Genomic DNA, 70,130 nt, shown 5'->3' with positions numbered 1-70,130 from the left:
ACAAACAAAACCCCAAGCCTGGAAAGGTTTCGCTGTGGAGGGTCCAGTCTATAGCTGCCTGGTCCCATGCTCTGACCATAGCACATGACAGCATGTCACAGTGGGTTTGTGTGGCACAGGAAGCTCATAGTTAGAACAGGAGAGAAAGAAAGACTGTGAATCTCGTATCCCTTTGTCGGGGCGTGCCCCCAATAATCTCCCATCCCCACCCCACTTCCTAAAGTCCCCACAGCTCTAAGCTAAGAACTAAAGCCTTTAGTATGTCTCAGCCTTTGGGGAAAGTCCAGATCCCTAAGACAGCAGACACTTGCCTTGTGATTTTTTGTTTCCTGTGCACGGTTGTAGATGCCTTTGACAGTAATTTACTCCCAGGCAGGGCCGTTCAGGGAGGGCCCTCGACCCGTTTCCGCTCTGAGGAGCCCAGGAGCCCATAGGCCAGCACCTTGGCATGTGCCCTGTGCACAGCTGGCTGCGGATCAGGCTTCCTTGTCAGAGAGTGCCCTCATCTCCTGAGGCCTCAGGGAAAGCCCTGTGGGCAGGCTCTGGGGGGGGGGGGGGGGACACACGCTGTATCTCACACCCGGAAGCTGTGCTGGGGGTGTGGCTAGCTGGAAGACAAGCTATCCACTCCCAAGCCACGAGGCACCCGTGCTGGACACATCCGAGTGTACTTGCTGCCTGCGTTGTGTGAGTTGTCAGGCCAGGTCTAAAAACACAACGACTGTGCTTTCAGAGTCGGCCGTCTGTCTGTCCGGGACCTGGGGAAAATCCAGAAGCTAGTTTTCAAAAAGAGAACGAGGAGAGGGAAGGGAGGCATGGGAAGACTCTACATAATCTACAATATAGATCAGTAGGAAAATGGCCTCTATGTAATAGCACCATGTACAATAGGTATATACCTTGAGTTTTATTTTACTTGCTCAAGGGAACAGGGTGTTTTTCTGACGCCTTTGGGGTTGATTGTGGCCTCTGGGACCTAGACCCAAAGAGATAGCTGTAGCACCGCTGTCCTGCAGGTACCGGAGTACCGCCAGCCAGGTCTGTGCTCGCTCCCCTGGGCTGGAGCTCTCTTAGTGGGCGTCCCTCCTGGGTGGTGAGAGGCCTGTCCCTGTGGCCCCACTGGCTCTGCCGGCTACTTAACCCCACCCCACCCCACCCCCAGCCTCTGAGCATGGTCTCTTTCTGCTGGGTGGGGGTGGCTGTAAATCCCAGCACTCTGGGAGGCAGAGGCAGGCGGATTTCTGAGTTCAAGGCCAGCCTGGTCTACAGAGTGAGTTCCAGGACAGCCAGGGCTATACAGAGAAACCCTGCCTCGAAAAACCACCCCCCCCCAAAAAAAAAGAGAGAGAAGCACACCGACTGTCCTGTCTACCTCCGGTAAATCTTTGTTAGGTCCTTCTTCCTCCCAGGAATGCAGCAAAGCCCTGTGCGCACACACCCCTCCCCCTTCAACTTCTCTGTTTTCTGGTTGAGGTGTGTGAAGACTGCAGAACCCTTATCTAGGTGTTGGCCGCAGCCATCACCTGGCACCAGTCTTTGGTGTCTGGTGACACTTGTGGGCAGATGGTGAATTGAGAGTGAATGTGGGGGGAGGGGAGATGAAAAATCAAACAAGGACGATCTGAAGTTACCGAGTTAGGAAAGACTCCCCTGCCTTCTGCTCCTGTCTCAATCCCCACAGAGTCCCTGGGAAACCTAACATCATGACTGTCAGCCATGTGGCGGGCCAACATGTGTGTGCTTGGGCTGGTATCTCAGGCTAAAGCCGCAGCCTAAACCTTGTGGGAATGAATGCTTTGGGGCAGAGGGCTGTGACACGCAATCACATGGCTTTCTCAGAGCTAAGGGGTCCAGGGGACACGGGAGGGGCACGGGCCGCACTCCTCTCTCCGCTGGTGGGATGCTGGAATGTGGCTGCTGTCTGGTGGCTCCCCCCCTGGACAACTGATGCACACACCGCAAATATTAGCTTGCAGATAAGCCGCTTTGATCGGCAGGGCTGCCGTCTGTCCACGTGGAAGTGTCTTTGAAGTTGGGTAAGCAAAGCTAACTCAGTCAGACTTCGACCTGTTTTCTGAGTGAGACCAGGCTAAGACTGCCACACTCCCTTGTGCGTGGCTCTCTGTGGATGGTGGGCGCTGCGCTCCTCGGGGTCAGCCTCCAGGCACGGGGTCGGCTGGCCAGGTCAGCTATCCTACAGCACACTGATAGAGTCCAGCGGGCAATTGTAGGTTTCCTTGATTTTGTTACTCTTAGAAAACCGTCCCACCGAGGCTGAGTCCTCAGAACCCACGGAGGCCGGTGGCTTCCTGCTAAAGCTGCGCAGGCGCAGTGCGCACTCTTGAACAAGGCAAAAAGGCTTCAACTAAGGCAAGTCTGAGCAAGGAGAGGAAGATACAATCACGATGATAAGAAAATATTCCCAGAGAATTCCAAGTGTGATGGAGCATGCCTATAATCCCTGCATTGGCAATAGGAGACAGGAGGATCAGCGCTGCAAGCCAGACTGTGCCAAGACCAGCAGGCTGTGCCTGGTGCCCTGCAGAGCAGAGGCTTCAGCCTCTGGCTAAGGAGAGGGAGCCTAGCCTCTCCAGCCTCTATGGCGCTGGCGTTTGGGTAGGTTCCTTTGCATAGGGCTTGGAGCATTAACAACCCAAAACACTAAGTTACACCACTTAAATCTGAAATGGGTAATGGAGACTCAGGGCTAGCACACCCCAGGTATTATGCTGGGTCTCTGGCATGGAGAGAAACCTTGCTGAAAACAGCCTGTTGGGTTCCATAGCTGCCTGCAGCTATTACGAAGTGGGTTTCTGGAACAGAAGCTGAGGGATAAATAGGGAAGAGGGGCGAAAAGAAGTATGGCTAAGACAATATTCACTGATCAAAGCCAGAAACTTTAATGGCGCCAGACCTTTTAACAGTTTGGGCAAACCCTTCCCCCCAGACTCCAGGCTGAGTTCCGGTGGAAGTTGTCTAGCTTCTCTTGGAGGTCCTCGTCTTGACTGCTCCGGCAGCTGGGTGGGTCACCTGCTTAATTCAGGAATTCCTAGACCTGGAGGAACAACGAAATTAACCTTTACTTCGAGCACTCTTGGCTCTAGGTGGAGCAGGATCCTGGCTATCTGGGAGAAGTTAACCTTGACCAAAGTCAAACTCTGACCAAGTGCAAGACTGCCCCAATATGGCTCTGTACAATTCCTCCCTTTTTTTATTAATTAGAACACGAGGAGGTAGAAAACAAGTGGATAAATATCTTTCATAAGAAGGCGCGGGCCTTAACCAGGAGGGAAAGAATTGACCGTAATTCTTCTTAAATATTGTATAACGTCTTTTTCAGAGGAGGGGTAATAGGCTCCCTTATTATTTTAAGGACAGCCTCTCGACGTTAACCCCTATGCAATTAGGTGTACTTCCTGGGGACTCAGAAGCAGAACCCAACAACAGCCTAATGGAACACAGGCTTTGGGGGCTTTCCAACCTGTCAGTTACAGATGGACAGACCGATTCTGTCCCAACAGAGGTGTCCTGCTGAATTGACACCCCGGACTTCCGTGAAACCCAGCAGTGAGGATTCACACTAAAGAGCTAAAGGAGTAGTATCTCTGGGGCCAATGCTGACTGTGCTGGGAACCATGGGGGAAATGTGGCCACTGTGCCAGTTAAGGAGTTTTGATGTGGGTCACCAGAGAAGACCTTTGGGATGTGAGTTTAAGCCAATAGAATTTATTAGCCAGCAACAATGTAGCACCAAGCCTTTCTCGGGGTGAGTTTTTAAGCACAAAACCGTGCTCTGGGTTGACATACTTCAGCTAACAAGAACAGTTTCCAGAAGTGGAACTACAGAAGCCAAAAATCGAGGTAGACACGTGCCCAGAACTATGGACTTTGATGGGTTAGGTCTTTGTGTTCCTTTCGGCAGGTGGTGCTATCAGTCAGCTGCGTTCTGTGGCCCAAAAGGTGTTTTCATCACCAACTGCACTGTACTGAGGTCTGGAGCCCTGTTACAGTCTCAGCAGAGCTTCATAAGCATTTAGAAATTCTAGAATTTCTGCAATAAAATGTTTGACAAATATAAGAAGTCAAAGGTGACCATGGCATCAACGCTTGCTTACCAAACACAAGAAAGACTGAACATGCGGTGCAGGCTGTCCTGAGAAAGTTCATTTAGGACCAAGTTAGCTCTGAGGATGCTTTTACCACTAAGACTGTTGGGACATACGCCAGCATCACACACCTTAGCATGAGCACAGGTTTTTAACTGTGGTAGACAATACTATGCACATTAGATGCTAAAACTACTCCCCAGATTGAAGAGCTGGTCTCTCCAGCTGTGTAGTAATCCACGGGTTTCATGTGACTGCAACTGAGTTGCCGTGAGAGTGGATGAACCACGCAAGATGTGACGCTTCAGGCCCGTGATCCCAGCACTGGGGAAGCAGGCTCAGGGATCATGGGTTCCAGGACAGCCTGGGCTATATGGTGAGGAGTGGAACCCTGTGGGGAGGGAGAGGATGAGGGGAGGAGAGAAAGGAAGATAAGGAGAGAGATGGATAGGAGGAGAGAGAGAGATGGATAGGAGGAAAGAGAGAGATGGATAGGAGGGGAAAGGGAGATGAGGAGAGAGAGAGAGAGAGAGAGAGAGAGAGAGAGAGAGAGAGAGAGAGAGAGAGAGAGAGAGAGAGAGAGAGGTGGATAGGAGGGGAGAGAAGGTAAGAATTGACCTGAAGTGCTGTCATTTTAAAACTGTCACGTTTGCTTCAAAGCCAATCAATTCTCCCAAAGAAGGTGAGCCCACTCCGTTAATACGCCTGCACCAGATGCTTTTATGACTAGGTTAAGTTTCGGGAAACTTTTCAGTGTGACTTATGTGAGTGTTCCCTGAAGATTACATTTCATGAGATTCAAATACAGATCAAGTTTTGCCAGCTAAGATTTAGCATCTGAACTGAATCGTAGGTGTAAAATATAGGCCAGAAAGGAAATGAACGTCACTGCTGACTGCTGAGGGGACTCGCATGTGGTGGGCTCTCAGCTCCCTGGTGTAGCTGGCAGCCGCATCGTCCTGTGCTGGTTGACTCTGCTTTGGAGAAGGGTCTTCCTATATCCTCTACTTATTATTTAACAGGCTGTCTGTCATTTTATTGGGAATCCTGTGCTCCTTGTGCACTTCAGATGTGGATCCCTTAGCAGACAGATGACTGGGAAACACTGTCCCATCCTATGGCCTTCTTATTCTTCCCTTTGAGGACCAGGAATTCACAGACTTTCCTGTCAGTGCTTCAACCTCTGTTCAATATTCTTTTCAATATTCACATTCTATGTGTGGCAGTTGGGAGCCCCTAAAAGATGGCTTCCTGCTTGCTCTGTGGCTGTGGGTAGATTTCCAGTCAGTTTGCTGAGCAGACCTGTGGGGAGGAGGATGGAGGCTTGTCTTGACAGCCGCAGACCCTGCTCCTGCTGGCTGTGACCAGGGGCTCTGCTTCCTCGCTGGCGGAAGCTCTGTAAGCAGAGACCTGTCACTTTGCTGTTGGTCAGGCTTCCTGAAACTTGTTTGTTACCTGTATGGAAACGGGATTGTGCAAGAGAGGCATACATGCAGACCAGGACAAACAGCAGGAGTAGCCTCAGCCTTGACCTTCCACAAGGTCAGAAATCACCAGGGATACCGTCTGTAGCCCTTTGCCCTGCAAGAGGACATCGAAGGCATGCAGGGTCTGAGGGCTGCGACCCAGCTTATTAACCAGAGAAAGACAGCAGGTAGAGTGGCCTGAGGTTCCTTAAAGAGGAGGGGAGGAGTGGGGAGGGGGCAGGGCGGTGTGCTGTGGCATCTATGACAACACAAAGCCCTTGTTCTTTACTGTCTGGTTGGTCCTGGGAACCAGATTGGGTCCCACTTCACAGTAAGCACAAGCTCCACCATTGATTTTTTTTCCAGTTGCCATGGATACTATCCCTATGCATTCTCTTAGGAATTCAATAACCCAGAGGGTCTAACATAAGAGTTACTGTGTCCATTTTATAGATTAGGAGAGTGAGGCCCTGTAGGATTTAATGGCTTCCTCTTGCGGGCAACTCCGAGCATTCCGGGGTTGGCTTCCTCTTGCGGGCAACTCCGAGCATTCCGGGGTGCCCCAACTCAGAAAGCTCAAGTGGTCAGGACAGGATCACCAACCCCAGGCTGCAGGCTTTGGATGCAGACTGCTCTCTGTCCCTCGGTTCACCGAGTCTCGTGAGAACTCTGAAAACTACACTAACAAATATCCTGATGCAAGCGGGCTTCCTACTTACAGATTTATCCTGAGATCAGGAAGCTCCCCTTTCCGCCTGAGCTCCCGAGGCCATGGGCTGTGTCTGTGCAGGAACTAAAGCAGACTCTGGGGCTGGGATGAGAAGCCTGCTCTGTGCCATGATCTATGCCCCTCCCCCTGAGTTTTCAGTGGGGGATGTTTAGCATTTACTGTAAGTCCCCCCACAATGACTGTAGACTGGAGGTGTTTGGGGGTCCTTTGTCTCTCTGCCATTCATTCACCAGGGAGCCACAAACCTCCCTGAGAGCCTGAGAGATCCTTCTTGGTGACTTGCTTGTGGGATGAAAACCAAAACCTGGGACAGAGACAGAGAAGGAAGGCGAGTGCTTGTGTGTGATAATTTGTCAGGGCGCAACAACTTACTGCCCCCATTTTAAGTGGCTTTATTTTCTAGCCTGGGATCCTTCAGGCCACCATGAATTAAGTATTCTAATGGGCTAAGCAGACGGTTTGCAGCAGGGATAGAAACAAAGAGGACATTGGTCATTTCACAGTTACTTTCCTTTTGAGGCATGAACACAGGACACAGCAACGAAGGTAATACCTCAGGCCCTAAGTGCTATCCCAGCACCGTGCAAAGTTCACTTTTTGAGACAGGATCTATTATGTAACCCTGACTGGTCCACATAGACCAGACTGACCTCGTCGGTGTTAGAGCTCTATCTGACCCTGCATTCCTTGGGCTGGGATGCACCATGTTACCTGGACAAAAACATTTTCAATGTTTTTGGAAATGGAACATGTTTCCTGAAAACAGGAAAATGTTTTCTGGCTCTGATACAAAGAGCTGATTAGCAGGGTTGGAGAGATAGCTCAGTGGTTAAGAGCACTGACTGCTCTACCAGAGGTCCTAAATTCAATTCCCAGCAACCACATGATGGTTCACAACCATACGTGATAAGATCAACACCCTCTTCTGGGGTGTCTGAAGACAGCTACAGAGTACTTATTTATAATAATAAATAAATCGCTGGGCCTGAGCGAGCAGGGACTGAGCACACGAGGTTAACCAGAGTGAGCAGGACCAACCAGAGTGAGCAGAGGTCTTAAATTCAATTCCTAGAAACCACATGAAGGCTCACAAACATCTGTACAGCTACAGTGCACTCATATACATAAATAAATAAATCTTTTAAAAAAAAGAACACTGACTGCTCTTCAGGAGGTTCTGAGTTCAAATCTCAGCAACCACTTGGTGGCTCGCAACCATCCATAATGAGATCTGACGCCCTCTTCTGGTGTGTCTGAAGATGGCGGCGGCAGTGTACTCACATAAATAAAAAAAAATATATCTTTTTTTAAAAAATGGCTGATGCATGTTTGAGGTGACAGATCAGCCAGTGACCCTGATCTGGTCATTAACCCCAGATACATATTCCAAGATCCTGAGGGTGGGGTGCAGCTTATGTGACAGAGTTATATATTTAGCATGCACAGGGTCCTGGGTTCAAGTCCCGCAGCTGTCAGTCTAAGAGCCCTTGCAGAGGTGTCTCCTCACTGGTCGGTCCTATAAGAGTTTAGTTTTATTTAAGAAGCATGACATTTGGTTACAGCCATGTTCTAAGTTGTCATGATGGGGAAAATACGCATGGTGCTGGTGAGCACACAGGAGTTCTTCCTGATGTCACAGGTGACAGAGGCACAGCTGGGGTGACTCAGTAGGTAGGGTGCTTGCTAGTAGGTAGGCGTGGTGGAGCGTGCATGGGAGATAAGACAGCGGACTATGAAGCTCAGGGTTGTCCTAGGTTACATAGCTGGATGTCAGCCTGAGACCCTGCCTCGAAAACTCTGCTGCTAACCAAGGACCTCTGCTTCCTAGCCTGTATACTCCTGACCCCAGCACCCCATGGGGCAGACAGTGTTATCATAGGTTTGCAATACTGGATGTCCATGTACTTTCACAGGGTAGAGAAATTGGGTGTGGTCCTAAGCCTGTCAACAATATCCATTCTCAGAGGTGTCTTCTGTCCTTAATGCCACCACACGCTGGTCTTTCTTCTTTAATGTTAATTGGTCCAATCCTACGCACGGGCCAGGAAAAAGGTCCCAGAGGTCCACGTGTCCAGAGCTTGGACCCTAACTTTCTGCTACGGGGTGAGTAGAATCTTTAAGGGGTGAGACCTAGTTAGAAGGAAGTTAGGACAGTGCCGGTGTTTTAGAATTGCTTCCCTGCGGAGACATAAACTAGGTCTACTTCTCCCTATAAGGCCACACGACAATACAAGCGTAATTCCACTGAAGTCCGACCTGGGGAACCAATGAGTTTTTTGGCCTTAGGAAGCATGGGTGAGTGTGGGAGACCCCAAAACAGTGTCAGTGGATGATGGCTTCCCCACAGTGGCAGAGACGGGGGTCCTCCTTCACTCAACCTTTCTCTGGCCTGTACAGTCTAGCCCCTCCTCAGGGACAAACAAGTCCAGTTCAGGGAGAATGGCACACAAATGCCTGCAAGACACAGGAAGGCGCCGTGGGGGTCTCCGGCGAGGCTCAGTGACCCTCTTTACCCCATCTTCCCCAAGGCAATGTGAACATCAGTCAGCAGGCCCATTAGTGATGTTGTCTTGCAAGCAGACACAGCTGCGAGGAAACACCAGGACAGGTTGTAAAGACAAAGGTTTATTTGGCTTACACTTCCACATCACTGTTCATCATCGAGAGAAGTCAGGAACTCAGACAGGGCAGGAGCTGATGAGATTTGGTCTTTTGCTATGTATTGTAAGGCTAAATACTGGCCTCCAAGACCTGGTTGCCCACAGGATGAGAGAATTCCTGTGTAGACCCAAGTGACCTTGGCCCCCAAGTTATTCCTGCTTGGCAAATAAAGATGCCTACACCCTATAGCTGGGCAGAATTGAGATAGGCAGGGCTTGGCGTTCCTGGGCTTGGGTCTGAGGAGAACATTGAAGAGAAGGAGAGAAAGAAGACACCATGAGTTAGGTGAATCATAAAAGAAGGGTTGGCCAATTGGAAAGTAAGAGCAGCTCAGATGAAACATGGTGAATTATAATTCCAGATTATTAATGGGGAAATAGATTCTAATAGCTCAGAGGGTAGCTATCTGCCCAGCTCTGGTGCTGATTAAGGCTTATTATAATAAAAGTTTTGTGGAGTTATTCCGGGAACTGAATGAGCAGAGGCAGGGTAGAAGCCCCTGGTTGAGATTCAATCATTTCTATGAGGAATCTGGAGGCAGGAGCTGATGCAGAGGCCATGGAGGGGTGCTGCTTACTGGCCTGCTCTCCACGGCTTGCTCGATCTGCTTTCTTACAAAACCCAGACAGCAAGCCTAGGGACAGCAGTGCTGCCCACAGTAGCCCACCATCAATAACTACTTAAGAAAATGCCCTGCGGGCGTGCCTACAGCCTAATCTAAAGGAGGCATTTTCTCAGTGGAGGTTCCCTTCTCAGACTTTAGCTTGTTGACAAGTTGACATAAAGCGAGCCAGCACACTCTGACTCCCAGCCATGTGTTTTTGTGTGAGTTTACAGCACAGGCATGAAGTCCCCTGATCCGTGATCCTGAAGACCAATCAGAAAGCTGGTTGTGCCCATGAGAATTCACACCATGTATCGCCCTTGCTTGGTCCTTTCACAGTGTAGCATGCAGCGTCTGGAACTGAGTAGAACTTTGGACCGTAGCCTCCCTGGCAGTCTTCAGGACACCTTCCGGCACTCCAAAAGCTAGTCAGCAGACAGGGAACACTTCCGGTTCAGTTCTAGCTTTACATCTCCAAGTCTTAGGACCAAAGTGTGTGTGTGTGTGGGGGGGGGGGGGGGGCGCTTCAGCAACCGGGCTTTACTGTCTGACTTTGGCAAGCAGCCAGCTGCAGGGGCGATAGCCTTGATCGGTTTTGGAATATCTAGGGCCTCCCAGGGTCAGTAGCTCACAGGGAGGTAACCCACGTGGCTCTGGGAGCATCTCTTTCCACCCACAACTGGTCCCTTCACTCATGCTTTAACCAGGTATTGACGTGTGTCGGCACAGGCTACTGCAGAACTTTTCTTTTGGCCGCGGTGGGTATCAGACATAAAGCTTCCTAGAATTTCACAGCTGTGCCTAACCCAGTGTGAACTGATTTCCTTGCACCCTAGTCTCTCAGATGTTTCTAAATCTAGAAAACTCTCAGAAGCATTATTCTATCCATACAATGAAACATTGATTGATTGATTGATTGATTGGCTGGTTGATTGGCTGATTGATAGAGCCTCACAATGAAGCTCTAGATGTCCTAGAATGCATTAGGTAGACCAGGCTGGCCTCAAGCACAGAGATCTGCCTCCTGAGTTTTGGGATTAGAAGGCTTCACACCACGCCCAGATTACAATAAAACTTCTTTTTTACAGAGGATGGACAGGAGGACTGTCACAAGTTCCAGGCCAGCCAGGGCTACACAGTAAGAAAAGAAAATTACCTTTCTCCATCTCATGTCCCTTCCATTACACTCAGGGGAAGCCACTGACAATGCTGTCCCGATGCTGTCCCACCATGGGTATCATGCTTTACACAACAGTCCACACATTTTTTGTCCCTGCAAATAAATACTATAATTACTTAGCACCAGAACATAAATAACTTGTTTTCTTGGCTACTCACTATCTAAAGCAGACTGGCCTCAGAACTCAGAGGTCTCCCTGCCTCTGCCTCCCACCTGTCAGGACTAAAAGTGTACACTACCAGGTCTGATTACTAATTTACAGTTACTTAAGACAGGATGTCATGTAGCCCAGGGCAGCCTTGAACCGGCCCTCCTTTCTCTCTCTCACCTGCTGAGGTACACACCACCACACAAACTGGAACTCCTTGAGGACTGCTTCCATATTAAAACAAGCTGCACAAACCAGCCTATCGACGAACAGCTCTAGAAAGGGAATTGTTGGGTCAAAGGGAACGCCTATTATTAAAATTTATACATTCCCTTGAGTGCTTGGTTTAACTTCCTATGTCCGTTTCTGCCAATGCATTCCAGAGTCCATATTCCCCAGAAGCATTCTAAATTACTCAATTTTCCTCGATTTGAGACACAATCCCCAAATTGTGCTTTTGTTGTTGTTGCTGTTTGTCTTTTTAAATTTTGTTTGAGGCAGGGTTTCTCTGAGTAGCCAGGGCTACAGAACTAGCTCTAAAGACAATGCTGGCCTTGAACTCAAATCCTCCTGCCTCTGCTTCTGCAGTGGTGAGATCAGAGTTGTTCGCCACCAAGCCCAGCTTCAAGTTCGGTTTTTGTAAGGAAGAGAGCGTCCCCCTCTACTCTCAGGTCCCCCTCTACTCTCAGAAGGTTGTTAGAATAAGCCGGCAAAATTTAAACCAGAGAAAAGCTGCACATATTTACTATACACAGAAGGCGGAAGACCACAGAAGATTACCATTCGTTTAACAACATTCACCCCAAGCCCCACCCGGAGGACACGGTGCTGACCTTGAATTTCCCATCACCCTGCCTGGTTTTATGGCAGTGCAGGGGCTGGAACACAGCCAGGGCTTCCCGCTACAGACCCTGGCCTATTAGGGGAGGGTCCTCTTCGGTCTGCTTTTGGTAAACAAAGGCTGACATTTGCATGAACCTGGGGACAGGCCTCGGCAGCACCTTCCGGAGGCCCGCTCAGGTGTGGCTGCCTTGTCTTCCAAGGGAGAATTAAAGGCGGGTACGTATTTCCAGCGATCCGGTTTAAAGCGGAGGGGGACTATAACACCTTTCCTTTCCTCGGGTGTCGTGGTGGTGACAGAAAATGTACCCAGGCCCTTCTCATTACCTCTGCATTCTGCACCCCCGCCCCGCCATATCTGGGGCGTGGCTCTGAGCCTGTGCGGGTGTCCAGGCTAATGCTCCTGCAGGGTGCACACTCCGGGGACTTACGTAACCCGTGCTTTCCACACGTGGGCAGCCACACTTCTGGAGACTGAGGCTCCTAGCTATTTTTAACTGGCTCCTTCCTCTGCACTCGGTGACTCCATCCCAAACCGGTCGCTGCCGGTTTGCAGGGTCTCACTGCCTCTGTGCAGTCGCCCGCGGAGCAAAGGGACCCGCGCGGGGTAGACAGGAGCCCGACCTGTCCAACGCGCCCCGCGGAGACCCCGTTAGCTTGCCCAGTGCCCCGCGGCAGAGGAGTGTCATACTCGCAGCCCCTAGCAACCACCAGCCTTCCTGGCCACCGAGCCCTTTTACGACGGCAGCACCGCCCCGAGGGCAGGCGTGGGGGTGTGTCGACGGCTCCAGCCAATCCTGGACGCGCGCTGCGGCCTAGCGCGTTCTCATTGGTGGAGCGCCGTGCTGCCGTAAGGCTTCTCCGAGTGTCGTGAGGCGGGCGCGGGGGTGAGAGCGCAGAGGGCCTCAGCCCGCTCCGCAGTGGTGTCATCTGTCTGGGGAGCGGCTTCTCCGCCGACCGCACGGCCATGGCTGGAGCGCTACTGCGCAAAGCGGCGGAATATGTCCGGAGCAAGGACTTCCGCGACTATCTCATGAGGTGAGCGTCCCGGTAGGACGTGGGGGACCCACCCGCCGTGGGACAATCCCGCGGCGCGGTGCCAAGGTTGGGAGAGCCGCGCACGGGCGGAACGCGCTCCTACCGGTGCCCGAGGGAACGGACGGCGGATGACTCAGGGGACACAGCTCCCACCCGTGACCGAGGGGACAGCGCTCTTGGTCAGGGTGATCTAGGGAATGGCAGGGGACAAGGGACAGAGCTCCAGCCCCACGATCAGAAAGACGGGATGTGACTGGGGACCCCGCCCCAACCTGTGCGGGAGGGGACGCCGGTCCCACCCGTGCCCGAGGGGACGCAGCTCCCACCCGTGCCCGAGGGGACCGCAGGCGACCGCAGGCGACCGAGGGGACAGCGCTCCCAGCCGAGACTGGGAGGACAGCAAGTGACCTAGCGGACAGCGCTCCCGGACGGGACGACCTAGGGAATGGCAGGTGACAGGGGAGACGCGGTGTGACCGCAGGGACGCCGCTCCGGCTCGTGACCGGGCGAACCCCGCTCCCGGGCAGGCGGGCAGGATGCCCTTGCGTGGGTTGACGTGGGGACACTGGGTGCTAACACCACCCTCGTCGTCTCCCCATCGTCACCGGCCGGGGACTTGGCGGGAGCGGTGCTGCTGGAGTGAGCCTGGGTAAAGGGAGGTTAGAATTCACAGCACCGAGGTCGGTTTTTTTCCGTTTGGTGGCGCGTGGGGGGGAGGGGGAGGGGACGACCGGTGTTGGTCGGTCACTGTCACGCAGGGCGTCCGAGAACAGGCTTTTACTTTGCAAGGGGTGTGTGTGTGTGTCGCGAGGGCTTGACATGGAGAGATTGAAGAAGCAGCGCTTTCCAGAATTCATTTTCGGTTGTGATCTCCCGGTGCCTGATTCTATTTTAAGTATCTCACAGAGTTTAGAAACAGATTACAATATTTCCAAGCATAGTCTTATTTCCTTGTGATTTTTTTAAAGTTAGATGAGCGGAGGGGCTGCTTTTACATTTTCTTTTCGATCGACACTGCTGAGCCTGGCAGTGGTGCGTACACCTTCATTTCCAGCGCAAGGGAGGCAGAAGCTGCAGGATCTCTGGAGTTGAAGGCCAGCCTACTGCAGTATTGGAGCGACTAGTATATATTTAGTGCCTTGGGTATCTAACTGTCTTACTCATCAGCCTTCACCATCTTGATTAGTATGTCTTTTCCTCTGAGAGGAGCTTCTGTTTGCCTGGGCCCTGGCTTCCTGCTCGGACTCAATTAGCTGCAACCCCTTCAACCCCAGAGCACCATGCTGCTGCACTTGGCTTTTGATAAGACTCTCAGAGCAAGAACTTTCTAGATTTCTAGGTCTGTTTTCTTAATAGTTCTTTTTTTTTTTCCTTTTTTTTCTTGTTTAATGTTGAGTCTCAAACTCAGGTCCTGTGCCTTACAAGGCCCACAAAGTTATACTCTCAGCCCTCAATACTTATTTTATGTGTTTCATGTGTACCTGAGTATATGTACCTATGGAGGTCAGAACAGGCATCAGATCTGGAACAAGCATGCAGACATGTGAGCCTCCATGTGGGTGCTGGCAGTGGAAACCAGGTCTTTTGTAGAAGCAGAAGCCACCTCACCAACCACTTTCTTAGTTTTCGTTTTGGGTGTTTTGTTTTAAAGATTTATTTATTTCATGTATGTGAGTACACTGTCGATGTCTTCAGACACACTAGAAGAGTGCATCGGATCCCGTGACAGATGGTCACCATGTGGTTGCTGGGATTTGAACTCAGGACCTCTGGCAAAGCTGTCAGTGCTCTTAACTGCTGAGCCATCTCTCCAGCCCTGTTTTGTTTTTTGAGACAAGATCTCTACGTTCTGGAACTCACTAGACCAGGTTGGACTTGAACTCACAAAGATCTGCCTGCCTCTGCCTCCTGAGTGCTGGGAATAAGGCTTTTCAACGTTGTCCTCTCTAAAAAAACTATTTCCTTATGTACCTTACTGACAGAAAGTTTATATTTAGAGCAGAGGTGACTGTACGTACGTACTTACATGTATACACACACAAACACACACACACACACACATATTCTCTGTCTCTCATATACACATTCTCTCTCTCTTTCCTTTCTCCGTCTCTGTTTTTCTCTCTCTGTCTCTGTCTCTCTCTCTTTCTCTCATTCTCTCTCACTCTCACACACACACACACAACTTTCGTATGTATCACATGTTCCTTAGATAGAACCCAGGTTGTCCACTGCTTTAACATCGTACTCAGCGTACTTACAGCTCTGAGCTTAGTGAGATGTTGGCAGTGAATATTTTCAAGTTAATAAGGTGTTCTATCTAAGTTGACTTTAACTTCTGAGTTCTCAAGAAAGTTTTGTTTATATTATTTACCCAAATGAAAAGTTGTAGGAGATAAAAGGAATGCTTCCTAAACATGGGATCTTAGAGTTGGGGATCACCTCGCACTTTGCCTGCCATATGAGAACTGATATTTAGACCAATTAGAAAACCTGGGGTCTGGCCGGGCAGTGGTGGTGCACGCCTGTAATCCCAGCACTCTGGGAGGCAGAGGCAGGCGGATTTCTGAGTTCGAGGCCAGCCTAGTCTACAGAGTGAGTTCCAGGACAGCCAGGGCTACACAGAGAAACCCTGTCTCGAAAAAACCGAAAAAAGAAAAAGAGAAAGAAAGAAAGAAAGAAAGAAAGAAAGAAAGAAAGAAAGAGAGAGAGAAAGAAAACAAACCTGAGGTCTCTTCAACACTCAACTCGTGGGGCCAAAGCAGACCTGTCAGCTTAGGATTGCTGCACAGAATCATGGTGCACAGAGTGGCTTGAAAGACTTGCAGGGTTGGGGTGCTTTTGGAGTACCTTTTTAGGGGAGGTAGAGGCTGGGGTTGGGGGTGAGACAAATTTTCATTCTGTAGCCTCAGTGGGCCTGGAACTTGCTTTCTAGATCAGGCTGACCTTGAACTCATAGAGACCTGCTTGCCTCTGCCTCCCAAAAGCTCGGAGTAAAGGTGTGCACTGCCACACCCAGCCTGGTGCGCACTGGACAATAGGAAATGAGCTTAGGGGAAAAACCCTTGAGCCAGCTAATCACTAATGAACCAAACTTCTTACAGAATAGTAGAATCAGCTCTTGATTAAAGTGGTAGTACTCACTGTGGTTCTCAGTGTGGAATGAATGGTGAAGGGCAGCTGACTGCTTACAGGGTAGGTGTATTAAAGGGAATATGCAGATAGTCCCTAATACTATTGTTTTCACATCATATAAGAAGTTCTGACTAATGCAGTTTAAAGAAAGATAGCCATACATATTGGAAGAAAGCAGCAAAACTTAAAGATGACATGATTGTCTATGTAGACAATCCAAAAGGACCAAAGATTTTATGCAACAAATGATATTGGTAAGGACTAGGGTCAATTGCTTTCCTACATACTTTCAACTAATAAATGCAATTTGAAAATAAAATACAGTGTCATTTACATGATCACATTCAAAGGCTGGAGATTGATGGATGAATCCAGGGCCTTGTGCATGTTAAACATGCATTCTACCACTAAGCTACATACCTTGCTCCTAAGTGAATTAGATTTAGATAAAAAAATCTAGAAAAATGATATGTAAGAGCTATCTTTAAAACAAAAAATTGTGCGAGATCTCGAAGGTGTCAATGGGAGGAGCTGCTCCATGTCCGTGCATAGAGAGACTGTACTCTCAGGGTGCCCGTCCTTCCCAGCTTACCTTAGAGACTCAGTGCAGTGCCAGACAGAGTCTAATGTCAGCAAAGAAAGTCTAATTTGTGGCTATCAGTAAATGCATTCTGGGCTTACTGTAAAATTTGATGCCCAGCAACACAAGAATGAGAGTAAATTGGTAAGATAGATATATGGTGTTCAGAAGGCCCAGTGTATCCAGTGCAGTACTGTGGAAGAACAAGGCTGCAAGGCTGACAATAGCCAGTTTTACATTTTACTGTAAAGCTACAGCAGTCAAGCCTGTGCTGCTAGGGCTGGAATGCACAAACAGGCCAACGGCACAGGCTAGACAGGTCATAAGTAAACATGTAAGTACTGACAGCTGAACATCCACCAAGAATAACCTTCAACAAATGGCCATCCACGTTAAATAAAACACTTAGACACATCCTATGCCTTTAACAAAGAATTACTCAGTTTACACTTATAGATGAAAACATGGAAGTGCAAACTATAGACTATGGGGAAAAAAAATCTAAAGAATCTGGGTTTTGCAGTGACTTTTTAGAGAGAATTTCCAAAGGCATGATCCCTGAAAGAAAGAATGGGTGGATTGCCTTCAGTAAGACTGAACCGTCAGCTGGACACGTGGCCGCTGCCTGTAAATGCCATACTCGGTGTGAGGCAAGACGGCTGAGAATGCCAAATGAGCCTGGGCTACCTGAGGAGACCTTGTCTCAGAAAACAATTTAAAAATATCCGCTGTGTGAAAGAGAAGATAGAAGCCACAGACCTAAAGAAGTATTTGAACAAGATGACTGGTAAAGGACTGTTACCCAAAATACAGGAGTTCCTAAGACAACTAAATTGAAACAGGCTAAATGTTGTAACAGATACCACATAATTACAGATAACCTGCAATTAAAAGCAGGATAGCATTCACCTGGGGTGGTAGCTGAGTTTTGTGCTGTCTGGTTTTTATCTTATCTTGATAGAGGCTAGAGGAGGGAACTGACTGAGAAAATGTCTTTGTAAGGCCGCTGTAGCTAGCCTGTATGGCATTTTTTTTGTTGTTGTTCATTTCTTCTTTTTTTTTTTTAAGAGTTTTTTATTGACTTATTAATTTACTATATATTAGTACACTGTAGCTGTCTTCAGACACTACAGAAGAGGGTGCCAGATTTTTTGTTATGGATGGTTGTGAGCCACCATGTGGTTGCTGGGATTTGAACTCAGGATCTTCGGAAGAGCAGTCAGTCAGTCAGTGCTCTTAACCACTGAGCCATCTCTCCAGCCCCTGTATGGCATTTTCTTAATTGGTGACTGACTGGGAGGGCCAGGTCCCCCTGTGGGCTGGTGCTTCTGGAGCTGAAGGGAAGCTGGCTGAGCGGGCCAGGGAGCAAGCTAAGCAGCTGCGTCCTCCGCCGCTGGCAGCATTGGCATCAGCTCCTCCCTCACTCCCGGCCTTGGCTCTACTCAGTTCTTCTCCCCCTTCCCCCCGCCCAACCGCCTTGGATGGTGGGCCATTGCCTGAACCTGGGCTCAGACTACACATTCTCCCCCCATGGCGCTTTTGTTCCTGGTGATCTTCACTTGTCACTGTATAGAAATACAAAGACTAAAGTGGTCTTTAGAACATTAAAAGTAGCTGGCGAGAGGCCTGGTGGGAGCCAGACTTCCTTAAACCCAGTACTTGGGAGACAGAGGGAGGCAGATGGGTCTCTGCAAGTTCAGAGCTAGACTGGTGTACTCCACAGCTGAATTCCAGACCAGCCAAGGATACATAATGAGACTGTCTTAGTTAAGGTTTGCATTGTTGTAAAGAGACATGACCAAGGACTCTCCTGTAAAGGACAACATTTAAATGGAACTGACTGGCTTACAGTTTCAGAGGTTCAGTCCATTATCATTATGGTGGGGAGCATGGTGCTGCAGGAGCAGAGAGCTCTACATCTTTATCTGAAGGCCACTGGGAGAGACTGGCTCCTCAGGCAGCTAGGAGGAAGCTCTAAAAGCCCACCCCCACAGTGACACAGTTCCTCGAACAAGGCCACACTTCCTAGTAGTGCCACTTGTTGGGCCAAGCATATTCAAACTACCACAGAGATCCTGTCTCAAAAGGGGGGATTGGCCTGGGTCCCTGTAGCTGCAACACTGGGGCAGTGGAGATGGGCAGATTTCTGGGGTTTGCTGGCCAGTATGCCTAGTCTACTTTGCATTGTCCATGCCAATGCAAAGAAACAACTGAGATGCAGAGGGAAGCACCAGAGGAATGATAGTTGAGGCTGTCTTCTGTCTTACACATACATGCACATAAATAACGCACACACAGGTTTGCATGCACCTTCTTTGGTACCTTAAACCCGAGGTCACACTCCTGCCCAGCTCTGCAAGTAAACATGTTAATTATTTAAGGAGTGTTGGTCTAAAACTGGTAATACAAAGCTGATTTATCCTAAAGTGACCTAATCTTTCTCCTTCCCCTCTGAAGTTCAAGGACACCAAGATCAGGATAACTAAGATATTTTAAAAAATCCAGGAACAATGAGACTTGGCAACAGCTCACCCAATGATGGAACTGAGAGGCTGCCCCTCAAGTGAGAGAAATTACTTCATAGCCAGAGATGAACACACCCCCACCCCCACCCTGCCAGTTATTTTCCACAGCAAGACCACACAGAACCAGGCCTAAGAGAAGGATCACCCAGCGCCCCTGACCCAGCGCCCCTGACCACCTCTGCTTGCTGTGCAGTGTCTGGTCCCTACTTTATCCCTTCACCAGTAGAACCTCAAGCTATTGGCGGGATAGTGCTGGTCCCCGGCTCCTCCTGTCCAGCTGTATGGAAGAACGTGCCTCATGCCACACCTTTGGGGAGCTCTTGGAGCTGTAAGTCACTGCCTGATTCCGGAGAGCTCAGCCCACTGTGGGCAGTGCCACACCTGGGCACATGGTCCTAGGCTGTGTAAGGAGTGAGCCACCGATGGAGGGCAGCCAAGAAGCAGTGTTCCTGTGGCTCTCCTTCCATTCTGCCCCTAAGTTCCTGTCGGCATTTTTGCTCTGACTTCCGTTCCTGATGGATTGTAGGCCACCATCTGAAGTAGGCTCCTCTCCAGGTTGTTTTGACTATGCTCTGTGTCACAGCAACAGAAAACAAAGTAGGATGGATTTCAATGGTGTGACATTCTGGGAAAGGCAAAATTAGGGTCAGGAAAGGGGTTAGGAGTTGGGCAAGAGAAGGATGAAAGGCAGAGTGCAGAGGATTTTTAGGGCAGAACTACTAGTGACCTTGTCTGATAGAGCATCCAAACCCAGAGAACAGTTTCTCGTCAATGGCAGTTGGAGTTCGCTGTGTCAACCCAAGAAAGCAATGCAGGTTTTTTTTCATATTCAACTGAAAGAAAGCAGATGATCAAATAAAGGGAAAATCAAGTATATTTTCCACACGATTTTCATTACTGCTTTAAGTTATATAGTTAGGAAACTAGCCATGCTTGCCACCTGGTGATCTGTATGGTGCTTTAAAAGCATGCACTGTTACATAATGGCAGGAGGCACAAGTGTGTGTGTGTACCTCACATAGTGTATATGCCTAAAGCATGGAACATTATCCTATACTCTTTGTTTTGTTATATATGGGTCTGTAATGAGACCCCTGCGGAGTCCAGAAGAATATTAGATCACCTAGAATTAGAATTGCAGAGAGTTAGTAATGAGCTGCCCAAACAAATTCTGGTGTCTAGAAGAATAGCTGAGCTGTCTCTCTAGCCCTCACTTTTCAGATTTTGGTTTATGTGTATAGTTGTGAGTCTGCATAAGGAGATCTTTGTACCACCTGCATGCAGCTGCCCACATGAGACCACAGAAGGCATAGGGTCCTCTGGAGCTGGAGTTATAGATGGTTGTAAGCCTGAAAATGGATACTGGGAACTGAACCTAGGTCCTCTGTAAAAGCAGCAGATGGTCTTAACTAAGTGATCTCTCCTCTAGCCCTACAAAACTTTTGTTTTAAAAATCTTTTTTTAGCCAGATGGTGGTGGTGCATACCTTTAGTCCCAGCACTCAGGAGGCAGAGGAAAACAAATATCTTGAGTTGGAGGCCAGCCTAGTCTATAGAGCAAGTTCTAGAACAGCCAGGGTTACAGAGAGAAACCCAGACTCTCATAAAATAAAATAAGATAAAATAAAATAAAGTGGTTTTGTGTTTATTTTTTAAAGATAGGAAAATTCAGCATTCAGGAAAATATCACCATTGCTTAATACATTCACTGATTGATTCAACAATTACTTTGCACACCAGGTGCCATTTTAGGTATTTCAGTTATAAGAAAAATACAGACCTTTGATGAGACTAACTTTATGTGACAGTGAAAGTTCATTGCTATTAGAGTTCAGCAGTGTTCCCAAGGCTGCAGTGACACACTGGCCTGCACTTGAACGGTGGCAAGTCCAAACTGAGATGATCATTAAGTATGGAATCACACTAGGCTCCAAATAATGAGTACAAAGGTATGTAAGTAGGCAATTGGTAACTTTAGCGATGACATGTTCATATTACAGTGTTGCTTACATATTAGGATAACTTTAAGAATTTGTATCTCACACACATTCTCTCATCAGGTCTCACTATATAGGTCAAGCCTTAAACTTGCTTTGTACCTTAAATAATCTCTAACTGACGTTCCTCCTGCCGGAGCCTCCTGAGTGCTAAAATTAAAGATGTGCACTCGTACTCTGCTCTTTACTTCAGATGATTTGCAGAAAAATTTAATTACATATTCATCCCAAGTGTTTATTCACATTGTATTTTTATTAGGCAGCTCAGATCTAAAGATGAAGCATATTTTTATAGAATAAATTGATTTCACCTGTTATTACATATGATTCCTTTAAAAAAACCTGTGTGAGGAGGTTCCTGTGTCATAGCACATTTGTGAAGGTCAGAGACAACTATGTGGGTCTCAGGAATCAGCCGCAGGCTGTTAGGCCTGGTGGTTAGGCATCTGCTTGATTATATGCTCAGACAAAAACACACTGTGGCTGAAATGTAAATGCATGTGAGTTTGAAATGGACTAGAATCATATGGAAGTATCTGATTCTTTTTCTTTTTGTTTTATTCCCTCCATGTCTCTTCTGTCTGAACCTTGATGACTCCACGAAATAGTACGGTAAGAAACTGTAGCCCTTCTGGGCCCTTGCGGACTCTGCTTTCCTAGAGTTAAGATGGCTCCCACGGTAGATGGTAAGCTGCAGGTGAAGCGCATTCTGGGCCCTGCCTCTGTGGACCACAGCTCTCCTGTGTTTACAAAGGAGCCTGCACCACTTCCTTAACACAGTCACCTCAGAATGGGGCAGCCAGGCAGAGAGGAGGGGCACATGGAACTTGTCCCCATGGCTTGCTTCCAAATACAAAGGGAGATCTCATACAATGCTGCTGTTTCTGTTTCAACTTTATATAGCTACACTAAAAATCGCCAAGTAAAAACATCTTTTCATGTAATTGATAAATAAATACTAATCACAGAAATTCCTTATTTTTCTATAATTTGACTTCAATCTCTGACAGACTAGACCAGATACATATTTTAGATTAGGGAAGAGAGAATTAAAATTTGTACCAGATAGAAAATGTACATTATAGGGCTGGAGAGAGCGCTCAGAGGGTAAGAGCACTGGCTGCTCTTCAGGGGTCCCAGGTTCAATTCCCAGCAACCACATGATTGCCTTACAACTAGGATTCAACCAATGCCTTCTTCTGGCATGCAGCTCTGCATGCAGATGGAGCACTCATGCATAAAATAAATACATCTTAAAAGAAAGAAAATATGCATTATAAGCTTTCTTTTTTGAAATAGTTTCTGCCTTATGTGTGTTTGTTGGTAGCAGAGACTCACTATGTAGACCAGGTTGACTTATGTATCTGTTTGTTTATCCAGTCAGTCATTTGAGACAGGGTTGGCCTTGGCTGGCTTGGCCTTGGCTTGGCTGGCTTTGATATGTAGACCAGGTTAGCTTCTAACTGAGATCCCCACTGCCTCTGCCTCCCAAAGCTGGGACCAAATAAATCTTTAAAAAAGAAAAAGATTTTAAATGTATTTCACAGTCTGTGTCCATGACAGTCTATGGCAGCAGGAGAGCCAGTGAAGGCCTGTCTAGTTAGTGTGTTCAAACTCTATGCAAACAATTTTATTTTGTTTATTTTAAAGATTTGTTATTATATCTAAGTACACTATAGCTGTCTTCAGACACACCAGAAGAGGTCATCTGATCCCATTACAGTGAGTTTCCATGTGGTTGCTGGGATTTGAACTCAGGACCTTCAGAAGAGCAGTCAGTGCTCTTAACCGCTGAGCCATCTCTCCAGCCATGCAAACAATTTTAATTCTGTTGACAAAGACCATGGGATGGATAAATTTTTCCTTCAGAAATGAAATTAGACTTGGCTGCTATTAAATGGCTCAATTTTGTTTACTTTATATGTGGATAGTTTTAGAACAGAAATTATCTACTTTAAAAAAAATTACTTCAAAAGTATTTTCAAAGAGTCTTAATTTCTTAGTGCCTGGCTGTAGATTTTCAAATTCATATATAGGCTAAAAAATATTTATTTGGACTGTAGTGATGGCTCAGCCAATAAAAGTGGGTGTTCTTGGACAGGCCCTGGGTGGCTGCGTTGCTTAGCCCACAACCAGTTGTAACTAGTTCCAGGGTATCTGATGGCCTCTTCTGAACTCCAAGGACACCAACACTTAGATCTATAGATACCCCCACACACAAACAAATACATATGCACAAAAATTTTTAAACATCTTTTAAGTCAGACATGGTGATGTGTGCTTTTAATCCCAGTCAAAGCATCGAGATTTTTGTGAGTTGGCGCTAGCTTGGTCTACATAGTAAGTTTTAGTCTCCAGCACTACATAATGAGACCATGTCTCAAATAATAAAATCAAGCCACATCATGGTGGTGTAGCATGCCTTTAATTCCAGCACTTGGGAGGCAGAGGCAGGTAGATTTCTGAGTTTGGGGCCAGCCTGGCTTATCGACTGAGTTGCAGGACAGCCAGGGCTACACAGAGAAACCCTAGCTCTTGAAAAACAAACCAACAACAATAAAAAATTAATCAATTTTTTAAAATGCAGCCTTACCCAGGCGGTGGTGGCGCACGCCTGTAATCCCAGCACTCTGGGAGGCAGAGGCAGGTGGATCTGAGTTTGAAGCCAGCCTGGTCTACAGAGTGAGTTCCAGGGCAGCCAGGGCTACACAGAGAAACCCTGTCTCGAAAAAACCAAATCCAAAAAACAAAACAAAACAAAAAAAAAGCAGCCTTAAATAAATAAAAAGGTATTATTTCCTTAGAAAAGGTGTCCAGGGCTGGGAGATGACTCAGTGTTAAAAGCACTGTTTGCTCTTCCAGTGGTCCTGAGTTCATTTCCCAGGAACTCCGTGGTACCTCACAATCATCCAAAATGAGATCTGACGCCCTCTTCTGGCCTGCAGGCATGTATTCGGATAGAGCACTCATATGTATAAAAAAAATAAAATCTTAAAAAAAAACCCAATAAAGTGTCCAATTTAAGCTCTGTATTTTATTAATAATTTAATGAAAAAAAAATAATTTAATGAAAATTTGGGGGAAAGCATTTTGATAGTAGAAACATTATAAACAGTAGTTATAACAAGGTTTAAATTATGTAGGTATTAATAGATGATGTAAGAAGTTGGTATCATTTTCCAGTTCTCTGAGTGGGTAATGAAAGACTGCTGACTTGTAATGTGGAAATTATTAGTAAGGAGCTTGAGTAACTGGGAAGCACGTGCAGCTGTGAAACTGTAGTCGGTTAACCTGAAGGCAGGAGGGCGAGGTGCCTTTCACTCGTCTGTGTTGTTTCAAGTGGTGGGGTGCAGCTGTTCATGGTCTCTCTCTAACTTCCCCGCCCTTCTTCCCCTCTCCTCTACTGTAGCACTTCTGGGGCCCAGTTGCCAACTGGGGTCTCCCCATTGCTGCTTTCAATGACATGAAGAAATCTCCAGAGATTATCAGTGGGCGGATGACTTTCGGTAAGAGCATGCTGAGGAGAAGGAGGGCTTTGCACAGGCCGGCTCAGCACGGGTTATGGCTGCCAGGGTGCAGAGGTGGAAAGGTTCTTGTCCACTAGGGCGGTGGATATGTTGACTGTTGTCTCCATCCTTCCGCCCAGTAGCCTAGATATTCATGCTCTTCGTTGTGGTGTTTCTGCAGCCCTCAGTTGCTATTCTCTGGCGTTCATGAGATTTGCCTACAAGGTGCAGCCTCGGAACTGGCTTCTGTTTGCGTGCCATGTAACTAACGAAGTAGCACAGCTCATTCAGGGCGGACGACTCATCAGCTTCGAGTAAGCAGACTTCATGTACTCCATTAAAGACAACATAAAAACTAACATGGAGGAGGAGGAGGAGGTACCATTGTCACAAAGCCGCGTTAGAGAAGCCACATGGCTTCTAAAGCCATGCAGGGCCTCTGGAGCTGGCAGGAGGAGACTTGTTTCTCATTGAAATTGTCTCCGATTATTTCCAGGATGAGTAAGAAGCCATCTGCGTAGCAGTGCAAGGACCAGCTCGAGAAAGGGCCAGCTCCAGTCCCTGCTGCAGCCACAGATCACGTCAGCATGAACAGTCGTGCTGAGGGGAAAACACAGAACGCTATCTTTATGACCATGCCAACATTATTGAATAGCCGAGAGTCTCTAAACCAGCTCTCTGCTGCCTTATCAATGCTAAACTTTATTTGTCTTCATCAAGAGTAGTTCAAAATATGCAACTAATTTAATAATTTTGAATGATGGTTTTCTCTATAGCAATCTGTAGTAATATGTATATTATCTATTGGGATTTGTGTAATAAAAACATCTAAGGGAACAAAATTTTATAACACAAGCATTTAATGACAATAGTGTAACCCTCAGTTGGTCACATGTCTACACATAATTTCCAGTGATAACAAGTATCGGTGTTTTCCACATGTAATTCAGATCTGTACCTTAATGGCAATAAATGGTTTAAATATTTACTATTTGAGTGTGACTGTCTATCTTGCTGTGTTGGTTCGGAAACTGCAGAAGTAAATGTGTGAAAGGATAGTTTCCAGAGAAACAGGGCTCCTAGAAACTGTTGCTGTGACTGTGAAGTGGAGAGCTGGAGAGGCTGTTCTGCGCAGAGTACCCTGGCTGTCACGGTGCACACGCCTGAGTCGCTGTTCTCTCTTAGCCTCAGCCTTTTGAAGCAAGGAAACTCCTTTTTTGGTGGTGATGGTGGTAGCAGGGGTGGGGTGGGGCTCTCCCACCAAGCTGCATCTGCAGCCACAGCCCAGACAGCCCCACTGGGAATGATGCCAGTGCACGGCTGTCATGGACTCCTAGCACAGACACCCAAAGAGCCAGCCCTGGGCGCCTTGGGTTGTCCCATTCAGCTTACAATTTCTTGTGCTTTGTTTATTATGTAGAGTGCAGTTACAGAAAACAATGTCGCCTTTGACCCTCAGGGGTAGCCCCGCCCCTCACAACTTTTATACACTTGAATCTTGTTCTTTTAACCTTTGGGGAAAGTTCTGACTTAGTCTTGAACACTGAGGAAAGTATCTCTAAACCAGCTCTCTGCTGCCTTATCAATGCTAAACTTTGTCTTCATCAAGAGTAGTTCAAAATATGCAACTGATTTAATAATTTTGAATGATGGTTTTCTCTATAGCAATCTGTAGTAATATGTATATTATCTTCTGAAGCAAGGAAACTCCTTTTTTGGTGGTGATGGTGGTAGCAGGGGTGGGGTGGGGCTGAGGAAAAAGCCCAGGGCTGTTCACAATCTCTCAGGAAGACTGGCCAGCTTACCAAGGCTAATCATGGAGAGGAGCCCAGCCGGAAACACAGAGCTACACAGACACAGCAATAGGAGAGCAGATGGGAGCCAGAGGACCCTTAAAGCAAGTTCAGTGAAGGCTTCTCACAACACATTTCATCATGAAACCCAGATTCTTGCCAGAGAGGAGCTCAGCACATAAAGACCCTTGCTGTCAAGCCTGGAGACCTTTGCTTCCCCATCCCACAAGGTGAGGAGAACAGATTCCTGCCAATTGTTCTCTGCATCCCAACTCAAGCCACTGTGTATGAGCGCACACATGTGCACATAGGTAAAATAAACATAGGACTTAATTTTTAAAAAGCTTTATTTGCAAATGTGACTGCCAGCCCTGGGAGGCTCCAGCTACACTCCTTTACCCTGGGAATCGGCAGGCTTTGTCTTGTGGTGGCATTATCTATCACACATTGGATTGATTCCTGGTTTGCTGATCAGAGAGGATGTCTCAAGGCTTAGAATGCAGATCCAACCTTTTCAGGACAGCTTGTGGCCTCAGCCTTGTGTGTGTCAGAGAACAGGCAGGTAAAGCGGGCACTGGAGAGGGTGGCATTAAAGGAATGGTGTTGCATGGAGTTTTAAAAATGACGCTACTGCCCCTGCCCAGGACTGCTGCCTTTGCCGGGACCAGCTGTGCTGCCAGCCCCTCTGCTCCCTTGTGTTCCACCAGCTTAGCTCCGGGATCAGCTGCCACCAGCCCCAACCCAGCCTCTGTCTCTACCCACCTCCGATCCAGCGGTGTGGGGTGGGGATCGCGCCACCAGCTCCCACCTGAGACCCTTGAACCCGCAGACAAATGACACACAGACAGCTGTTACTTTACTAACTAGGAACAATTGCTGGGTGTAACTGCCCGGGGTTACCTGGAAGGGAAGCTGGGGGAAAAGAGATGGAGACCAAGACAACACCTGCGCTGTTCAAGGTCTCAAAGTTTAATGGAGAACTCCAAATATACAGGCAGAGGAAAATCCTTCCCCCCAAAGGCTGGAAGCTTCTCCACAGAACTGGTTGCTCTGCTGGTGGCTAGTATCTCTCAGGAAACTGCAGGTCCTTGAAGAACAATGGGCTTCACCTTGGTCTGAGTGCTCCACCCCAGGAGGAGGGGATTATGGCTGACACAGGAGTTCCTGCTCAAAGGCTGGGAGAGGAACTTCACCTTGGTCAATGTCAAGGTCCTGCCAGGTGGCGTGGCACCCCCAGTAAGGCTCTCTACAGCTGGGCGCAAACCTGCCTGGAAATGTGCACCCTTACCAATCTATTATCTCTGTCTCTTTTTGCCTTAAACTTAGTGGCTTGGTCCAATTGGCTCCTGGCAAGCATGTTTGGCTCCGTCTCTGCCCGGAGTGGAGGCTGCAGGCTCTGGCTCTCTTGAGGCCTTATCTGATCACAGAGTCCTTCCTCCAAAGCATGGCAGAAAAGCCCTTCTCTCCTTCCCCGTGTTCCCTTTTCCACATGGGACCAGGAAGTCCCACCTATACCTTCCACCCAGCAACTGGCTCCCAGCCTTCTTTATTGACAAATCAAAACCCAGTTAGGGAACCAGTCCTTAGCATCAGAACCTCCCCTTACAGAACGGCTGTGGAATACACTGCAGACTGTCTGAACTCCCAGTGGTGTATACACAAACTTAAAACCATGCCACTTTATTCTGCCTCCAAAATTAAGGACTGCAGATATTTTTCATTCCCAATAACAAGAGTGGTGACTAACTTTTAAAAGGACACTGATTCCAGTTGTCAAAACTCAAGTGCCACGCTGGTCTCCCCTCCACTGGCGATTTTCTCGTTGTGAGTTCTGGGGCAGAGGTGACAGTTGTGAAACCATCCTGTACAACTGAGACTTTTGCTCCCACACAGTGGAAGTCTTGCCCCATAGGTGGTTGGAGTGCTGTGGCACAGGCTGCCTACTGGAGGAGACTGGAGGGGAAATCAATGGCCTTTTTGTTTCATAATTCTCTGACCTCAGCTGGCTTTGTTCACATGCCTCGGGGTTTCTCCTGCCCCTTGTCACACTGTACCCGGGGTAGTTGTCACTTAGAAGCTTGAGTTGAATATAGTTACTTTCCTTTGACTTTCTACCTGAGATTCCTTACGTGTTGTCTAGATCACTGTGTGGAATTTACAGACAGTAATGACTGTGTGAACACAAGCTGGCATCATACCTGGAGACATCAACACTGCATCAGACTACCAGAGACATTTGAAAGGCTCAATACAAGTCACGTGCATAGAGGACACACGTACCAAGACTGTAGCATCTTAGGTGAGGGCTGAGGAGCTGCGACAGGCCTGTCACCTTAGGGGTCTATGGAGAGGGGCCATCAAGGTTACAAATGAGACCTGGCTTTGCCCTAAGGGCTGTTGGGGGTGAGGACTTGGTGCCTGTCTTCTTCGGGTGCCTGTAACAATAATGGATGGGCTGTTCCCTGACCCTTTCATTATGAAACCTAGGCAGTTTACAATCACCTTACCTCAGTTTAGCCAGCATTCTGTGGCCTGCAGGCAGCAGACCTCATGGGTCACTCCCCAGTGCTCTGAAAGGGTCACCCATCTGACCGATGGCAGCTTTCAGCCACTGCTGAAAATTCTTCCCTAAGCCACCAGTTCCATCAGGGCAGTAGTTCTCAACCTGCGGGTGGAGACCCATTGGGGGTCACAGCCTGCTTGTCAAATAATTTAGATTGCAATTCATAACAGTAGCAGAAGTACCTGCATTTCCTGTCCAGTTGGAGTTTAACAAGAATCCATCCTACCAGACAATCCTGGGGCACAGAACATCTCTCCAAGCTAGGTACAGCGCCTGGGACTCTCTGTTCCCTGTCGTTACACGGATTCCTTCTGTACATCAGACCCTGATCAGACCTACAAGGCCATGGGCAAAAGTAGCAGTGGAGAGGGAGAGAGAGGAAGGGAGAGGAGAGAGGAGAGCTAGAGGTACAGAGGCAGGAATAGACTTGCTCACGCTAGATGGGGCTCTACCATTGATTAAGTATTTTGAGCTTGCCATAAAACATTATCAGTAAAGCTTGCAGCTATCGTGGCAAAATTGCGCCACCTTGTGGTATCACAAAAATTGAACTTTGAGGTGACCAAGGATAGATCATTGTTCACTCTGATAGTTATGGCAGCGAACATAGAATCTTCAAAAACAGTTTCCTTCTACAATGTCCTTCCTGGAGCTGGAGAGATGGCTCAGTGGTTAAGAGCACTGACTACTCTTCTGAAGGTCCTGAGTTCAAATCCCAGCAACCACATGGTGGCTCACAACCATCTGTAATGAGATCTGATGGCCTCTTCTGGGGCATCTGAAGACAGCTACAGTGTACTTGGATATAATAATAAATAAATCTTTAAAAAAAAATGTCCTTCCTGCCTACGTGATAGCCTGGGACAAAACCCTCCCCTTCCTCAATCTCAGCTCAAGTAGACTCGAGCAAAGGGGGTAAGCAGACGACTTCATTCTTGCTTCCAGCCAGCCCTGACGTGCTTAACAAGTGTGGCCTTGTGTTCTTAATGCTTAGAGGGGCGGGGCAGGTGTACTTCTTAGTGTTTACAATGAGACTTGTGGGGAGTGAATGGAGGCTGGGTGTCTTGTCCTCAGCTGCCTCCCACCCACATCCATGAAGAAAAGGCTCTATCTACAAAGGGCTGCTTAATCTGGGGGTCTTCCTCTTAGGGTCCAAGCCCGCTGAACAATTTTGAGAAAGTCATTAGCAAAGCCCTGGGGCCCTTAGCTTGTTCAGAGGAAGAATGTGAAATGGAAGATAATTTCAGTGAATTTCTGGGATTACAGTCCTTTGTTCATTGGCACAAAAAAAAAAAATTTGTGGGGCACCTACATCACAGGACTGTGCTGATTGTAGGAAGATACGAAATGACCAGAAGGACGCCATCTAAAGGCCATCCTAGGAAATGCAACTGTAGGATTCGTAACACAGTACAGGACCACTGGGCTGGTAGTCCAGAAAACTGCACTCAGCCATTCATTCATCCTAGTGTACAATCACCACAAACCACCTCATGCTAAGAGAAATGTGACATTCGTGTGCCACTAGGTCAGATGGCTTTAACTTTAAACCTGTGTAGAGTCTCCGGTCTCTCTGCCCACCTTTGTGCCTTGGCTTTATGTAGGCTCTGTCATGGCCTTTTCTGCCTGTGCTTTGACAGTGAGTGCTAACGGAGAGGGCAGCAAGAGCCCGGAGAGTAAGGGTTTCCTCAGTGGAGGAGGCGTGGCGAGAGGAGAGGAAACTTAGCAAGACACAGGCATGCCTCTGAACCCTGGCATCCGTGTCCTTTTTCTTGTTCAAACACCCTCCTGGGACTACCTCTTGAATAAAAGAGGAACCTGCTGGATCCTGGGTCCTTCGTTGAGACAGCGGGTCAGCAGGACCTGGGGCTGCATTTTGAGCCGGGCACTGTCAAGGGCGGGGTGCTGGATGCAGAAGCTTTAGTTCACTTTTCATCCAATCTTCTAAGTCAATAAACTCTTGAAGAGCAATGACAGCATCTTTTTCCTCTGAGTCCAGCCCTGAACATGCAAATGCATGTTAATCGATTACTTTCTGAATGACAAGACCTGTTATTCTCTGTATTGTTTGCTTGAGCCAGGTGTAGTGAGAATTTTGGTTTCCTTAAAAACCCAAATTGTGTTTTTCACCAAGCCCCTAGGGGCTCTGGCATTTATACCCTCTGAAGAGTCCCTGGAATTCGAAATATAAACTCTCTGCAAATGGCAAAAATCACGCTCCTCCTAGAGCCCGAGGCAATCACAGTCAGCTCAGCGTTCGTGGACAAACTGAAGCAGCCCCACACCCCACACCTGGGATTCAAACAAAAATATATTCACATAACATATTGTGAATACTGCTCCCCCTGTTTCTGCTCCTTGTTTTTTTGTTTGTCAGAGGGTCATGAGCAGAGAGAAGGGTGTGGGGCAAGCAGACTGTGCCACCAGACAGAAGAACTGGTATGGCTGAAACAGGTTCAAAAAACCCCCGGTAAATCTCATAGTTGAGAAAGGCAAGTGTTGGAACCAGCTCGCAGCCAGGCTCTACCTGTCCTGGAACTCGTAGCCATGGCACCCCACTGAGAGGACCACGACGACCAGTCCTGTGGCATAAAAACCTAGGGTTCCCCATGCTAATGAGGTATCTAGGTAACCCCGAGTGTTCAGGCTACAAGCCTGCCTCCCTGGTCATCCCTTCCCACAACAGGTATTTAATCCCTGGTTCACTTGGAGTAAGACATATCCCACATAAAAATAAAGCAGTTTGGACCAGCAAGGACCATCTCCATCAGCAAGGATCGCCTGGGGGCAGGGCGGGAACAGCTCCTCCTAAAGAACTGCACCTGACTCCCCCAGAAGGCCTCCCTCAGTCCCTCAGTATTCCCGGCACTCACTTGGAACCAAACTGGATGCTGCCCTGCCCAGACTCGGCCACCCATTTTTTGACTGGCAACTAGGGGAAGGGCAGACCCTCAGACCACTGTTCTCAACAAGGGGTATAAGACTATGTTCTATGGGGGTGTGGTGAGGTGTGGGGGAAGGGGGTTGTAGAGAAGTAGAGGTTGGCCATGACCACATGAAGAGAGGGGGGACAGGAATGGGAAGCGAGGGGCAGCAAGAGGCAAAAGAGCAGGAGTAAGAGAGGGAGGAGGGGCAAGCAGTCCCTCTTGAGTGGGCCAGGCCTATCTGGCTGTTGCCAGGTAGCTGTGGGGAGGAGCAAATCTGGCTGTTGCCAGGTAACTGTTGGGTGGAGCTTAGACAGAATCCTAACTAGAACCACAGCATCCTTCCCAGGCCCTGCTGCTCCTCACCCGGGGAAACAGGCTGGGACACCCTCTCCTGGACCACGTTCTGCCTTCCCTGAACGGCATGCCAGCAGCTAGGCAACAGCCCGACAGAGGAGAAGTTGGAGATATCCTGATGATGAAGATTGGAACTCAATGGCCCAGTCAGCAGGAAGCAGTCTAAAGAGGTCTATACCCTTTCCCCTCTGACCTTTCTCTCCTACTAGTGTTGGGGGGTTGGAAGGGATTAAGATGGAAAAGGCTTAGAAGGTTGTAGATAATAGAACTCAATAACATAGCTAAAGAAAAAACTACACTGACACCTGGGTCCCAGGCTGGCCTTGAATCCACTACATTCAAGGCCAACGGATGAGGTTACACTCCAAATCCTCTTGCCTCCACCCTCTGAGTACTGGGATTATAAGCACATGGCACTGTGCTTGGGTTTAGGCAGTGCCTGAGGGTAAACCCAGGGCCTAGTGCATGCTAGGCTAACACTATCAGCGGAGCCACACCCTCACCCCATTCTGCCATTCTTAATCAGGTCAAACTCACTTCCCCTGACACAAACCGACAGTTGCCATTTCCTTGGGAACCTGGAGCTGTAGGGAGGCTACACGAGGGCATTTTAACTCATCTGTGTAATGCTGGTCACATTTCCATGAACTGACAATGACGTGTATACAACCACAGAATCTGGGGAATTCATTTTTATTTTTGCCTTTTAGGCAAGTCACATCCAAAACTTGATAGTTGGCTCAACAGTTTAAAGTATCAATTAATGAAGATTTCTTTGTTTGCATGAACTAGCAAGCGAGTCTCAGGCAGGTCTCAACTGGACAGTCACTAAGGGGCATCCTCCACGAGAGACAGCATGACGCCGGTTGCCTGCCGCCTGCACGGAAAGGGAAGCACTTTGTCATTAAGGCACCGAGTGCTTCCTGCTGGCTTTTCAGAGACAGGGTTTGGGGAAGGCATATTCTCTTATGGCAGATCTCCCAGGAAAGTCTAAAGGCCACAGGTGTGCACGGAAATTTCCACGGTGTCTTTTTGGGTTGCTGTGCAAGGTGTGAGACCTGGATGTTTTCTAGAGCTGATCGCTGTTCTCCAACAGCTCTTCTGCTCGGAAGATGGGGAAGGGGGCTCAGCCTGAGGTGATCACACCACACAGCTAGGGCTTCTGTCAGCCCTGATGGTCTGCGGGCACCTTGCTAGCCCCCTGCCTCAGCAGGCCAACATCACTGAAGACATTCCTCCCGCTCCCCCTCACCCTTGCTCTCATTTTTGTGTCAGAGCGCCACAGGCCCCTTTCTGCACCCACAGCCTCTTGGGAGTTCTTCACTTCCAGGCCTCTTGCCAGCACGCCCTTTCAAGCCTCCATCACACCATCAGCGTGTGGATGCTACATGCAATGGCAAACCCCGCGACCCATTCTGACACAAGCACCGCTCTTCTCTCTGGAACCTCATTGCCACACCACCTCCACTGCATCCAAGCGTCGTCCGTTCCTGCCGACAGAATCTGCTTGTTTCTGTCCTCTGCAGGCTGCTCTCACAGAACTGCTTAGCCCTCCTCTGGTCTCTCACCAGCACCTCTGACAGGCCACAGTACATCCATTCCTGGACCCAGTAATTACCTTCCTTGCCCGAGCCAGAGTAAGTTTCCCAGAATGCATCTGCTTCTACCCTGAGCTCAAAGCTCAGCGGTCCCTTTGGCTTTCGTGGAGCACAAGGTCCTGAAACAGGTCTTGTCGCCTCCCTCAGTAGCCTGACTCTTCCCTAGCTCCTCTCTCACCTTAGCTCTCTTAATGCCAACAAAAGCCCACGCTGTCCTTCCAAGAGTGCCCAAGGCTGCTCTCTCCCGTGGGGCCCTGAGGCTCAGCTGTTAGCGCTGCTGTTCTGTTGTAATGGGCAAGTGGGCACGTGCTGTAGGGGTCTGGAGTGGGATGAACACCCCACTCCAGGGTGTTCACTGGGGGAATCACTATCTCATATTAACAGCTTCGTCTTTGTTAATAGTTTGAAGCCTATACAGAAAACAGGACCCCACGTTTCCCCTCCCTCCTAGCCCGGGCAACCTCCCCCTAAATCTGATGACGGGTGTTCTGCTCCTGATGAGCCAACTTGCATGTTTCTGTTATAACTCATTCTCTAGTACAGGAGTCACATTTGGTGCTGTACATGACGTGGGCCGGAACAGATGTACATTGCCACGTGTCTTAGTTAGGGTTGTATTGTTGTGACGAGACACCATGACCTTGGCAATTCTTTACAAAGCAAACATTTCATTGGGTCTGGCTGGCCGGAAGCATGGCAGCACTCTGGTAGAGATGGTGCTGGAGAGACAGCTGAGAGGTCAACATCTGGATCCAAAGGCATCAGGAAGTGGCAATGACACCCCGGCCAGGCATGAGTTTGTGAATCCTCAAAGCCGACCGCTAGTCACATACTTCTTCCAATAAAGACCTACTCCTACTTGCCACACCTACTCCAACAAGACCACAGATTCTAACAGTGCTACCCCCTTGTGGGTCTATGGGGGCCATTTTTATTCAAACCACTGGACCATGTGTCCACCATCACATCCACAAGTAGTTCCATTGCCACAGAAGTTCTCTGTGTCCATTTGACTCATTCACACACACACACACACACACCCCACCCCAATCTCAGAAACCAGCAACTAGTTTTACCTTGTTTGGAATGTGACATGACATCTCGCAGTATGGAGCTGTGATAGATACTGCCTTTTGCACTCTCTGGTCCCATGTCCTTTCCAGCCTAGATGGTTCCTTCCTTCCTTCCTTCCTTCCTTCATTTATTTATTTACTTATTTTTAAAGATGAGGGCTTTCTATGTAGCCCTGGTTGGGCTTGGGCTTGCTATGTTGATCAGGCTGGTCTTGAACTCACAGAGACCTGTCTCCCTCCTCCTAACTGCTGGGATTAAAAGTATGCATCACCAAACCTGGCTTCATAGCCAGGAACTTATATCAGTGTCTCAGAAGGACTTTCCAGAGGTCCAGTCTCTCCACTCACAACCTTATTTTACACCTGGGTTGCCTTGGGTTTGGAAAGTGAGGACTTCTCCACCACTGGAAAAAACCCTGGAGTTTGGGAAAAGGGGAAATATAGAAGCTGGAAGTTCTTCTCATTTCTCTGGGCAATACACTAAAAAAAAAGAGAAATGGGGGCCCAGATCTGGGCGTGTACATGGTGAGGGGGGGGGGTGAACAGTAAGTGCGGCAGGCACAAGGTCCTTCCTGTTTGGGCCCTGATGCGCAGGAAAGTCACCACAAACGCTGACTGGGGGATGCTGAGCCATTTTCTTGAGCACATGCAATTGGGTTCCTGAAAACCTCTGGTCACATCTTTGTCAGCTGATCTTTATGGAACCTTGCTTGCTTCGCGTTGTACAGATTTGTTAAGGTTGGATGCACAACTGCTGCATTATGCCTGAGTGAGGCTTCTCTGACCATCTTCCTAGGAAAGCACATAGGAGCCTGGGCAGGATAGATGGTCCCTGACCCATCAAATAGTGAGACCACCACCACCGCCACCACCAGCACAATGATGTGAAAACTGGGGTACTGAATGGGGCCCAGAAGGGAAATTTGTTTACAACATGAACTGAAATAAGGCAGCCTCACTCCCTGGATCTCGGCTAGGACAGTGGGCTTGAGGTTCAACAAAACTTTGACCCCGAACCTGTATGACCTGGAAAGTGCTACAAGGATTGACTGATTTGTAGCATCTACACCCCCAGAACCTGTTAGTGATGAGGATGGTTTCAGTGTTTTTCCATTTAGTCCCCTTAACAGCTCTGTAAGGAAGGAATGGATGCTTTTCACGTTTGTTTGTTTTAGAGACAGGGCCTCACTGTGTAGCTCTGGCTGTTCCTCACACTCACTATGTAGACCAGGCTGGCTTGAATTCAGAGATCCACTGCCTGTGCCTTTCAAGTGCTGGGTTAAAGGCTTGCGCCTTTATGCCCTCCTTATTTCCACATCTGAAGCCAAGGTTTATTGTGATTTATGTCAAATCCCAAGGCTACAAGAGGTGGGGGCAACCCACGGCTACAAGATTCCAACGCACGGCTTCTCCAGAGCCTAGGCCCTTACTCATTTTATTATGCCCCACAATGGATCTAATAAGTCCTTTGTAGTATTGTTCAGAAGACAGAATTGGCTTCTAGGGAACAAGAAACAATAAAACCTACACATCAGCCTTTTGTTTGGTTGGTTGTGTGTGTTTTTGAGACTGGGTTTCTCTGTGTAGCCTTGTCTGTCCTAGAACTCACTTTGTAGACCAGGTTAGCTTCAAACTCAAGCGATCCTCCTGCCTCTGCCTCCTGAGTGCTGGTACTAAAGGCGTGTGCCACCAACCTCTAGTTCAGTCTTTATTTTGCTTTTAAGATTTGTTTATGCTCTATTTATTTATATAATAACATAAATTTATGTTATATGTAATAATAAGTATATTTATTTATTATGCTCTATTTGCATGTATGCCTGCATGACAAAAGAGGGCATCAGATCCCTTTATAAATGGCTGGGAAGCACCAAGTGGGACCTCTGGAAGAGCATCCAGTGCTCTTAACCTCTGAGCCATCTCTCAGGCCCTCAGTCCTTGTATTTAATAATGACATTTTATTTTATATAATTAAATTTGTCAAGCAATTTATACTTCAAGACATGTGTCTTGTCCAGGGTCTCTATTCCTCATAAGATCTTACTCAGCCTTAAGAATGACAGACGGGCCGGGCGTGGTGGCACACGCTTGTAATCCCAGCACTTGGGAGGCAGAGGCAGGTGGATTTCTGAGTTCGAGGCCAGCCTGGTCTACAGAATGAGTTCCAGGACAGCCAGGGCTACACAGAGAAACCCTGTCTCGAAAAACAAAACAAAACAAAACAAACAAACAAACAAACAAACAAAAGAATGACAGACGAGGCTGGAGAGATGGGCTCAGCGTTTAAGAGCACTGGCTGCTTTTCCAGAGGATTCACACTTTCCCAGCACCCACACAGCAGCTCACAGCCTTCCCTAATTGCAGTTTTAGGGAACCTAATGCCTTCTTCTGATAACTATGGGCAGTGCATGAATGTGGTACACAGACACACAGGCAGGTAAAACATCCATACAAATGAACTTTTAAGAAAAAATGAAAGAAGGGGTGGTCACATATATATCAAATCAGAACACTAAGAGGTTAAGTCTCAGGCAACTGGGTTACTAAATACCTCTCTCTCCCTGTAATACATTCTAGGGTCATTGTTTATTGTTGTTATAATAATTAACACCCTATCATTTGTACAAGTTAATGGGTTTCACTGTGACATTTCCATTCACGTATATGTCACCGGCGTTTTTGAACTGCCACTAATTATTTCAAGTACGTACTGACTCCTTCAAATCAGGGTTTCAACTATATTTTGCGTACAGGCAATTTAATACATTATCAGAAAACAGACTTTTCATAACTACTGTTATCAGATTTTTCTATACGGAAAGTTACTATACTTCTATACAGAAGTTACTATACTTCAAAAGGAAAACGAAATGTACACATTAAAAACGATTTTACTGGACGCCAATGACGATTTTATTGTACATTCGTTATCATCTTTGTGATCTTTCAAAGGGCAAAGGGACAGGGCTTTCGTACTTTCGTTTGTTCAGGTCCAACTCCCTGAGAATGCTGGGCCAGTTTCTTCAGTACAAGGTCTCCTTCTCTAGAGTTCCTGTAATGACTGCTTTTCAGAGGCAGTATGATGGACAATTAACCCTTTAAGGACGAAGCGGTTAGTGAAGTAGTTAAAGGTCGTGTCATTACCATCTCTCCAACTCAAAACAATCAGGGCAGGATTTATCGCACAGTGCCTGTGCAGTCATGCAACTGGACACTGATTCTCCGCACCAGGCCGGACAGACAGATCTTACTCTGCGATCCTCCCTACCGGCGGCAGGTTGAACGTTCTCGAGGGTAAGAAGAGCAACTCACTAACCATCAGCGCCTACCCGAGGGCGCGCCGGAAGTGACGTGTAGGGCCCGCCCCGGCAGCTCAAGAACCAGGAGGTGCGCAAGCTCGAAGGAAGCGGAAGTCCGGATTTCCGGCCGGCGCGTGAAGGTGCGGATTCCTGGCTTCCGGGTGGGCGTGTGGGGCCGACGAGCTAGTGGCCGGCGGCGCGGCCAGCGGACAGGGCTATGGAGAAGCTACGGCGCGTCCTGAGCGGCCAGGACGACGAGGAGCAAGGCCTGAGGGCGCAGGTACCGTCCTCGGCCGCGGCGACAGTGGGAGGGGGCCGCGAACCGCTGTCGGGGAGTCGGTCCCGGATCCCCGGGGCTGTCCGGTCCCAGCTGCTTTGCCATGGCCTTTCTCTGGGCCCTCCCCTTCCTGCACCTATGTTCCGCAGCCCCTGCAGCGAGCTCTGAGGCTCAGGCCGCGGGGCCCGGCTGCCTGTGGTCAGCTCATGCATTCCAGGTCTCAAGCATGAGACCTGGGCGAGAGACCGGAGAGCACAGACGTGAAGCTACAGCGTGCCAAAGGTTGCCTGTGAAATCAGCCCTCTTTAGTAATGCATGTTTTATATTAACAGAGCCCTTGTTGTTTGCATGTGACCCAGACGTGAGACTTGATAAAGACTTACTTCCTCCAGTAAGCGTTTAAAAATAGGCAAACAGGAACTGCTTTGTGTTTTGCATGCGAGCACATTTTGATGTGCCTTGGCACAGACATGGACTTGAGTTCGTATTACGTGAAGATGTTTTGTTTGTTCCTTTTTCGTTTCTGACTTCTTTGTTGGCAGGACTGAGGTAGTAGCTACCTGTGTTAAGACAAGTGAGATCTATATTGTGTCTTGTGTTTTGTTTGTGCTTTTTGCTTTTGTTCTGAGACAAGGTCTCGCTGTGTAGCCCTAGCTAGCCTGGAACTACAAAGGTCCTTCTGCCTCTGCCTCCTGAGAACTGCAATCTGTATTGTAATTGCAATACAAAAGCCTATACATAGTAACATCAGAAATGGCAGTATCTATGGCTTATCAGAGGTACTTGATAGTAACAACTGTTTCATGCACCACTGTTTGTTCTATCTATCTTTGCTGTAGCTATGACCACATGTAGCCATTTAAATTTAAACAGACTAAAATTTAGAGTTTATTTTAGAGTTACTTAGTGGTACATTCCATTTTTAAGTGTTCTGCAGCATGTGGTCAGTGGCTACTGTTCAGACATTGCACTTAGAGTTTGTCAGGCAGTGTGCTCTTATAAATCCGGGGACAAAGAAGCTATCCTGTTCCTTGAAGCTGTTTCTGGAGGAGAGAAAATTGTGTAGAGGAGAGTTCAGCCAAAGGTGAAAGGCTCTGGTGGTGTTGAGTGTGAAGCAGTTATCTCACAGATCTTAGGTCCCCACCTGATTGTCGCTGTCGATGTAATAACAGTGAGTGACTGATAGAGGCCTCCGGTGCACAAAATTTACATCTCAAGCAAGAGTACTGTACTGGCTGGTTTTGTGTATCAACTTGACACAGGCTGGCGTTATCACAGAGAAAGGAGTTTCAGTTGGGGAAGTGCCTCCATGAGATCCAACTGTGAGGCATTTTCTCAATTAGTGATCAAGTGGGGAGGGTCCCTTGTGTGTGGTACCATCTCTAGGCTGGTATTCTTAGGGTCTATAAGAGAGCAGGCTGAGCAAGCCAGGGGAAGCAAGCCAGTAAGGAACATCTCTCCATGGCCTCTGCATCAGCTCCTGCTTCCAACCCTGCTTGAGTTCCAGTCCTGACTTCCTTTTGTGATGAACAGCAACGTGGAAATGTAAGCTCAATAAACCCTTTCCTCCTCAACTTGCTGCTTGGTCATGATGTTTGTGCAGGAATAGAAACCCTGACTAAGACAAGTACTTTACAGTGTTAGTGGAAAGTGCGGTGGAACTGGTACAGCAGCAGGAGGCAGAGGCGGGAGGACCTTCAGGAAGCTTGGGGTTGCCGTAGTGCATAGGGTGGTCAGCCTCTCAGGTAGAGCTTCCACTAGGAGAGAGTGGCGTGCTGGACCAGTGACTGAACCGAGGGAAAGGGAGACACGGGTAGACAAAGGCAGGCAGGCAGGCAAGAGGCGGAAGATTCTGCATCCCATTGCGTCTCCTAGGCTGTGGAGAGGCTTCCTTACTGTGAGTGACTGATACTGTACTAGCCGCTTTCCCATTGCTGACCACAGTGCCTGGCACAAAGACTCAAGGAGGGAAGGTGTGTTGTGGTTTCCAGTTTCATGAGGGCAAGGCACGGTAGATAGTTCAGGTCTTGGATAGATGAGGGGATTCGCTTCACAGCTCCAGGTAGGAGAGAAGGCAGAAGGCAACCCTAATGAGTGATTTCTGCCAAGTAGGCCTTAGCATCTCAAGTTTCCATAATGTCTCAAAGTAGGGCCTCCCCTGAGAAGAGGGGCGAGAGCCTGGGCCTGCTCGTGGGGAAATCTCGGCTATGTGGATCCAGCACTCCAATTTTCTTACCCTTTTAAGATTTTTTACTTCATATGTATAAATATCTTGCTCTCCAAGGATGAGGGGCGTGACAGTGATGAGGGATGGGGTGCAGTGTCATGGTGGCCTTGAAGTAGTAGAGGGACGAGTGCCTAGCCCACTGCTTGTCCTGAAGGGTGTGTGGGAAGAACACATGCCCCTGGGGAGGGTAGACTGCAAGAAGACAGAGAGTTGCTTAGAAGATGGTGAGGACCAGAAAGTTCGGGTAGCGTTCAGGGTGTTGTGGGATTGTAGGTGCCCAGGCTTAGGGTGGGCAGGACAGCAGGGTGTCCTGAGTGGTGATTTCTTGTACTCCAGGATGCACTAGGTCCTCTAAGGAGATGGTTCCCCGGGTGCAGGGCTAGACAAGGGTGTCCGGGCATCCTGGAATTTGAGCTACCGTATCCTGCTGCCGAGAGGCCTGAGCCCAGGATTGACTAGAAGCTAGGGTTCTGGGACATCCTAGAGAAAAGGCCTGAAGCAGGCCTCAGGGAAGCCCGTCCCGCTCTCCACCGCTGTGCGTCTAGAGTTAAACCCAGGTGAGCTTCTCCTCCACCCGCCAGGGCTCAGCTGTGTTTCAGGTGTCCCAGCTCCCTTGCCTGAGTCCTTTCTTAACTGTACAACTTAGCCGTCTTTTAGCCAAGCCATTCTTTCTGGAATCCTCCAACCTGGCTCTTCTAGTGAAGGCAGCAGTGAGTGTCTTCAGAGAGACTCGGCCTGCTCCTAGTTACCCTCCTGTTTGCTCCGGCAGCTGCTCTCACCATTGACTGCCCTCTCCGTCTGCATGGACGACCTGTCTGTCCTTCCACCTGTCGTTGAAGCCTAACAAGTCTCTGCCATGAACTGTTGTTCATAGACTTTGCCCGGAACTCAAAGACTGGGTTGCTTAGAAACCACAGAAGTTTGTTTTTCACTATTCTGGAGGCTGACAGTCCCAAGACGATGATCACAGCTGAATCTGTGTCTCCCAAGGGCCGCTTTATGGTCTGTGGATGTATCATTCGAGTTTCAGGAGAAGGGGTTGGGAATTTCCTGGGAAAGGAAATGAGTCCCACTCCCAAAGGTTCTGTTGTCACATCCTGCATGTCTCCGAGGCTCTGTGTTCTAGCACCAGTTTCTGAAAGGTTAGGATTTGGGGGACACCTATGTGCGTATGTTAGCACAGCATGGCAGTGGACAACTAGTCCATATTAACAAAGGAACTGCCATGTTCCACCTTCAAGCTCACCACATGGAAGATAGTGATGAAAGCCCCTCTCGTATAAGCTAAGCAATGGCTCTCTCAGAAGACCGCATATGACCTGCCAAGGGACTGTGAAACCTTTAGCTACTGTGATGGTTTGTATATGCTCAACTCAGGGAGCGGCACTGTCAGAAGGTAAGGCTCTGTTGGAGTAGGTGTGTCACTGAGGGTATAGGCTTTGAGACCCTCACCCTAGCTGCCTGGCAGCCAGTATTCTCTGCTAGCAGCTTTCAGATGAAGATGTAGAACTCTCAGCTCCTCCTGCACCATGCCTGCCTGGATGCCGCCATGTTCCAGCCTTGATGACAATGGACTGAACCTCTGAACCTGTAAGCCAGCCCCAGTTAAATGTTGTCCTTATAAGAGTTGCCTTGGTCATAGTGTCTGCTCACAGCAGTAAAACCCTAACTAAGACAGTTACTTTTTTTTTTTTTTTTGGTCATTTAACTCCAAAAATTCATGTGTTCTCTGAGTTGAGTCTTCTATATGATATTGAGCTGCCGAGTGGCTGGGGCCTCTACATAGCTGCACGATTAGGACAGTCCCAGAAAAAGACCAAGCAGTTAAGGTTAGAGACTCAAGCCTCTCAGGCCTAGGGTCCACTGTGTGAAGATGAGCAGCCAGCGGGGAGCTGCAGGTCAGCACTGCAGCTCCCTTCAGAGCCTGTGGCGCTCCAGGCCCACGTGGAATGGCAGCTTCCCAGGAGGCTGTGTCACTGCTCGTGGTCAGGCCTGAGCAGGCACATCTAAGGGCTGGATTCTGAATGTCCTTAAACTCATATGCTAAGGCTCAACTCCCAGCATGATAGTCTTAAGGTGTCCTTAAAAGACACCCCAGGGAGCTCATTTGACCCTTTTCTCATGTGCAGAGGCAGCAGATACCATCACTAACACTTGATCTTAGTCTCACAGTTTCCAGAATCTGGAGGAGGAAGAAGAGGTCGTGATGGTGGTGGTGGTGGTGGTGATGGTGATAGTGTTTTGTTACAGCCTCTGGCATACTGGTTTGTGTGTGTTTTAGACAAGGTGTCTATGTGGCTGGCTTAGAACTCACTATGTAGACAAGGGTGGTCACTGCCTCTGCCTCCCAAGTGTTAGGATTACAGACAGGCACCACCATGCCTGGTCAACATATAATGTTTGTTTGTTTGTTTGTGACCAGGAGCTGAGCCCCTCACCTAGCTCTTAGAAACACATAGTTGCTCTCAGTATCAGGAGTGGCTGGCCGCCCGGCTGCCTGACTATGCAGGCTGGAGAGAGACATCTTTTGAGATTTTTGCAGCTGGCCTGAGGGGCAGGGTCCTACGGCAGGTAGGCCGTAAATGTGTACCTTCCCTGGGACAGTTAGGAAGGGTCTCTCCCAGGTGCCAGAGCAGGGGCCTGGTGCTCTTGTAAGTGGATGTCTTAGGTGCTTTTCTGTTGCTGTGATAAGGCATCGTGACCAAGGCAGCTTACAGAAGAGTTTATCTGGGGCTTTCAGTTTCGGAGTGTGAGTCCGTGACTGTCATGGTAGGGAGCGTGATGCCAGGTAGTGAACATGGCTCTGGAGCAGTAGCTGCGAGCTAACTGGGAGTGGCCTGGACCTTCAAAACCTCAAAGCTCACCCCGAAGCCGTACACCTTAATCCTGCCCAAACCGTTCACAAAGAGTGAGCGATGGGGGCTGCTGTCACTCAGCCCATGAGCGCCCGCCCACTGCTGCTGTCAGAGAGGAGCAGGGGAGCAGAACTAGGAGGCTTGAGGTGGTTCCGGTAAGAAAGGAGGCTGGGGGTGAGGAGACCTGAAAACAGACCTGACCAAGCGCCACCACAAGTGCTGCTCAGCTTACTGCCACTGAGAGGAGAGGCTGAGGGCCTGGCGTGGAGCCGGTGAGGCAGGCGAGGTAGCAGCTCCTAGGACATTGCTGATTTCTTAAGACTAGTTTCCTTTTGTGTATATGACTCTTTTATCTCCATGTATGTATGTGTGCACCATATGCATAGCTGATGCCCACTGAGACCAGAAAATGGCATCGGATACCCTGGAACTTGAATTGGGAATGGTTGTGACTACCATATGGGTGCTGGGAGTAGAACCCAGGTCCACTGCTCTTAGCTCCTGAACCCCAGCCCCAAGACTGGGGTTTTTGAACAAGGATTTCAGAGACAGGGGAATTACAGGGAGGAAGGTGGCTCTGGCAGTAGGTCAGTGGGTGGGTTGAAAGAGAAAAGTCACTGGAGATGGGTTGAAGAATAGAAAGGATGCGCTGTCCATGTTGAATATGGAGAACAGCATGTGGGTAGCAGTGGCCTTATGGCCAGGAGTCCTCAAGGAGAGGACAAAGAAAGCTGGTCAGGGACAACTGGGGGACAAAATGGCTCTTTACCTCATGAACCCCAGGAGGAGAGGGGGCAAGCAAGTGTGGAACAGCCCTGAGGGGCAGGGCCTTCAGCCTCTCTGATCGTGTCTTTGTACATGCCAGCCATTTGGCGAGAGAAGTGGAGGGGATGCAGCAGTGAGGGCTTTTATTAATGGAAAGCCACAGCAGGTGTCTGGAGGACTGGGCTCTGGGCTCTGTGGCTGTAACTCTCCCTGGCCCTGCACGTGGTGTGGCCGTCATCAGGTACAGGTGCAGAGCTGTGGTCACTGTGTGGTGTGTCCACTCGTTCCTCTCACTGCCTGTGTGGCTGAGACGTTAGCGCCAGTGGTTGTTTTTCAATCCTGATTCCTTGCTCTGTCTTCTCGGTGGCCTCCTGGTCAAAGGCTTTACTGTCTCATGTGATGGCAAGAAGTCCTGAAGATGAAAAGTGAAAACTGTAGCATCTATGACATGTATGCATGTATGACAGAGCATGATCTGATTTATGTGCAGCAGGTTATTTGTTAAGTGATACACACATTTGGGGTGTTTTATTCTGTGACTGGAATACAGGTAGTGTATAAATCCCTGGTAAGAAGGGGCTTTGGGTATCCATAGTCCATTCACCCAATTTCCAACCACATGTCCAGTTAGGCTGTAGTGGGAGGCGGGGAGGGGGGCGTTGCTGGAATCAGTTAAAGTGCAAAGACTCTAAGATACATTAAATGTGGTGTGGTGTGTTGATGGAGCACTGACTTTTCTCTGCCTTTCATGCTGCGTAAGGTGATCTGCTGAGGTAAGGAGTGGAGACCAAAGGGATTGCAAGCTGATGCCCACAACTTCCTATTGTGATTTCACCACTGAAAATGTCCTGAGCTGCTGTTCTTACATTTTTTAAGTGCACATGGTAGTGCCCATTAGAAATTTAAATTTTGGTATAGAAATTCTTGTAAATTTCTAGTTCTAACTTTGAACTTGGTGTATAGTTTTGGCTGGCTTTGAACTCCTGATCCTCCTGCCTCTACTTCCCAAGCATTGGGATTGCAGGCATGCACTACCATGCCTGGCTAAATGTCTAGTTTCTTCAAGGGCCCCAGAAGCCAGCTCGATCCGCTGGCTGGAGACCCATTGCAGTGTGGTTCACTGAGGCCCCGGGCTGTCCTCTAGATGGAGCACACACACCCTCGCCGGATGCCCTCCCTCTCCCTCTCCAGTTCCCCTGCTTCAGTAAAGGTTTCTACTGAGCTCGTCCTTGCCCCCTGGCCTCGGCCTGGTGGAAGGTGAGAGTGCAGGATGAGCCTGTGTGCTGTTTCCAGCATGCAGACCACCTGGCTTTATCCCAGTCTAAAGATGGCTCTCTACCACTGTGTGGCTGGGCCTGCGGCCCTCTACCACTGTGTGGCTGGGCCTGCGGCCCTCTACCACTGTGTGGCTGGGCCTGCGGCCCTCTACCACTGTGTGGCTGGGCCTGCGGCTCTCTACCACTGTGTGGCTGGGCCTGCGGCTCTCTACCACGGTGTGGCTGGGCCTGTGGCTCTCTACCACGGTGTGGCTGGGCCTGCGGCTCTCTACCACTGTGTGGCTGGGCCTGCTGCTCTCTACCACTGTGTGGCTGGGCCTGGATGAACACGTATGTGCTGCACCCACCAGGGAAGGGCTTTCCGAGACCCGACAGTACTGTGATCCTCCTGCCAGGTTGATGTCCAGCATCAGCTCATGTTCATTGTCCTCATAACCAGAAGTGACTCTGTTATGTGTGCTGCCAGGCATGGTGGTACACACCCTTACTCCCTGCACTTGGGAGGCAGAGACAGGCATATCTCTAGGAGTTCAAGGCCAGCCTGATCTACATAGTGAGTTCTAGGACAGCCAGAGATACGTAGAGAATCCTTGTCTCAAAAGACAAAGAAGCTTGCTTAATGTAGTGGAATCAGATTGATACATGCCGACCTAACTTTCTGTACCGTCCCTCTTTCCTAAGGTCCTGGATGCCTCCTCCCTGAGTTTCAACACCAGGCTGAAGTGGTTTGTCATATGCTTTGTTGCTGGCATTTTCTTTTCAATCCTTGTGAGTTAAGACATTGTTTTTTTTAATCTTATATTGTTCTAAACGAATAATTTAATTTAGAACCAACAGAATAGCCTGCTTTATCTAAATGTTAGATTATTTTGATGGAATGCAGTGACCATAAATAAATGTGTAGGGACTGATTAAAAATAAACAGAAATTAATGTTATGGTAATTTAGAGAAAATGTTAAAATTGTATTTGGAGCACCAATTTTTCTTGAAAACTAGACAATCAATGATGTAGATGTGTTTTAGTAAGCCTGTTTTAACTTGGCACTCAAATGAATACTTAGTTTCAGACAAGTGTGGAGACAGTTCTGCTAGAGCACATTTGTATACCCTGATACAGGAAACTATATTACCATAGTTGAATTTATGTATTATTGTATAGTACTTAGTATCAACCACTGTAGTAGAACTTTCTAATTCTGGGCTCTGAAGATCATGTTGTTATCTATCTAACTATAAATTCTCCTTTAGGGAACTGGCTTGCTATGGCTTCCCAATGGCATCAAGCTCTTTGCAGTATTTTACACCCTTGGAAACCTTGCTGCATTGGCCAGGTGTGTGTATACTTTGGCTTCTTAAAATGCCTTGTTTGCTGTTGGTACCAGATTTTCTTTCTAATAAGTCTTTGTAAGTAGCATGTTTCTGTTGATTGTTTATAATGTCAGTTTTGCAGCAAAATTTATGTTCATTCTGTAATACTGCTATTGTGTGCCTGAGTTCCGGGGATAGTGAGTGGTTAGCAGTGCGTTTGGGGAGCACAGAGGCTAGGTCCAGCCTGGGGTCTGCTCCAGACCCCAGCTGTGTAGGTGCCACCCTTCAGTCCTGGCTCTTGTGGAGTGGAGGTTTTGTGAGGAAGCTCACACAGGAAGCTGGGAACAGCTGTGACAGTGTCGGTGCAGTGCAGAGCACTGAGGCTGGTGAGTGAGCGGCAGGGACTGGAGCTGCCGCGTGTCTTCTGAGAGATCGTCGCTGTGGGGATGAGCAGAGCATCCAGGCCACTTGTGATCCTGTGATGTTTCTGCAGGCTGGGAGTCTGCCCAGAGCTGCATCCCGCATCCCTGGGGGTTTGCATGCACGCCCATGTTTGGAGGGTCACCTCCGGGCCTTGCTTCCACCCATGGCTGGGTGGGCATGGGAGGTAGTCTGTGGCCTCTTCACCCTCATGCCATCACACCAATATCATGCTAAGGCCATAGCATGACTTGAAGTGTCCTTTCAAAGGTAAGGGGAAACCAAGCATGGTGGACATGCATGTAATACCTGTTTTCTGGAGGAGAAAACAGAACTGTCGCAAAGTCTAGGCCAGCCTGGGCTAGTAGCAGGCCCGGATGTCAAAATGACAACAGAATGAAAGTAACTGCCCAGTACTCAGAAGGTGAGGCAGGAGGATTGTGACTTTATGACCTGCCTGGGCTACATAGAAAGACCCTGTCTCAAAGGAAGAACAACAGCCAAGTTAGGGGAGAAGTTCCTGGCACAGACGGGCGAGGTGTGCAGGCCTACCTAGGCGTTGTCCCCAACAGCAGCAAAGACAATGGATCCACAGACAAGTAAAGCGAGAACTAAAGCAGCCCACACAGCTTATTTTATAGCAGTTTTATGTCTGCATAGCCAGACAAATTAATAACTAGAGCCATCTTTTACCTTGTTTCAAATAGTACATGCTTTTTAATGGGACCTATGAAACAACTGAAGAAAATGTTTGAAACAACAAGATTGCTTGCAACAATTATTATGCTTGTAAGTAAATAATGTTAATTTTATAAACTTATTAATGTCTTTTCTGCATTATTGCTGTGAGAAAGTGTATATGTGTGTGAAGTAACAGAATGGTAAAGAGTTTGGCTTGTAGAACATTGTCTAATATGATCAGCTAGTTGGAACATGCTTCCTGCTGTATGCACATTGTATAGATGGATTAGTTAGGAAAATCAGTGGCCATATTTCATTTTTAAGCCCTACACATGTTGGGATGTCTGTTCCTCAGGGGGAGAAGGTGCAGTACTTGCGAACATATAAATCTTCTCAGGGAGAGTTGGGATTGTAACTTGTGTGGTTTCTTTCTGCTGTCTTCTCAGCAGTGCTCTAAGTTGAGTCCCTTCATGTGACAGGCTCTTATTGCAGCTGTCACTGTCACTTAGTGCTCTGAAGTACTGTGGCTGTCACTCAGTGCTGGTTGTTGAGTCCTGCAGTGTGCAGGAAAATGTTGAGCCTGAGTTAAGTTGCTGCACACGGATTCTGCCTCACAGAAATGGCAGAGGCAACGGTGGCCTCAGTACAGATGAAGCAGTGTGCAAGTGCTTTCTGGTCAGAGAGAGGAAGGCTGAGTGAGCCCTAGACAGGCCTTTCAGCAAACCCTGAAAACAGGGGGTGGGGGGTCACGTCAGATCCCCCCAGCTTAGGCTCCCACTCCATTCTCCCTGGCCTGTCTAGGTGACGTGGGTGTGCAGCAAGCTCCTGTGTGGGGCACATCTGCCAGCACTGTCGTGAGCATCCACAAGACCCAGGAGTAGCCACTTTTTCTCTACACTTTACTTTCCAGTCTTCCCTTTGCTTGGCCAGCACATTATTTAGGGCTTCCGTCTGCTGGGCAGACGTGCTGCTTCTGTAGGCTTTAAGGTGGCAGCAGAGGCCACAGTCCCATTTATTTGTTTATTCTGTTGCATGTTATCCAAGCAGATGAATGCAGACATTTGTGCATTTTTGTTGGGCCCTTGAAAACCTAGGTTTCTCATGAACTCTTTCCTTCCTATAGCTGTGCCTGGTATTTACCTTGTGTGCTGCTCTGTGGGTAAGTTATATCAGCCATGCTGGCTGTCTGCTCACTGTCCCCGCTCCACCATTGTCCTAGAACAGAACAGGCCAGCTTCCTGAAGCCCTCAAGAGTCCGCGTCCCTGAAACAGATGTAAGGGGCGTCTGCTGTCTGTAACTACAGAGGTTGTTGTTAAGCATAGGTCCTGTGAGCATACTCTTGCTGAGACTGCCTGCTGCTCTGACAGCATCCTAGGCTGGGCCTGTGTCCTCTGCTTTGCCTGATGCAGACTCTGTGTGCTTTGGGGAAGCAACAGTGGGAAGAGCTCCCAGAGAAGGCCGTCCAGAGAACAAGCAGGTCAACAAATAAGATTAGAAAGAATCCACCAGACCACTTGTTGTGGTGATAGCAGCAATCAGCAGCCTAGAGGCAGAGACAGACAGCGCTCTTGAGTTTGAGGTCAGCCTGCTCTACATAGTAACTTCCAGGTCAGCTAAGGGCGTCATATGCCATGATGCACATATAGAAGTCAGAGGACAACTTACAAGAGCCAGTTCTCTCCTTCCACGGTGTGGGTAAGGTTGTCAGGCTTGGCAAACAATTGCTTTTTACCACTAATCCATCTTGTCTCCTCTCCTTTAAGGGCAGGGCTAGGCATGTAGCTCTGGGGTAGAGAGCATTTGTCCAGCTGGAGACAAATCCTGGTTTTGATCCTCAGCACCTGCCCACCCTCTTCCCCCAAAATATTAGGAATTCTCAAGTCAGTTGTCTTAGAGCATTGTGGGAACTTTATATTATCCCAGAAAACTGCAGTCATATAATTGTCCTTTTAAAAACAAACAAACAAACAAAAACAAAAACATCTCTCTGGGTAATGGTTGCACATGGCTTTAATCCCAGCACTGAGGAGGCAGAGGCAGGAGGATCTTTGTGAGTTTGATGCCAAAGTGAGTCCATGACAGCCAGGGCTACACAGAGAAACCCTGTCACAGAAAAGAAGCAAAAGCGAAACTTCAAGAAGCCAGGCAGGATAGTATATGCTATAATCCCAGTACATGGAAGGTTGAGGCAGGAGGATTGCTGTAGGTTCAAGGCCAGTCTGGGCTGTATGGCAAAACATCTTCAAGAACAAAGTCTTGAGAAGGGGCAGGAAGGGCAAGTAATTCTCTGGAGTTTTACGGGTTTTAAATGCTGATTCTAGGGCTGGAGAGATGGCTCAGCGGTTAAGAGCACTGACAGCTCTTCTAGAGGTCCTGAGTTCAATTCCCAGCACCCACATGGTGGCTCACAACCATCTATAATGAAATCTGATGCCTTCTTCTGGTGTGTCTGAAGACAGCTACAGTGTACTTACTTACATATAATAAATAAATAAATCTTTAAAAAAAATGCTGATTCTAGGAAAGGTTAGATCATGTTGTAGCATCAGGGTTACATGAAGCTGTGACCTTGAGAGTTCTGTCCCAGCCTTTGCATAACTATAACAGTCACTCATGCTGTGTATTTTATAGTATGTAAGATAATAGAGATGGCATTGGGAAGGAAATGTACTTCATGGGCTAAAACTAGGTAAAGTTTTAAAATAGGGATAAAAATGAATAAACAAGCAGGATATCCATTTTATTTTGTTTTGTTTTGTTTTTTTGGCTTTTTCGAGACAGGGTTTCTCTGTGTAGCCCTGGCTGTCCTGGAACTCACTCTGTAGACCAGGCTGGCCTCGAACTCAGAAATCCACCTGCCTCTGCCTCCCAGAGTGCTGGGATTACAGGCGTGCGCCACCACCACCCGGCAGGATATCCATTTTAAAGCAAAGAATTGAACCTGATTTATAATGCTATGATTTAAAACCTAAATGTGTTGTCTATTGCCAGTGGAAGAAGAAGGGGCTGGCCTTACTCTTCTGCATACTGCAGTTCCTGTCGATGACCTGGTAAGTCTCTTCTACACCAGCTACAGAATGAAAACTTCTAGGATGGTAGAAGCATCACTTAGATTCTAGAGAGCCCTAAAAAGGATGGTAGAGGCCTATGCCTGTGGTCCAGACCCTGCAAAGTCAGATGGAGTGAGGCCCATTCTGAACAGGGTGCCTCCTGGTACTTCTGGAGAGCTGTGGCATCAGCAGGCTACTGTGGGAAGAGAATTGATCAGAAATGCAGGCAAAGCCACCTGAATTCTCACAGGAGGAAGCTCACAGGGTGCCCACAGGTGTCAAGTGCCCCAGGCGTTCCACTGACCGGTGCTGTGCCTTCTTTCCAGTGCTATGTCCTCCTCTCAGCCCTGTGTGACTCACTCTGTCTCCACTCCCCACCCTGCTGCCATCAGACTACAGAGCAGATTTTCCTTGCCTCTCTCAGTTTTGTTGTTTTGTGTCTTTCCCATTGCCTGTCACCCAGCTGGGCTCAACTTCTCCTCTGGCTGTTTCTACCTGTCCACTGACAGATACCACACCATGCATGTCAGACTCACTGTGAAAGGCTGCTTGACTCTTTGACTGGCATGTGGAGGATTTAGGTAAATCACACAGGCTACTCTCTTACATTGTGCTTTCCTTTAATGTGGCTTTTCTCCAGAAAGTTGTCCCATACTTAGTAATGCTAGCTTGGCTGGAAAGCTAAGAGGGCAGCTTCTGCAGCGGCCTCAGCATCAGTGTCACAGTCACGGAAGTCACTGAACACACTATTGGCTGTGCCTGTAGCTCAGTGACAGAGGACCTGGGCCATCCCCAGCCCAGCAGCGTCTACACGCTGCTCAGGAGGCAGTCTTGTGACTTGAAGCTGCAGGTCCCGGAAGGTCGGAATCTCACAAGTTCCTAATCAGTGCTATTGCCCAGGATGGAGTCACAGCTTGAGAACCACTGGCCGGTGTCCTGCTGCTGAGGTGGCCACAGTAGATGTAGGCAGTGGGGAGAAGGGCTTGGTGTGGAGAATGTGTCAACATCCTGGACTCTCTCTTGCAGGTACAGTCTGTCCTACATCCCGTATGCAAGGTGAGCTCTGAATTCCATTGTACTCCTGGACATGAGTTTAAGAAACTTTTACATTAAGCTCTGTATGGGTGGGCATGGTAGCACAACTTTGTGAGTTCAAGGCTTATCTGGTCTATATAGTGAGCACCAGGACAGTCAGGCCTACATAATGAGACAACAAAATTTACAGCAGGCTTTTTAGTAAATTTTGTTGACTTTGTTGCTTTAAGAAAGTTATTTTTAAGAATGACTAAAAAGCTTAGGGTATAAACTGCCCTCAGGTGAGTGGCCGTCTTGCTGCACATAGCAGCCGGAGCACCATTTGCATCTGCCTTGCTATATGAACACTTAACAGGGGATTTGATAGGAAATCTGGATCTTTCTGATCAGTACCCAAGAAGCAGAGACTCCAGCAAGAAAAACTATTTTGGAAAGCAGTAAGGGAAGTTAGGGTTAGGGAATCAAGGTACAGAAAGCTCGCTCTTCACGGTTGGGGGCGGGGCTGAGAGGCCGGCATCCAAACCCTCGGCAGCAGCGGTGCAGCCGTGCTGCTGTCTCTGCTTTCCTAGAGGAACGTGGTCATTATCTGTAGAAGAGAACATGAGTTCATTCCAACCTTAAACCTCATAGAGTTGGAGTAAACAGTTCTGGTGAAGTCAGGCTTTGTCTCTGTGGAATTTGGAGACACCTTATATATTTAAAGGACAGCAGAATTATATACCTGATGTCAACAGTGGAAGACATTGTTTTTATTCCATCTCTTACTGTGAGTGATTATTTCTGACAAACATATAAAAGGAAGAAAAGCAAAGCAAGGTGAACTGCAGGACGGAGGCCTGGGATGAATGCAGAGGCTCACGTGGGGCAGAGGGCGAGACACTGTCCCGTCACAGCCAAGCCAGGGCTCTGGGAGGTGACCACGGCCCAGAAGTCCAGGCTTCTGGACGGAGTGCGGCACGCAGCATGCAGAATGCGTCTCGCAGTTTATTAGTGGGTATTTTGAACAGCAGTTTTTTTAATTTAAGCACATTATGTAATGGTTTAGACACTTAGAGGGGAACATGAAAGCCAAATGAATGGAGTTTATCTCATCGTTCAGGCAGTGTTTAGAATACAGCAGTGAGATTCACTGTCTGCTTCCTGGACAACAGAGCAAGCGGCTGTGCTCGCACTCTGCCACCATGGTGTCCTGTCTCTCTCTAGCCAGATCCCAACTGGTAAATAACCAGGACTCAAACTGATTCCACAGGGAGCGAACACAAGTGACGCTTGCCACCCAGTAATGGGTTTATCTAGCTCACATTCCCAGGTCACAGACCATCACTGACAGAAGGCAGGGCCGTGTAAACTGTGGAGGATCACTGCTTCCTGACTTTCTTGGGAAGTCAGTTAGGTGTGGCCAACTTGGCCGTAAGGCTCGGGAGTACTTCCTGGGGACTGTCATTGTCCACAGTGGGCTGAGCCCGCCCATATCAATTAATAATCAAAACAATCCCCACAAACATGCCCACAGTCCAGTCTGACCCATCAACCTCTGAGAGTCCTTCTCAGGTCATTCTTTAAGCCGAATAGGACAGGTCATCGCCAGGTCAGGTCAGCCCTCTCTCCTGCAGGCTGTGGGATTCTCTTCTTTCTGTGGCTAACTTAAACCCCATTGTGGGGGCTGGAGTGGTGGCTCAGGAGTGCTGGCTGCTCTTCAGGAAGACAAACCACCCCGTCAGGTGGCTCACCCGTCTGCATGTCTAGCCCCAGCTCCTGGGGTCTGTGTGCCTTCTCTGGACTCCGCAGGCATCCACATACACAAAACAAATGTTTAAGAAAACCAACACATAGTCTTCGTCCATTCACACTCACTGTTGGACGTGTAGGCTGATTCCATAGCTTGGCTGTTGTGACCATTACATGGCTATGCAAGGTTTTTTTTTGTTTTTTGTTTTTTGGATTTGTTTTTTTCGAGACAGGGTTTCTCTGTATAGCCTTGGCTGTCCTGGAACTCACTCTGTAGACCAGGCTGGCCTCGAACTCAGAAATCCACCTGCCTCTGCGTCCCAAGTGCTGGGATTACAGGTGTACGCCACCATTGCCTGGCTTGCAAGTTTAAAAAAAAAAAAAATTAAATCTTTTTTTTTTTCTTTTCTTTTCTTTTCTTTTCTTTTTTTTTTAAGACAGGGTTTCTCTGTGTAGCCCTGGCTATCCTGGAACTCACTCTTTAGACCAGGCTGGCCTCGAACTCAGAAATCCGCCTGCCTCTGTGTCCCAAGTGCTGGGATTAAAGGTGTGTGTCACCACCGCCCGGCCTAAACATTAATTCTTATAAAAACTTAATTCCCAGATTATTATGTTATTGAGATTCATTTTTTATTAAAATCGGGGTTATTCCTTTTACCATTTCAAAAATTAGCAAGAAAACATCAAAAGCACTTGCAGATCTTCTGAGTGTTTCTCAGCAGAGCCCTGGTTCCGTGGAGACCCTGCTGCAGAGTCCAGCCCTGCTGGGGAGTTGTGTGTGTGGCTGGGGAGTGTGTGGTGGGCCTCGCTGGTGCTCCTGCACACTGCTGCTTCATGGCCTATGTCCTCCCTCTTCCCTCAGGGACGCGGTGCTCAAGTGCTGCTCCTCCCTCATCAGCTGAAAGGCGAGTCCACCCAGGTGTGCTTGGAAACAGTACTGAGGCTGTGCCTGCTGCAGGGTCATGCCAGAGACAGCAGCAGCCCCCGCCCCTGCCACGGACCCCGAAGCTCCCCGCGTAGCCCTGTGCTCCCTGTCCACTAACCTCTGCTCCCAAAGACGACGGGATCATAATCATTGCCACCTGTAAATAATTCTTACTCCATTTTTAATCTTTAGAAACAGCTTTTGAAATGTGAATATTTAAGGTATGAACCTGTGTTGTAATATATATATATGTCCAGCTTATTTGACTTTTTAAATGCTCTACAACTTCAAAAGGATTTTTTTAACTTTAAAAATGTGAAACTTTATATACTTCAAGCTTAAAATTACTTATTACGTGTAATAAAAAGTAATATATGTATCTCTACAGTTTTGAAATAAACCACTCTTGGAAATGTAACATTTTCTGGATCAACTGTTTAATACATTAAGTAGCTCAGCTCTGAGAGACCCAGCTCCAGCCCGTGCAGGTGCAGCCTCTGCCTGTGTGAGAATTACATTACTGAGACTGAGACCCAGCTCTCAGAAGTTAAGGGCCAGACATGGACACTTAATCCCAGCTCTGGGGAGACCAGCTAGGGGTACACAGTGAGGCTCCACGTGGGTGCTAGGTGGCTAGAGGGGTGATTCTGCTTAAACTCTTGATTTTCTCCAGAGAACCAGTTTAATTTCTACCGCCCACGGGGTACAACCATCTTTTAGTTCCAGTTGTAGGGGATATGAGCCCCTCCTGGCCTCCAGAGTCTCCACATGCACATGACAACCAGGCATACATGTAAACAAAGCACTCATATACACAAAAACTAATCTTCAAACCTGCCGACTGAGGGTGTCACCTGCCCACCCTGGAGCCACCTTGGTGACAGATAAGAACACTGGCTCTGAGTACCCTGAGGAGGTGAGGGACATTCTATCCTGAGGGCAGGGCCGGGTGCTGTGCTGCTCTGCACCTGCTGAGAGAAGCAGGTCTTAGTTCCACACACAGTAGTGAAGGAAAGAGCTTGCATTTTAGGCTCAGGGAAGAACAGTCACTGCCATGCTCCCTACCCGAGCCGTGCCCGTCTAAAGTGCCTATCCTGTCCAGTCAGCCTGGATTCTGGTGGGCCAAGCCGCGCTGTGCATGTTCCTGTGCCACTCCTTTGAGTCACCTGATTCTGCTTCCGTGGATGTCAACTTGCTGCTGGGAAGAGAGCAGAATTAGGGGTCCTCTTCGAAAAATATCTCCAAGTAGACTTTAAAACCCAGGTAGTGTCTGCTCACCTTGTGTCCTGTCCTGCCGGGGTAGAGCCAGTTCCAAGGAAGGGGTCTTTCAGAAGCTGGGAGAGAAAGAACCAGAGGCTACTTGGAGGAACTGAGGCCTTGGAGTTCTTCCGGTGCCAGGATCAGCGTGGTTCACAGAAAAGCAATACTCTGTAGCGGCTCAAAACTGGTACAGGTCTCAGGGCAGAGTGATTCATTTTGAATAAAGATGTCTACAGAGGCAGCAGAGTGGCCTTAGGATGATGACGTGGGAATCTAAACCCGCTGATGTGTAGACCCAGCCCACAGGGTAATGACTTGAGAGACTGCTTAAAACTGGGTTAGAGCTGGCAGGCTAAAGTCCCCGCCAGTGGGAACTCTCAAAACGTACGTGCCCTGGCATTGGGGCCCTGATGTAATCACTTCACTCATTCTGAAAGTTATCTTTAAGGTTGTGGTAATTACTATATTATTATGTTTGAAGTCTGGAAAACAAGATGAGATGATAAAGAACCCGGACAGAGCCAAATACATCTATTCGGGTGTACTGGCTGGTTCTGTGTGTCAACTTGACACAGGCTGGAGTTAGCACAGAGAAAGGAGCTTCAGTTGAGGAAAGGCCTCCATGAGATCCAACTGTGGGGCATTTCCTCAATTAGTGCTTAAGCAAGGAGGGCCCCTTGTGGGTGGTGGCATCCCTGGGCTGGTAGTCTTGGGTTCTATAAGAGAGCAGGCTGAGCAAGCCAGGGGAAGCAAACCAATAAGAAACATCCCTCCATGGCCTCTGCATCAGCTCCTGCTTCCTGACCTGCTTGAGTTCCAGTCCTGACTTCCTTTGGTGATGAACAGCAGTGTGGAAGTGTAAGCTGAATAAACCCTTTCCTCCCCAACTTGCTTCTTGGTCATGATGTTTGTGCAGGAATAGAAACCCTAAGACATTGGGATTGCTGACTTGTGTTTTTTGTCTATTAACTCAGGATAGTAAGTTCAGTGAGTATATGGGTTACTTTTCTGTTGGTGTGATAAAACACTGTGACTTCTAAAACAAAAGCCTATGTTTCTAGAAGATTCCAGAAAGTTGGGTCTCTATCGGCAGAACCAGAGCGTGGCAGCAGGAACAGCTGAGAGTTCACATCTCAGACCACACCCGGGGCAGGAAGCCGACTCGGAAGTGATGTGAGTCTTTTGAAACCTCAGAGTTCCCAGCATCCTCCAACAAGATCACACCTCCAAATCCTCCTCACACGGCCATTAGCTAGAACCGGGTACTCAAATATATGGGGGGACATTTTCAGTCAGACTACCACATATGGGGAACTTTGTTAACCCTTGTTTTGTTTTGTTTTGTGTCCTGAAACAGTGCATCCATAGAGCTCTGTGAACAACTTGCAAGAACCAGCACTTTTCTTTCATTGTGTGGCTTCTGAGGATCGAACTCAGGTCATCAGGCTTGGCAGCAAGTGTCTTTATCCTCTGAGCCATCTCGCCAGGCCCCACACATCTCCTCTTTGAAAAGTCTTTTGATCACCTTCCCTTGGGATGACCTCCTTTGTTCCAACCATCGCCTGTGAAACACTCCCACCAAATGGAATGTGTAACGGATTTCCTAACAGTCAGTGTGGTGACTGAGTCAGAGGTAGATGCCCCATCCCATGCCTCCTCTCAGGTGCCCTGTTTCTTCCTAACTTCTTGCAAGAGGCAGAGGGAGAGGGACAGACAGACAGAGGCAGAAGGAAAGAAATAGACAAGAGGCCGAGGGACAGACAGACAAGCCGCTGATGTGTAGACACTGCTCCCAGAGTCAGAAGTGAGCAAACTCCTGCTAAGGCAGCTCACGTCACGGGAGGTACAGGAACGCAGTCCCCTGAGGCCATGCCTGGACCCAGGTTTCCGGCTTCCAATCCTCCTGACTCTCAGGGGACAGGGATGCTCGCAGCTTCACAGGTTGCAGGCTCCTGGGCTAGAGCAAGCTGCTCAGGTGACACGGAACATTCCAGTACCTCGTCTGGACCTAGCTGTCAGTCTGATGATGCACCACTGGGCTTTTAGCACACCAGTTCTCTACCAGATGGAGGTGGGGTTCACTCATGTGGGTTCCCCAACCAACAGACTCTTCCTTGTAATAGTGAAGTAGTGTAATAGCCCCAGCTGCCTTTGGACTGGCATGTGGTCTTGTCCTGTCTCATTGCATTTGGAGCCTCTGGAAGCGCCACCCCCCCCTTCCCAGTAGACTGGACAAGGTAATAGAAGTGCCCAACACAGTATGTGTCATCTCTTAAAGTTTTGAAACTGCCTACCGCCCCCGCTTCTGACCTGCAGCCCAATCGCACCGTTACTTCTGAACACCTGAAGTCTTAGGAAGCCATCTGCACACAGGCAGGAAGCAGTGGATTCCAGACATCTCCATTTCCACTGGCACGCAGGACACCTGGGCATCCCGCGGTGTGTTGTTCTTCCTCCAAAGATGGCCTCCCCAGCCGCACCTGCAGAAATGGCTCCTGACTCCTTCCCCCTAATATTCAGTCTGCACAGCGCTTAGATCTCCATCCCCACAACTACCTAGAATCTAGAACCCAAACGAAAACAACACAAGCCTGCTTCAGTGTCCCGGGAGCTAAGCTGCCCATGTTCTAGCAGCCGGAGCTCAAGGCAGAGGCTACTGCCCTGGGTGTGCCCTACTCCCCACTCCCACCCCCCACCACCCTTACCCCAATCCCCACCCACCCCCACCACCCACCCCTACTTCCCCCACCACCCTCCTACAGGGGCAGAAGGCTCCCCTGAGTCTGAGAGCTCTCTGGAAGCTAGCTAGCTGCCTTTGCATAGACGGTGATAGACACCTGCGGTAGATATGGGGCCTTATGCCAACTTCCCTGCTGCTCTGATGAGAAGAACTGCCGCCACCCAAGCTTCCTTGGCTACCCTGGGCTGTGAGTGTCCAGTTGCTGCTGGAAAAGGACAAACAGAAGAGGAGGGGGGGCGGTGGCTGTTGGCACAAGACACAGAGGCTTACCCACTTTCCCATGCGCTCAGTCAGAGCTATTCATTGTGCCGGGGAGCAGTTTTTTTAAGCCTAGCTGTTTGTTGCTTCCCATTGAGTGGAACAGATACCCTGTAAATCCCGTCGACTTCTAGGTGCATTGTCTTATAACTGTTGGATGGCCGGCTTATTGGATCTTTCTGTGTTGTGGTTACGTTTCCGGGTATAAACAGCCTGCTTCCCTTGTCTACAACAACACATCCCTGCAGGAAGTCACTTGATAAAACCGAACGTGTCCTCTATTTCCAGTTTTGCTATTGTTTAACAAATCGCCTCGCCTATTCATAGATGATAACAAATGGCTCTGATGTGTAAACAACTCCCAAGGAGTGGCATCAACAATGCCAGAGAAACCTAGGTAGCACCTCAACGCCCCGCCCGGTACCACCTGCTTTCCCTGCTGTTCCAGACTGGCTCTAAATTTCTCTCCCGAGTCATTTGAAAGGATTCTCTGTCTAATGTGCAGGGCTCCACCAGTGACTTGGTGCCACCGGTTCCCTTGAGGCCTAGCTTCCTGCTTCTAATGGACCTCGAGCCTTGGGAGTACCGGAGAAGAGAGCCTTGGGGCACTGGGTGCCAGCTCCCTCCCCTGCGAATGTTGGGCACTTTGTCTCCAGCGTTCAGCAGTCTGCGATAGCGGCAGCCGCTAGCAGCCCGGAACTTGGCAAGCCCTTGCCAGCGCGCGCTCCTCCTCCGGCCGCCCGGCCCAGCCCGGAGCGCGTCTTGTCTCGGAGGTGCGATCCGAGGGACAGCCAGATTCGCCAGCAGCGGGGCGGCTGTTGGCGGTGCTCGGAAGGACCCAGCTCGGAGCACACGCGGGGAGCTCCCCGGGTTGCTCAGGCGAGGGAGGGGCGGGAGGCGCCTTCGCTTGAAGGGACTGGGAGGGAGCGGGAGATGCTGCGACTGCTCGCAGGTGGGTGTGCGGGGAGCGCGCGGCGCTCAGCAACAGATGGGGAGGCGCCGGGGGTCGCCAGGCCAGTGGGGCGGCTCCGCGCGCGGTGACTGAGACCCGCCCTACCCGCCCTTCTCCTTCCAGGACACTGATGCTCCGTTTGCTCGGCAGAGTCATGTCATTCCCGCCTATGCCGCCGCCGCCGCCACCACCACCACCGCCCCCCCGGACTTCGGGGGGCCCCGCCGCGCGCCAGCTATGCCGGAGACCCTGTGCGCCTCCCGCGCCTTCGCCGCCCGCCGCCGTCGCCACCGCCACCGCCACCGCCGGCGGCGACAAGAAGAGGAGGCCGCCCGAGATGCTGCTCTCCAGCTCCTGGCCCTCCGCCACCCTGAAGAGGCCCCCGGTCCGGCGCGGCCCCGGCCTGGGTCCCGGCACCCCGCAGCCGCCTATCTCCGCACGCGTCCCGCCCCAGCCCTCTCCGGGCCGTGTGGGGACCTCGACCACGTGCTCCGCGCCCCGGCGGGTCGCCTGCAGCCACCTCCCAGCGGCATCCACCGCCTCGGGGACCTCTGCGGGGGCGGGGGCTGAGCCCGACGACGCCACGCGCTTCTCCTTGAGCCTCACCCCGGAAGCCATCCTGGTCATCCAGAGGCGCCACCTGGAAAAGCAGTTGCTGGCGCGACCCCGCAGGCCCTTCCCCGCACCCTCGGCCGACCCGCGGCGCCCACTGGTACCCTGTCCCCGGACCAGGTCTTCGACCCTGCGGAGGGGCGGTGCCACCAATGTCCCCGACGCGCCTCTGGCTGTGGCTGTCAGCAGCCGCCCTCCCCGTGCCTCGCTGCTGCCAGGAGGTCTGCAGGCCACTCTGCCCAGCCCGCGCCCCTCCAGCCTGCGCCCAGTGCTTAAGGTGTCTCTGCTCAATGAGAAGCACAAATACGACGATGAGGAGTATGAGGAGGAGGTGGAGGTGGTGGACGAGGGCCTCGTGCGCAAGTGCACCGAGTGGCTGCGTGGGGTGGAGTCGGCGGCAGCCGCGCGGGGCCGCACAGGGCATCTGGACTCGCTGCCGCACCTGAGCACACTGTGAGGCTAGGTGGGCCTGTGGGACCCAGCCTGACTCGAGGCCCACGGCTGCCTCCTGCGCTCCTTGCACGCCTGGGCCTGAGATCCAGGTAGGCCAGCAAGGGATAGGACTATTGCCTGGGACTTTCCCCAGGTGTGTTTACTCATGAGCGACCCACAGCCTTTTCTAACACCCACCACCCACCTCCTGTGCAATTAGGTCAGCGTGGGACACAGCGGACTCACCTGACTCCAGCAGCTGTCCCCTGCACCCCCTAACCCCTGTGGGGAGGAAGGACTTGTGAAATGCCTTCTAACCTCCCACCCCAACTAAGGATCGGGCCCAGAGGTCCTCTGGCCCCAGGGGGCATTCCACTTCCTGGGGACTCTGCAAGCCTGTGACCACCGAGGGTGGGGTGGTCTTCGGTTGCAGAGCTAGGACATGGTGCTATGTATATGATTTGATTCCTTGCAAGTCAGAAAGATGTTGGGTACTGGAAACTGGTTGACTAAACTTGTAATCCAGCAGCCCTGAAACAATGGGCACTGGGTGATCTTGGGGGGGCTTGTGTTTCTTCTGACAGTGCGCGCAAGTACGCACGCACACACATACACACACAAACACACACACACACAACTCCTGTCAGTGCACAGGCACACCCATGCCACTAGCAGAGTCCTGTGTGCACGCATGCGTACATACACAGCCACCCACATATGCCCACGGTAACACATACATCGACTCTCACATACATGTGGATACATGGCCATGCGGCACGGTGGGTAGTCACGGCCACATGCACAGGTGTCTCCAAGGGCACAGCTAGAATTGTTTTCAAGAGCTGGATCAAGGTGGGGACAGGAGTCAGGGTCGTGGTCTGCTAAGGATGCAGTTTTTAGTTGAAGGCACAGCAGTGTCTCTCCCTCACTAGCTAGGGAAGGAGCTTATCGGCACAGAGAAGGAAGTCGGTGGGTGAACAAGCAAGACAGGGCAAGTCTGCCCACGGGAGCAGTTTGAGGCGGAAGCAGCTGTGGGCCAGGGCAGGTGTCTCTCATCACTGTGAAGACCAGTGACGAAGGGGTTCAGTAAGCTGTAAATAGTGACTTTTTAGATTCTATTTAATTTATTATTTGAATGAAGGGTAAAACTCCTGTCTTTTAGTAGCTGAGCCCTTCCCATTAACTGGAGGATGATTCTTTTGTATTTCTTCTGTGCCTGAGTGGATTTAACCCCAAGGATGAGAAGGAAGTATTTGTTCTAATCAGATAAGGTTGCTTGTAGAAACATAATGCATTACCTCAATTTTTTTTTTTACTTATGCAAGTCAATAACCAGTTTAATGTTTGTCTTGTTAGACTTTAATGTGTCAATTCTAGATTGTATTTTAAATCAAAGCCTTACATTTTTAAAAAAACCAATTATATTTTTTCTTTGTAGAGATCTTCGTGCCCTCCCCTCCCCCCCAGTCTCTCTGTCTGTCTCCATCTCTCCTCTCTTTCCTTCTTGGCACAAGCTTTGCCGACCAAGAGGCCTTAGAGGGGGAGCTACATCAGACACCAGATGAGTTGTTTTGTTTTGTTTTGTTTTGTTTAAAAAAAAAAAAGGCTACTTAGTGATTTTTAAACGGCTAATGCCAAAGAGGCAAAATTAGCAACCCTGGTGGGGGAGGGGCGGGTGGGCTGTTCCCCTAGGCAAGGCAGGTAAAGAGGGCACTGCCTCTGCACTCAGGCCTGGCACAGCATGACTTCACCCCATCTGCTCTCAGCATAAACACCAGTACTTCATGTGCTTCAGATTCCCGCCGTCAGCAGTCTTAACAACACCAGAAAGTGTTCCTGGTACCTCCTGAAAGAGCGGCCTCTAGGGAGATCTTCCTTCCCCTTTGTCCGTCATGTAGGTCTGCATACCACTCTGTCCATGTCTGTCTGTCTGTCTGCTTTGATTTTCCTTCCTCACTGTCTCCTCCAGGCAGCCCGCCCTCCCCTTTCTAACTGGCCTGGTTGGTGACTCAAAGGGGCTCTGTGTGCCTGGCTCTTCAGAGATGAGTGTCATGTTTGTGTTGGTTGGCCGATGACTCTCTGTAAGGAAAGGACGGCCTACACGTAACTTGTGAGGTCTCTTCCTCATTGTTGACATTCTGAGGGCGGTTTTCTAGTCACTGTGCTACAATTTCTTAATGTTGAAATAAATAAAGTAATTGGGTGTTGTGTGCTGCTTCTTGGAGAAGATATCGGGCAATCATCCAGAAAGGAACTTTCAAACAGTTGTAAGACCCCCTGAGATGGTTTCTTCACTGTCTGCCCTATTTAGGCCTGGGGACTTCTGGGTTCACCAAAAGTCACACGACTAGTGACTGTCTGGATTTCTAAGAACTTTAAGAACAAATGCTTTCTAAGAATGCTATTCAATAAACTTGGGAGAGATTGCCAATTTCCCATGAGAGCTTTACCCCAAATACACCTCTAGCACTTCGTTCCAAATACACTCACTCCATATAGCAGACACGAATTTCAAGATTATGAAACCTAGGCAACACCATGTCCTGCATACTTCCAGTAAAACATTTGCTTCTGCCTGACACGCTTTCTACCTTGTAGGCCACCCTAGCCAGAAGTAAATGGTCCATTTGAGTAACAGCCCGGGTTGCTACTGGATTGTGTAGTAAGTATGACTTGTCGTTAACTCTGGAGCCCATGTAGGAAGGAACAGTGAACGTAAAGTCTCAAGTCATCCCCTCCCTTTCTCTCGGATGTATACGGGGTATGTTGGCACGCATCCTGGATGCTCACCTTGCATGTGAAATGAGAGAGAAGATTGGGCACCGGGCCTGTGGGATGTGCCCGTGAGTTCTAGCGTTTGACCCTGTGACATCATCTCCATACCTTGTGGGACCCACAAGTGGCACCCTTGTGGGACAGTTAGAGGGTCACTGGCACCTTCAGATAGGTATTGTTAACTGTTTTCCTTAATTTGTAGAATAACAATCAATGCCCAAATGTGAGGGTCGTTAGTTTTGTGGTTTCTTCCAAAACGATCCAGTTCCGTTCAGGGTGGTTGATCTTGGAATCCTGTGGGATCTGAGCATGTTAATTTTGCCATGCGGACAACTTGCCCTCTTTAGCATGATAACTTTGTAGTTTATCATTTAAAGAAAGCGTCTCCCTCAAAACAAACAGCACATTCCTTGACCATTGGTGCGCAGGCTGTTGTGACTATGAGACTCCCATCCATTGGTTACTTCACACCTTGACAAGTAGCTGACAAAAGCAGCTTAAAGAAGAAGGGGCTTTCTTCCTATTTTGTTTGTTTTCTTTGTTTTTTTATTGGATATTTGCTTTATTTACATTTCAAATGTTATCCCCTTTCCCGGTCCCCCTCTCCTGGAAACCCTGTATCCCTTCCCCTCTCCCCCTGCTTCTATGAGGGTTTTCCTCCACCACCCGCCTCTCACCTCCCCACCCTCGATTCCCCTACACTGGGGCATCTATTGAGCCTTCATAGGACCAAGGGCCTCTTCTCCCATTGATGCCTGACAAGGCCATCCTCTGCTACGTATGCAGCTGGAGCCATGTGTACTCCTTGGTTAGTGGGTTTTCTATTTTTTTAGCTCACAGCCTGCCAGGATCCAGTCCATTGTGGAGGGGAAGTTAATTACTTGGCGGCCAAGAGAGAATCGGCCTGGCTGCTGCGTCCATCTTCCCTTGGGAAACAATGGAAGGGAAACATTGTAACTCAGTTGGCTTTCTCCTTTTTATTATTACACTTCATTTCTCTTAAAGAACCAACCTGTGGGAGAGCCCTGCCTATATTCCAAGAGGGCCTTCCCTCCTTAGGTAAGCCTCTCTAGGACCCCCTTCACAGATGTGGTGTGTCTTCTAGGTGATTCTCTGTTGACAACTCCACCCCCATCAGACACAGTATTTCTAAATGGAAATGTTCTATCCTGTCCCTTAAAGGGATATTTACTAGCTCATTCCAGCTAGTAAAATGCCTGCTAATAAATGAAGTGGAAACTTAAGGGTTCTTTGGAAAGTGGGTTGGAAGTTGTTTTGCTGGGGCAAACACTCGAAAGAACATTATGTTAAAGTGGGCACAGGTGTGAAAGGCTAAGGCAGCCTTGTGAAGGAACATTTAGCTGAAGCAGACACAGGAGAGAGGATATTCTGCTAAAGCAAGCACGTGAAAGGACCCGTGATGAAGGATTCTTTGCTAACAACACACATGTATTGGTCTGCCTTACACTGCATAGTTGAGATGCATTTGTCAGGATGCCATAGAGAGAAAGAAACAATAAAAACAAAAAAACAGTTTCTGGTGGTGTCCTGCAATTTGTTGCGGCTTCCACAGACTGGAGCTGATTGGATGCACGTGCTGAGGCAAGGCACATGGAGGACACGTGACACCTGGAGGGTATAAATAGGACTCCGAGGAGTGACAGAGACAGAGCTTGGCTTGCTGGGACAGCTCGCTGGGCAATGCTGGTGGGTCTCCCATCTTCACTGATCTTCTCTTCCCTGAGAGAGACGCAGCTGAGAACTTCTCCTGGGGTTCCTGCTGGTCCCTCCTGCTGACTGGAGCCAAGGCTGAGGCCTGGTGTCTCTGCCAGGTCATGTCACCACTGTTGCTAAGCCAACTTTACCGAACTGGACTGCTGGTGTGTCTGTGAGGTGTTTGCAAGTGGATTGAGCTGCTGACCTGTGAAGTGAACTGCCCGTATCCAGACAACATAGATGGGATTTGCTCCAAAGAACCTTTCTAAACAGGTCTACTCCCCCTCCCCCCACCCCCATATCCTTTCTTCCCACTACCTCTGGTGGATGATGAGTTACAAGGAAGGTTAAAACAGTTAAGAATCATCATTAAAAATGACGGTTGGAAAAAAAAAGAAAAAGAAAGTTACAAGTAAAATACATCCGAAAACCTCTACAGCGTCTTCTAGTTCCTACATTGCTCAAAAGTCCAAAATCTCTTCTTCGACTCAAGATAAATTCGTAACTTTGAGCCTCTATTAAAACCGGCAAACAGGTTACATGCTCTTGATGTAAACAGCACAGAATAAATATTGCCATTCCCAACGGGAAGGACAGGAACATGGCAAAGAAGGATTGGGCCACTGTGAGGCCAACACGTAGCTGGGCAGACACTGGGTGTTGCCGCTCCTAGCCTCGGGTGTCGCTGCCTTTCCCCCAGCTCTGCACCTGCAGCACACGTGGCTCTCCCTTGAGGTGTCCACGCTGTGTGTGCACAGCTTTCTATGGTGGACATAGCACACTTTGGGCATCTCCAGCATTCCAGGACCTCCACCCTGATATAGGATTCAGAGCTTTCTCTGAGCTTCCTCTAGGGAGCCCAATCTATCTGCCCATCCCCAAGCCTTGGTAACTTTCTGGAACCTGGGTGCCAACCTCTATGACCCCATAACTCTTGCATTACCCATGCTATAAAAAATGCCATCAGGCAGATGCTGTAGCTGAGGACTGTGGCTGGCTGGACATACCAACTGGTTTCTTTCTACCACAGCAGTAGTGACATCTATGCGCCAGAGCCAATAAACCTTGCAAGACACTTCCTCGAATAGATGTTTCTGAGTGGGGAAAGCCTTCCAGCAATGACATCAGCTCAGTCTCTCTTTAAGAATCTTGGGGTTTTTTGTTTTGTTTTGTTTTTTTACCATCTGGCACATTTCTCTTGGTTTAGTAGTTATTTTTATGTGTATGACTGTTTCGCCTGCTTATATGTGTGTGTACTATTTGTGTGCCTGGTGCCCATAGAGGCCAGAAGAGGGCGTTGTATTTCCTAGAACTGGAGTTACAGACAGTTGTGAGGCATCATGTGGGGTCTGAGAATTGAACCCAGGCTGGAAGAGCATACAGTGTTCTTTTTTTTTTTTTTTTTTAAATGTATTCACCATTGCTCTCTTCAGACACACCAGAAGAGGGCATCAGACCCCATTGCAGATGGTTGTGAGCCACCATGTGGTTGCTGGGATTTGAACTCAGGACCTCTGGAAGAGCAGTCGGTGCTCTTAACCACTGAGCCATCTTTCCAGCCCTCACCCAGTGTTTTTAACCACTGAGTCATCTCTCCAGCTCTTCCAGTTTCTCTTAAGAAGCTATTTTGTCTGTACCCTTCTTATTGGAGTCTTTAAGCTTATCTACAGTCTTTGTATTTTCCAAACAGCACCCCCCCCAATCTTTCTGTTCTCGTTCACTGTAGTTCTAAGAGAGGTGAGCAAAAACCCTCCCACAGCCTGAATGTTGTACTATCTTACAGCATTTCCTCCCCCAAACATCTAAGTCCTCCCCCCACCCCTTTATTTTCTCCAGAGACAGGGTTTCTCAGTTTATCCCTGCCTGTCCTGGGACTCACTCTGTAGACCTGCCCACCTCTGCATCTCAGTGCTGGGATTAAAGGACTTTACTATCACCACCCTGCTCCATTACTTTGAAACTTCGCTTCCCTCATATTTTCCAGGATAAAGGAAAAACTCTGCCTCTTTGCATTCCTCCCTGAAGCCTCGCCAGCGGACATTTCTCTTAGTCCCTGGTCTTTGGAAGTCTCCTTCCCAGGGTCCATTAAGCCCTTCTCTAGCCCTAAGCTTCAAACGCTTCCACATCCTCCCCCTTCCCCCCTCCCTACCGGGTCCAAAGGTCTACAAACCACATGGTCACACGCATCACAGCAACACCCCCACTCCTCCAGCACCTGGAGGAGCCTTAGTTACGTTCCCCATTTCTGTTGCAAAGCACCAGAAGAAAGCAGCGAAAGAAGCGGGGGTGGGGAGATGTGTTTAAGATCACAGTTTGAAGTTGCAATCCATGTGGGCGTGACAGTGCAAATAGCTTTGGCTGTGGGGGCAGGAACGTGAGTGGCCGGTCACATCGAGTGTCAGCTCATTCTCCTCTTCCCGGCCCGTGGGACCATGGGACAGTGCAGTTCACATTCAGGATGGGTTTGCCCTCACTTTCTGGAAATAAGAATCTGTGTCTAGCCCATTCCACCCAGTGACTCAATACACTCAGACAGTATGAAAAAGATGAATATCCACAGGTGATGGACTTTCATCAGGACAGCCTCCAGCAGGATAGAACCATCCAGAGATTTATTTTGGAAAAGAATGTCATTTCCGCTAGATCCCGTTCCCTACGGGCCTCACGGACTTGGCCTGTGCGAAGAGGCCTTTGAGGGATTGTCTGTCCACCGCAGTGGGAGGTTGGACTAATCAGTTCCTTTCAAAAGCCGCTGGTCAGTGTCTGCTCAAGCAGCTATAGCAGAACCCACAGACTGGGGAGCTCAACAGACAGGGCTTTGCCAGTGTTAGAGGTACACATCTTTAATCCCAGAACTCAAGAGGCAGCAAGGTTTCTGTAAGTTCAAGGCTAGCCTGGACTAGTGAGACACTGTCCAGAACCCTGTCTGACAATCCCCCCAAACCCATAGGATCTATGGGTAAAGACATCTCTCAGCCTTCATCGTAGAGTTCATCATGTTTTCAGTTTTCTATATCAGTCTTGTGGTAACTTGATCAATACAACTGATTTTTAAAGTAACCAACTTTGGATTTTGCAGCTTTCTGTTTGTGACTTATTTTTCTGTTTTTGTTTTGGATTTTTTTTTGGTTTTCTTCGAGACAGGGTTTCCCTGTGTAGCCCTGGCTGTCCTGGAACTCATTCTGTAGACCAGGCTGGCCTTGAACTCAGAAATACACCTGCCTCTGCCTCCCACGTGCTGGGATTAAAGGTGTGTACCACCAATGCCCAGCATTTTTCTGTTTCTTACTGTGATTTATTTTTACATTTTTTATACATTAAGTATGTGATGTGTGTGTGTATATGTATATATGTGTGTGTGGTAAGTGTATGTATGGGTGGTATGTGTGTATATGTGTGTGATGTGTGTATGGTGTGTGTGTATGTATGTGTGTATATGTGTGTGGTGTGTGTATGGTGTCTGTGTATGTATGTGTGTATATGTGTGTGGTGTATGTGTATGTATGGGTGGTATGTGTGTATATGTGTGTGGTGTGTGTATGGTGTGTATGTATGTGTGTATATGTATGTGTTGTGTGTTGTATATGTTTGTGGTGTGTGTATGTGTGTGGTATGTATACAGTATGTGTATGTATGTGCATATATGTGTGCATGCATGTGTGTATGTGTGTGCACATGTGAATGTGTCTGGGTTTGTATACACCATCACTGTTAGTGGACTAGAAAGTATGTGTATGTATGTGCATATATGTGTGCATGCATGTGTGTGTGTGTGTGCACATGTGAATGTGTCTGGGTTTGTATACACCCTCACATTGGACTTTCTAGTCCACTAACAGTGATGGTGTCTGAATGAGCTCTAACCAGTAATTTTCTTGTGTTATTTTTAAAAACCTATCCTGTCTGTGATTGCCCCTAAGTGGTCACTCATAGAGGACATCTGATGTACACATGACCAAAGCTAATCTTTCATCGAAAGCAAGCACTCCCCAGTAGTCACTGACCCACCCGCTTCCTCCTGGTCTGTGTCCAGGATCCTGATGTGCCAGTCACAATGCTCACCAGAGGGGTATGTGTGGCATCCCTGCCCCATGCTGGAGCCCACATGGAGTTAGATTTGGGCTTTTGTGAGTGTCCCCCCCACCCAGGATGAAGGAGGGAGCGATGCCAAGGGACAGTCCCCGTCACCTCCTTATGACACAGCAAAGGGACCAGGCTTCATTTCTGAGCTCTTGCCTTTGCCCTCAATTTGGGTGCCATTCCTTGGCCCAACTCTTAGTTAAAGGGAGACTCTGCTGTGCATGTGGTGACTGTCCAGTCACAGTGTCCTTCTGTCACTATCCTGCCCCTTCTGTACGCATGCCCGAAGGGATCAAGGTATTCCCACTAAGGAACACTCGGCAACCTCCCAACGTCCTTCTCACTCTCCACAGCAGGGGACCAGTCCTATCAGATGGTTGTTCAGGAAATACAGGTGACGACTTTCTTCCTCATGTCACAGCAGAGTGCAGTGGTGGGGCCACCTAGCTATGTCTACGAAGCATGGGCTCCTTCTTGGGCGCTGCTAAAAGATACACTTGGGTGAAGCCAGCCATCTGATAACACGATAAAGAAGCAAGGGGACACTGTCAAGCGCAGAGGGGACAATATTTCTAGGTGGACCACACACTATCAGGCAGTGCCTGAGCCTAGCCACCTGGCTTACTGGTCCCT

At 48.8% G+C, this 70,130-nt stretch overlaps 3 protein-coding genes across 5 annotated transcripts; all 3 read left to right on the top strand.

Annotated features, from left to right (window-relative positions):
- The first annotated feature begins 12,587 nt into the window (after positions 1-12,587).
- Mpc1 (mitochondrial pyruvate carrier 1) lies at positions 12,588-25,501 on the top strand. Of its 3 annotated transcripts, XM_052169930.1 has the most exons (5): positions 12,588-12,773; positions 16,680-16,683; positions 24,419-24,515; positions 24,697-24,829; positions 25,012-25,501. In XM_052169930.1, the coding sequence occupies exons 1-5, from the start codon at positions 12,703-12,705 to the stop codon at positions 25,034-25,036; spliced, it is 330 nt and encodes a 109-aa protein (XP_052025890.1). In that variant the 5' UTR covers positions 12,588-12,702; the 3' UTR covers positions 25,037-25,501. The 3 variants fall into 3 exon arrangements, with proteins under 3 accessions (XP_052025890.1, XP_052025888.1, XP_052025889.1); XM_052169928.1 differs by lacking the exons at positions 12,588-12,773; positions 16,680-16,683 and adding an exon at positions 21,597-21,621; XM_052169929.1 differs by lacking the exons at positions 12,588-12,773; positions 16,680-16,683 and adding an exon at positions 21,672-21,695.
- A 12,723-nt stretch (positions 25,502-38,224) lies between these two features.
- Sft2d1 (SFT2 domain containing 1) lies at positions 38,225-55,090 on the top strand. Its single transcript, XM_052169927.1, has 8 exons — positions 38,225-38,402; positions 46,205-46,291; positions 46,773-46,855; positions 47,960-48,041; positions 49,057-49,092; positions 50,926-50,984; positions 52,011-52,040; positions 54,610-55,090. Exons 1-8 carry the CDS (start codon positions 38,340-38,342, stop codon positions 54,647-54,649), a joined length of 480 nt encoding a protein of 159 aa, XP_052025887.1. The 5' UTR covers positions 38,225-38,339; the 3' UTR covers positions 54,650-55,090.
- Positions 55,091-60,012: 4,922 nt separating this feature from the next.
- On the top strand, positions 60,013-62,574 carry Prr18 (proline rich 18). The gene has a single exon (XM_052169925.1). The coding sequence runs from the start codon at positions 60,013-60,015 to the stop codon at positions 60,949-60,951; it is 939 nt and encodes a 312-aa protein (XP_052025885.1). The 3' UTR covers positions 60,952-62,574.
- Positions 62,575-70,130: the final 7,556 nt, after the last annotated feature.

The sequence above is a fragment of the Apodemus sylvaticus genome, chromosome 23 (assembly GCF_947179515.1).
Source record: "Apodemus sylvaticus chromosome 23, mApoSyl1.1, whole genome shotgun sequence".
NCBI classification, from domain to species: domain Eukaryota; kingdom Metazoa; phylum Chordata; class Mammalia; order Rodentia; family Muridae; genus Apodemus; species Apodemus sylvaticus.
This window is presented reverse-complemented; position numbering and strand designations above follow the sequence as displayed.

Bases quoted from the DNA above. Each gene is read 5' to 3' on its own strand.
- Mpc1 (XM_052169930.1), top strand. From the start codon at position 12,703: ATGGCTGGAGCGCTACTGCGCAAAGCGGCGGAATATGTCCGGAGCAAG. The intron at 24,516-24,696 runs GTAAGAGCATGC...GTGTTTCTGCAG, and splicing joins CAGTGGGCGGATGACTTTCG to CCCTCAGTTGCTATTCTCTG. The intron at 24,830-25,011 runs GTAAGCAGACTT...GATTATTTCCAG, and splicing joins GGACGACTCATCAGCTTCGA to GATGAGTAAGAAGCCATCTG.
- Sft2d1 (XM_052169927.1), top strand. From the start codon at position 38,340: ATGGAGAAGCTACGGCGCGTCCTGAGCGGCCAGGACGACGAGGAGCAA. The intron at 38,403-46,204 runs GTACCGTCCTCG...CTCTTTCCTAAG, and splicing joins AGCAAGGCCTGAGGGCGCAG to GTCCTGGATGCCTCCTCCCT. The intron at 50,985-52,010 runs GTAAGTCTCTTC...TCTCTCTTGCAG, and splicing joins CAGTTCCTGTCGATGACCTG to GTACAGTCTGTCCTACATCC.
- Prr18 (XM_052169925.1), top strand. From the start codon at position 60,013: ATGCTCCGTTTGCTCGGCAGAGTCATGTCATTCCCGCCTATGCCGCCG.